Consider the following 71086-nt stretch of genomic DNA (forward strand, 5'->3'; position numbering starts at 1 on the left):
GGGAATGCTTGTGTCTGACTGGATGAATGAGACATGTTGTATAAAGTGCTTTATACACTCTTTTTCTGGTAGAACTGTGCAGGACTGGCTCTAGATTGTTGGATTTTTCTGCTACAGAGCCTCAGGGTCAGAGACTGAGTCAGTTTCTCAGGCTTCGATGAGTGGGAAGCCAGTGTGGTACCGTGACCCTGCAAGTGAAATAAGCACTCCTACGGGCTGATGGCGTTCAAAGTTGTGGTTGTCATTTCTTGACTTTATTTATTTGATAGATGACCATGATATACAGCAGCGCCGCCCATAGATGAAGGTCCTGGGTTTCGCTGTGTGGCGTTTGAATGTTCTCCCTGTCCCTGTGTGGGGTTTCTCTGGGTGCTCTGACTTCCTCCCACAGATCAAACACATGCATGTTAGGCTGATTTGTGATTCTAAATCAGCCGTAGATGTGAATGTGAGTGTGAAGGCTTGTTTGTCTCTCTGCGTGGTCTGACCAGGGATGCACACTGGGATAAGCTTCTGCACCTGCAGTTGTTTTATCGGGGAGGGGGAGCAGTGGACTCTTTGTATTACTAACAGTCTCAGAAAGCAGAACTAAATGAGAGTGCTCTAAAACAAAACTAACACCTTTTAATGACATCTCGCCACATAATTTCCGTTATCTTCTTACAGCTGCTTAGCAGATCCTCCCTGAAAATCTCAGACTCATATCTGAAACCTTTTATTCCAGATCTCCCTCGGGGTTTGGGAGATTAATCATTGTCTTACAAACTGACATTTTAGTTCCACACTCGTCCAAATCGCCCTCTTTACTAATCTCAGTTTCAATCTAATGCCAGCAGTGACTTTTTAATAGTATATTGCAAGCGAACTTTTTTGAGGGGATCTCAAATCACAAAAAGGACCTTTCAGTGATGGAGCTGAGATAAAGCCGTGCAGGGCTTGAGAGGTTTAAATCTCCACGTCAAAGGCACATTTTTACCAAGATCAGGTGTTCTCGCTTTGCTTAAAAATAGTTCATTGTATTCGGTCTCAGTTTTAGACAGACACAAATCTTTGTACGCAAATCCTTGTTCATATGAGAACTGAAGCAGAGATAAGACACTGCAGTCATGGTTTGTGCTCAGCGTAGTGTAAAACACATGGTGTGGAACTGCCCGGCAGTTTCACACTGATGTCGAGAAAGTTTACTCACATCTTCCCAACAAGTGTCAGGCACGCTCAGCAGTGCATTAATATCTGTCAACACTGAGTCACTGTAGGAGCTCCGTGTGCGAAGACTGGAACACGGAGCTGCACAAATCTTAATTCTTATTTAAAAAGTTTTTTTAGTATGATTAAATTGGCACATTTTTCTAGTTTAACAAAGTAAAACACTTTGATCTGTAGTAGCAGCATTTTAGCATTTTGCACAATGATCTAAAAACACACTAAAGGACTAAAAGGCAAACTTTGCTTATATTCTAGTTCGAGGTGCCAGAATTGGCCCTGTAAAGACTCCAATCTGGCCCACTGGATGTTTTTATAAAATGTGAGTTAGGGCATAAATTTTGTATTTTTAATTGTATTTTCTTTCTAAGTTTCCTACTAATGAAGACCTCTCCATGATCATGGTCACATCAGTTTGTTTTTATTACAATATTCAATTCAATTCAATTGAATTTTATTTATATAGCGCCAAATCACAACAAAGGTCGCCTCATGACAACATCAGCCTGTTATGGTGTCGTTGGTGGGTGCTAACAATGAGGTCACATGCGTAGCCAGCCTAGAAACTCATGTCTCCCAAGGCCCAGTATGTCGATGTCACTTCTGAAGACGATCCATAAAAAATTGTGGGTAACACAAAGTGTTGACTGATTTTCCTATTTAAACTCAACCTTGGTCCAATTTCCCCCAAAATTAAATAAATTTTTTTTCACTACAATAGAAATGTAAAAACAGACATTTTCTGTGAATAAACAAGAAATTTCTGTTTATAATTTTACACATTTACCTCTTGCAGATTAAGCCCAGAGACTCGTGCTGACAGATTTCTTGCATTTACTACAGCAGTGTTTTTATTATCATATAAAAAACATCCCCCTCCCCAAAAATTTATACATTTTGTCGAAATTGGACTTTTTTTTCTGATATTAAACTATCTCAGGGATTAAACGTGGCCTGGCCCACTTAAGATCAAACTGGAATAAATGTGGCGTCTCAGCTCTAGGCCATATATCTTTTCTTTTTTAATGAATGTTTTATATTCTTTAAAAAAAGATGTAGAGGGTATTTCATATTCTATGTAGTTCAAGTGTAATTAAGTGGAAAAGGACTAAAATAATAATGACGAGTTCTCCTAACAGCCTCTTGTAGCTCGCTCCAAAAGTGATTCAACCCCTCTACAACCTTCAGACACTTTATATACAGATTTAATTCTTCACGGCACAGATTCACCGAGGTGATGGAAACATTCCTCAGATGTTTTAGTCCATATTGCCATGACAGCATCACACAGCTGCAGATTTGATCAGCTGCACATCCATGATGTAAATCTCCTGCTGCACCACATCCCAAGAGTGCTCCGGTCAGGTGACTGTGGAGGTCACTAGAGTGCAGTGAACTGTCTCACACTTCCATGTGCCAGACACTCAGTACCAGACATCGTGTTTACTATATGGACTACACTCAGTCTCAAAATACAGTCCAAGGGAAACTGACTACAATATATAGGCACTTTTCTTGTCTGACCTCACTCTGTGTGTGTGTGTGTTTAAGTGGGAGGATCCTCCTCATGCATAGGGGGAAGTCCCCAGTCTGGCACTAAGTGTATATTTAAATTAGCTTCCACGCTGAAATACAGGTCTGTGTCACTCTCATCTTCAAATCAAGGATTCTCCCTCCGCGTCTTCATCTCGCTTGGTAAGTCATCTCTGCCAACATCATTAACAGCCTATAGCAGCGGCTCAAGTAAGATAAATGTGCTTCGTTAGCATTTGAAACGCAGGTGAGAATCAAATCCATTTATCGAGTGCTGGTTAAGTTCCCATAGAGGACCTTCATAACAAACCAAGCGGCTCGTTGAGGCTTTTATAACAAGAAACAATGTTTTCTATCAGTTTGAACGCAGTTTACGTCCTTCTGTAGATTCCAAACATCAAAACAATAAGAAACGCCCTCCATAAATAAGCACAGAAATGGCTAAGTGCATTTAAAAGGTACTCTGAATTCAGACGCTGGGGACTTTATGTGTTTCTGAAAGTTAAAGAGAGAACATACTGTATATGAATCCTGAATTAGACACAGAGTGCTGCTCGCTGGGGTGTGACGGATATACCCGGGCATTAGTCTTAGCGCTCTATGTGAAAGCAGCGCGGGGCGGAGGTGGTGTAGAGATCTGCATCTTTTTGCACTTGGATGACTCAGTGCTCACTGGAGCAAAGAAAAATATGCTTAAGAAGAAAGTACATGATTTCTAAAAGGATGCTGGTTGTAGCTATGCTAAGTTTTGCTCCAAAAATGTGTGGAAAACACAAAAAGAGGACAAAAACTGAGATATTTCTCAGTAAAGCCTCGATTTCTAAAATAATACAGTTTCACTGGGTCAAGGATGGAGCTAGCAGTCTAATCCACTACACTGCATACATTACATATCACAGCTGCTTTGCTTTCATATATATAAATACCAGAATAACAGGCACATAAAATAACCAACATAATGTGTAGTTAGCCAATGCCACAGCTGCTTGTTTACAGCCACCCATCTTTTAAAAGTTTCTTTATAAATAAACTTTTCATAGAGATCAAGTCACAAAGACAGAAAGAAAATAATAAAACCATTTGTTTTGGTCCCTTTGTGTGTGTGTGTTTCAGTGTGAGGGTTATCAGGCCGATGGGTGGAGGCTGTGCTGAAGGTCAGTATCGGGATGCTTTGGTGGGGTGTATGGACTGTCTGGGGACATGTCAGAAATCACTTGTAATCAGCAGATGCAGAAGTTTCTGTGGTGAGAGCACACACATGCATTCACAGACACATGCAGGAGCATTTTTTTAATGCAACTTTTCCAAGATTGCAACTTAAAATCCAGCTAGAATTACACACAAACTTGAAGACATATAGATGTAACATGTATTTTTGATATTTGACTTTCTTCCTGAAGGTAATAGCAACAGCAGAGATACTCTTAAACCCACACAGTTCAGTTTCTTACATGTCTTCTGCTTCTTCTCTCACGTTGTCTCCTTCTGCATCAGAGGCTGTAAATTGTAAGACTCAACCTGGCCACTACTACGATAAGCTGCTAAACAAATGTATAGAGTGTAAAGAGATCTGCGGCACACATCCTCCAGAATGCGCCCCACACTGCCAGAGTGAGTGCTGACCCCTCGGTGACCTTTGTCCTGATGGGGTTTTTCTGTGTTTTTAAACCTTAAAGAAGGAAGTATTGGAAAATATCAAAACTTTATCAAATTGTTCTGATTGACTAACATTGTTCAGCGCTTATATACCTGACATATGAATCTAGAAGCATTCAGTCAAAAGATCTGTCCTCCTTCTTTCCTAGCTGAAGTTGTCGCAGGACCCTCCACACTGAAAGACTCTGATATCCTCATCTACTCCCTGCTGGCTGTGTGCCTGGCGCTGCTGTTTTCTAGCTTGTTTCTGGCCTTTGTAGCCTTTCTTAGAGGAGGCAAGGCCAAAACTTCTAACCAAGGATCCACACAGGGCAGTCAATCCAAGAAGAAGAAAGAGAGCGAGGCCAGGCTGGGACAGGAGACTGGTATTCCAGCTGGGCAACTTGGAAAAAGCTCCAAAGGTTAGTCTGGAATGAACCAAAAAACCATTGGAAACGCTGAGCAGTTTAACGAGGGTCTGCCTTCTTCACTTATAGATATTCTAATGTCTCCGAGCTGCCCCGTTAACCTCGAGCCATCAGACGACTCCCTGCCAACAGAGACCTGCGTGTGTGTCCACTGCTTCCCCGACATGAACGTGCGAGGCCCGGCTCACAGCAGGACGCTCAGAGACCCTCCTGTGCTCTACCAGCAAGCTGTCCTCCAAAGAGCCCAGACCCAAAACGGAGGGGCTTGCTGGACGGAGCAGAGCTTCCGAACCTACGACATGAAGGTCCAGGAGGAGGCAGCAGTGGGATGAGTTTAGTGGTGCAAGTGAACTGGAATTAATTACCGTGTCTCCGATCCATCAGAGAAGGTTGTCGATATACTGGATATTTTGTTGGGGGTAAAAAAACAACAACAAAAAAACAAAAAAAACCCTAAAAACGAAATGCTACAAACACCATCACAGTATGTGACAAATCAGTCCGTCACTATAAATATAATATGGACATAGCATCTAGGTTGAATTTACTGACCACCAGGGGGCGAAACCAAGCCCTCAGCCTTGACCTTAACTGTACTCTTTTAAGCACTTGTTTAACACACCGGAAAATCCTATAGCTCCATCACTCATTTCAGATCTTATGAAATCAAATATTAACTCAATTTCATGTAAATTTGGTGATTCTGAGAGCCAGAAAAGAGACCCAGAGTGTTATGACTGGTTAATGATCAGTCCCTCCCCTGATAACGTAGTCTCAAGACACAAAGATGGAGAGGGTGAAAATTCCCAGCTTTATAACAACCGTTCACAAACCGTTTTTTGACCTCTCAGTTCCTTCACTCATAATTTATACTGAAACCTTCACACTCACTTTTAATACAAAAACCGTAATTATATCTTTGCTGGAAAAATTGTCTGATTTTAAGGATTTTTATGGTGTGTGTGTGTGTGTGTGTGTGTGTGTGTGTGTGTGTGTGTGTGTGTGTGTGTGTGTGTGTACAGGTATTAACATCTTTGTGGGGACCAAACATTGGATGTTTACTATACTTGTGGGGACCGACAGCCCTTGTGGGGACCGATCTCGGTCCCAATGAGTTTGAAGGCTTTTTTGAGACTCAAATTGTTGTTTTAGTGTCGGGGTTACAGTTAGGTTATGGTTACGTTTAGGGTCAGGGTAAGGCATTCATTTTTGATGGTCAGGGTTAGGGTAAGGGGTTAGAGAAACCATTACGTCAATGAGATGCCCCCACAAGGATATAAATACACATGTGCGTGTGTGTTGAAATTTGTCGCCTTTAAATTTGTGTTTCCAGTTCTTTTTCCAGCATGTTTTAAACCCTCATAAAAAACCTTCATAAGTAAGCACATGAAACCAAATAAATTTTACCCAAAGTGCACTTTTTAAAGGGTCAAATGATATAACAAATATGAAATTGATATGAAAGGTCTTATTATTATCTACATTTTGATAGTAGATAAGCCATCTTATCTACTAGTCATCTTTATGCTGTAAAAAACCAGCTGATTCTAAAGGGATCAGGTGGGAATGGTTTTTTTTTCTATATGTATCGACCCAATTGGGAAAACCGGGAATTAAAGGGAAATAACAGCAGGATGTCTGTGAAGGTTCTCAGTCATCCAGGTCATCGTAGTCAAAGGATGTTCAGGTTTCCCTCGACTGTGGTGTGAAAATAACACACTTGAACATGAATACAACTTTATGCTTCACTTCATATTTCCACATATGAAACATGCTTATAGGTTTTCTGTCATGTTGCTTTTGCTTAATGTCATTGTGAATGTGTAAATGTAAATCATCAGGCCGCATATTGCAATAGCTACAATGAATAAATATTGCCAGTCAAGCTTACAAGTGTGACTTTGTGACATCATGACTAGTTTTGAATATGACTGTGGATGTCAAGTGGCAACGTGAGTCAGCGTCCAAATTCAATTTTCAGGGTTTTTTTGTTTTATTTATATGGTGCCAAATCGCAACAGTTGCCTCAAGGAACTTTTTATTGTAAGGTAAAGAACCTACAATAATACAAAGAAAACAGAGAAAACCCACCAATAATTTGACTCCCTGTGAGCAAGAGTTTTGGTGACAGTGGGAAGGAAAAACTCCCTTTTAGCAGGATGTAACCTCCAGCAGAACAAGGCTCAGGGAGGGGCGGCCATCTGCTGTAACCATTTATGGGTGACCGAAAAAAAAAAAAAAACCCCACATGCTGTGCAAGAGAGCCAAAGATGAATAATAATGTGGTTATGGGTAGTGTCATAACGGCTATACAGCATTTCAGAGGATTTACTCTGCTCTGGGTCTTCTAATAAGAATTTGAAGCGCTTGCTGTACACCGCTCCTGCGTCTGACTTTCGGACACGGTGGTCCTGACTTGACTTTTGTGAAAAACGGATATGGAGCATATTTTTAGCAATGCAGAAAGAGACTTTGTGACTCTGCTTTCCCCCAGTGGGTTTCTTTGCAAAGTTTCATACTGTTCTGCTATGAATTGCTGTTACAGCCTTATACCAAAGGGTACAAATATAATCGACACTTTAAGAGGTCAAGCAAGTGAAGGTCTCTTTAGCTTGTAAACGGCAGATGCAAACGAGCTATACCAACACGTTACATACCAACGATATGTGACAATTCGTCTGTATGTTACGCATTCTGAGGCATGAGAGCAGGTTGGAATGAACCTATAAATGTAAGGTTATGGTTAAGGTTAGGTTAGGACTGCAATAGAAAGCCACGAAGCGAATAAAAAGGGAAGTGCATTCGCTTCAATTAAGAATCTGGAGTGTTTCATAAGGATGCGGAAGGGTACCTTTCCCGTTACTATGACACGCCTCGAGCCGTGACAAATCGATGGTATGTTACGCGTCGGGAATGAGAACGCTCTGATTTAATTTAGAAACATTAAAACAATGAGAGCTGGAAAAAGTATTTGTAATTTCATTGATTTAAAGATGTGTTTGTTTTGTTTTTTTTACTTGTCAGTTATATAATTTGCTTTCTTTCTCCAAAAGAAAATATTTTGTTGGTTTTCTATTAACATTTATTAGACAATTTTATCGCCTTCTTGATACCATTGCAACACCTTGATTCTTAACTTTTTCAGCCATTCTGTCACTTCCGTGTTGCATGACCCAATTTGGACGAGCTAATGTTTAAACTTACAGTTGACTCAGTGAATGCACAGTAGGGTCCTGTGGTTGCAAAGCTAGCCAAAAGCATGACCACTCCAGCACCGTGCTTGCTTGCTTGACAGTTGGCATGAGGTGTTTGGGCTGATGTTAGTTGTCACCATGAATCTTTTACAGTAGTTTTCAAACCCTTCAATCAGCAATATAACATTAAAATATAGCAACACAAACAATAAAATAAACATAAATATAATCTTACATAATTAGTGACAAAAAGCAACACACAAAGATTTTACAGATATAGATTCTTCTTTATTTGAGTGTCTTTCCATCACTGTGTCCAGTTCTTGCAGCAGTTACATGTGTTTTTGTGGAATGACTGACTGGCTCAAGATATTTAATTTTTTTTTTTTTTTCTGATTATGACCCCGTGGCTGGATCCAGCAATATAGAAGAACAAATCAACTTTGAGGTTTCACCATTTTGTTTCTACATACAAACTGTACATATACTTTTACACACGTCATCAACATGTGGAACAAAAAAAAAAAAATCCTATCAAACTGTGATACCCAGCTCAGACGGCATGCTAAATGCAAGTACTGATTCAGTACATGAACATACGCTACATACGCACGCGCACGACACACGTGCATACAAACAGGACACATACGCGCTCTTTTTTTGTCTCTTTACACTCAATAACACATTTTATATAAACGCACCTAAGCTGAGGTTTTTTTAATGGATTTCTTTTGCTTCTTTTTTTAATCCTCCTCTTTCTCGAGCATATTCACGTGCACACATTCACACACATATAAACACACTGAATTAGAGCAACATGCGGCCGACAGTTAACACTGCAGGACTGAGCCTGTGACCCACTGTACAGACTCTCCTCCTTTTTTGTTTACTTTCTTTCTTTTGCCATTTACCTGAAACAGCATCATTACAATGTTCCATTAATGTGGAGAACACGACTGAAATCAAAAACAAAAAAAAGAAGCAGCCTATAGCAGCAGTGTCATGAAAGTCATGTGTACAAAAAAAAATGATATATATGAGACTGACAGCACAATGTAACGCAGATGAACAACGTGAGAGTCCAGGGAGAACGCAAAACTGCAAACAAATGTTTTTAAATTGCAGTATGTATAAAAATATATTTACTGTGTTGTCTATTTCCCCATTTTTGACGAGGAGACAGGCAGAAAATAACAGATCCTTCATGTCCTTCGCAGGGAAAATGGTTTCTGAGCGATAACTACAAGCTCGCAAGTAATAAAAATGGAATAAACTTCAGACACAATACTATGATTAACGTCTTTTTTCCCTTCCCCAGTAGCTGCACTCTGGAAAAAAAAAAAAAGCATACGAAGACAACTTCCACCCTTGAAATATTTGGTCTTTTGGAGGAGCGTAGCTGTGTTAGACAAGTGCGCTTGTGTCCGGAAGATTGCCTTGAAGAGAGGGGGAAAGAACAATATCACAACAGAGCCTTGTAGCTCTGTGTAAAGCTGTTGCTCTGCTTCTTCCCCTACATATGCAGCTGTGCAAGAAGCATGTAGCAAGACATTGGTGAAGGACAGCATTTGTGATCAAGTGAAGCTTCTCTTGCATTTGTGTCTGATAAGAGAACAAAAATGTAGAAGGACTCTGCACTCCTTTTCTTTTCTTCTTCTTTTTTTTTCTTTAGCAGACTTGTACACGGACTTGCTGCTTTCTTCTTCATCCCCTGAATTCAAGTACATAAAGTTCCTTTAGGGCCCATCCAGTCAGATTTGTTGGATTTCTCCTGCACAGCAGACAGTGTCCTTCTTGCATGTCACACAGAGTAACTAGACTGGTGTGTAGTAAGGGTGGGACTTGCCAATGACAACGTGTTTCTTTGCCTTTCTCATCACTCTGTTACAAACAAATCCTTGCGTCGTCCCTCAGCTCATCCTGCAGGCCGTGCTGATGCAGGGACTTATTCGTACTCCAGGAACTGTTTGTGGTAAAACAGAAGGTACCTGAGGAGATGAAAGCACCACGAGGTCAGTCAGCAGCAGAAACACAAAAGCAAAAATGTGTCTCAAGCTCTTTGACGTTCTCACCCTTCACTATCCAGGACATCCTTGATGCTAGCCTTGGTGATAATTGCATCGTCACATTTGAACCACTGGTCCTTGTGCTGTCGGATGAAAGTGGTGTAATGACCGCTCTCTAGTGTCCCCTGGTGGTTCACCACTGCAAACAAGCTGTACCTGCGACAGGAAGAGAGCAGAACAAGCTGCAGTTTGGCTTTTACTCAGTTCATAATGACTTCCTGCTCTGCTCCCAGGCTGTGGAACTCTCTGCCCCCTGAAATAAGAAATATTGGTTCTCTCCCCCAGTTTAAATCCCAACTCAAAACTCATCTGTTCAAATCTGCATATTCACTGTGAATCCACTGTTTGTTTATTTTATCTTGTGCTTTTATTTTATTGTTCTTATTCTGCCATTGTTTTACTAAGTGTTTTATCCTATTGTAAAGTGTCCTTGGGTGACTTGAAAGGCGCTCATAAATAAAATTTATTATTATTATTATTCCTTCCTACACACCATTTTCTTCAGCTGTTTTGTGAGTTTAGCCAGGACTACAACAGTGACTGCACAAACAAATTCATCTCGCTCTCACGTGATTAGAAATGTGCTCTCAATATTCATCAAGCTTCCTTTTCCTGTTGTTCAAAAAAAATTCAGGTTTCACTTATAACTGGCTGGGAGAAAGCTAAAGCCTGCCTGTGGTGTTTTTTAGGACAGCAGCAGCATCAGCGTGTCGTTCTGTAGCTGCTGATTACCACATTACCAATTTTCCTCGACTATCCCAATATTTTGATCATTCACTGGAGGTAATGCTCTTCCTGTTTACTGGGACATTATACAATTATTGATTCAGTATGTTGTGCCTGGATCACTAAAAGTTATTGTTCCCAGTTCACCATGTTTTTGTACAAGGACTGTTATTATACTGCAGCATTGTAAATGGCTTTTCCAGACACTGGAAGCTAACAGATAATCAGCTTAGCTGTTATGACAGGTAGTTTTGCAAATTCATAATTCCTACTTTGTTGGGCTAATTTCCATGCAAACAAATGAGGTAGTGGATTCTACCCAGTGAAATGAATGTAGCTGTGAGACCAGTGACAAGAAGAAGCAGTCAAGCAGACAGTTTGTGATGATTAAAAACAGCACATTTCTATAAACATGCGCTTCATGAAGCCCTGCTGCACCTGTCAGGTGTGTTTCCACGAGGCTCACTGTGTCAGGTGACAGAAGGATGAGAATATACGTTTGGTCCTTTTGGATTATTGTGGAATCGATGCTGCAAACGTGTCGCTTTGCTTACTTGTTGTCGTTGTTGAAGGGATCCACGGTCTGCTGGTACTGCCCATTCATCCGGCTTTCTTTACTGAAACACGCGGCAGAGACTCAGTAACGACATACCAACTGTTGTTCTTTCAAGCAGAATAGTTTCCTCGGATGTATTACACAAATTAACATTCACTGCAAAAGCGACTGTGACTGCTCAAAGAAATGAAAAGAACACTTTTCGATCAGATTATAGCATCAAGCCAGTGAAATATCTGGTCAGTTAAGTAGCAGAGGACATTGTTATTCAGTGTCAGCTGCTTTGTTGTTAATAAAATTAATGAAAGATCCACTTGAGTCCCCAAAACAAAAATAGTTCTACAGGCCTCTCACATTTTTTCTGGCTTGTTTTTTCCCCCCACTAGTTTTGGCTCGGATCAGTGTCACTATTGAGAGCACAAGGCGATACCTGGACCCTAAACAGGTTGCACAGGTATTTAAACATCAATATGTGCTGTTGCCAGAAGGTTTGCGGTGTCTTCCGGCACAGTCTCAGGAGCATGGAGGAGATTCCAGGAAGCAGGCAGTTACTGTAGGAGAGCTCGACAGTGCTGTAGAGCAGCGTTTCCCAACCTTTTGGAACCACGGCACATATTTCACATTTTTGTCTAATGTCAAAAAAGTTTTCTCCAGGACAGAGGTCAGCATGACTATTATGTAACTTCTTCTATTTTACTGGCAGTTGGCAACTTAGAGTACGAAGTGGAAGAGAATAGAAGAGAATGTAATCGTTCTGCTCGTTACTCAAGCCGCTGAGACTACTAATCAGATGGAACCAGATAATCTTCCACGGCACACCTGATCATTTCTAATGGCACACAGTGGTTGGGAAACTGCTGTAGAAGGTCCTTAACCCATTAGCAAGTCCGGTATCTGCTCCTTTTGTGGAAGGAGGAACAGGATGAGCACCTGCCAGAGCTCCAGCAGGACACTGGTGTGAATGTCTCTGACCAAACAGACTTCATGAAGGTGGCCTGAGTTCCCGACTGCCTGGCACTGTGGATCCTGACTGGCATTTGCCTCATAATACCAAAACTGGCAGGTCCACCACTGATGCTCTGTGCTTTTCACAGATGAGAGCAGGTTCCCTCTGAACACGTTACAGACGTGATAGAGTATGGAGAAGCCATGGAGAACATTATGCTGCCTGTAACGGTTTGGTGATGGATCTGTGGTGTCTGGGGAGGGACATCCATGAAAGGACTCACAGATCTCTAAAGACTAGGCAAAGACACCCTGATATTAGGTATCAGGATGAAATCCTTGGATCCACTCTCAGACCCTACCCTGGTACAGTGGGTCCTGGGTTCCTCCTGATTTTGGGGGTTTCTTTGAATTCACCCCATTGTAGGTTGATAATTTTCATTTCCATCAAGTGATGTGGTATCCTTTAGTTCCCAGCACACACACCAGTACAGATATCGAGCATGATTTTTTCCCCCACAATGAGATCTGATGTGTTTTCAAAGTGTTCTTTTCATTTTTTTGAGTGTTATATACAGTACACATACACGTTTGCACAGTAAGGATGTAAACATATTTAGATATGAGCACATAGTAATGTACTCTGAAATAAAACACGGCCACCATATTTTTCCAGCTGACTGATGAGTTAGGAAATGCAGGCGTCATCCAGACTCTGCTGCAATGATCAGTCTTTACGGTTGTGCTCATTAATGCCAAAAATCAGTTTATGACCAAAAATCTATTTTTAAAAAAAGAAAAGACACTGGACGCACACAAGTCCATATAAACACAGTTGTTACTGTGGTTGAGGCCTAGCATGCACACAGCAGCTTCTAGTTTTTATGCACCTTACTGGGTTTTCTTTGACAGCTTCCACCCTTCTTTTAGATTGTGCTCACCTAGAGGCCATGAACGGGGTCATGTCCAGCTCCAGAGGAAAGGAGACATAAGTAGTGATCTTCCGCCGCAGTTTGGCCGAATGCTCAAACCTCTGCGAGCACACGCACATATCCACGAGTTAGAACAGGTAATAAATATCCCCCTTCATTAGCCGTCAAATGTAACCTCTCTTACTTTGAGGTGAAAGCACGCCACGATGGGCAGCTTCTTCATCGTCAGTTGCTTGGTAGACTCCTGGTAACTATGGCAGCCGCTGCACTTGATCTTTGCGCTGCTCCCGAGGTGTTCTGGTCTGGTGAACCTGGACAACAGAGGGTGAGATTTGGTACCAGGGACTTGTGCTGCTGCTTCCCCTGTCAGGAAGGGTAGGAACAGTTTTATGTGACGCTCATGATGATTCTGGGATGAGGCTAAAGGGTGGGTCTCTGAGTTTGCAGAGCATGTAGGATTGTTCTGATTAAAACGCTGAAATTATTCTTTTCATTTTACAACCACAAAACAGACAAAAACTCCCCACCTGTTTATCTTTTAATGCTGATGACTACAGCTCAATCCTGACGTTTCAGATCATGTCTCTCTGATCTATTCTTCATATGCGAGTTACCTGCGCAGACAGTCCGTCAGTGCTGTGGCTCCAGTGGTGTGACTCTCTCCGTTAAGTGCTGATCCATCTCCTCCGGGGCTGAGGGGCCAGAATGGTGTGGAAGAGCCTGGCAGGTCCAGGCTGATGTCCCAAAATGGGTCTATAGTTGTTGAAACACCACTGGGAACCAAACAGATGCCAGGATGTCACGTGACACGGTCAAGTGTTACTCTTGAGAAGTCACAGCTCAAAATAATCATTATCATACCCAATGTACAATGATCCAGAAATGGTAAAACAGAACCATTTTACCTCCGAGTCATTTTATGACCAGCTATGAGAACGGGATGAACCCAGAATCTCACTTTCTTCCCCTTCTTTATTAGAAACATCAGCACAAGCTCATTATCACTTCATGTCAACTCATTTTTTTCACAGTTTGCTTTAAAGGATCATTTATTTTCTTGCAAAAATACAGGAGGTGCAAACAGCAGGTGGGCGGAGCCACTGTTACTGACAACCATATTAAGGTTATCTGTTCTTACTGACATCACACAGAGAAAAGGGTTATGAATTTTAAAAAAGGCTTTAACTCACATGAACACTATTTATGTGTAAATATGCAGTTTAAAAAAAAAACAGTTGACTGGAAAAAGTACACCACTGTGTTGAAAGGAGGTGAATTTAAGATAAAAATAAAGCAACATTCAAACAAATGAAAGCCAAAGAATTCCACTGGTGGTCTATTTATCAGTTTTTTGCAGCTGAACATTAATTGGTAACACTGTGTGTTCATTCTTAAGGACATAAAGCAGATCCTACTGGTTCGTGGTATATTTGTGACTGTGTTTGTATCTTCAGTCATTTGGAACAGCTGGATTATAACGCAGCAGTTTGTTGCTCAGAGCTGCAACACAAACACAAACACTGCTCAGTTAATATCCATTTTCCAAACTGCACCCCCGTTATCTCTCTAACAGCTCCACTAAATCATCTATTGTTCTGCCTACTTTCTCTGTAATGCATAGTGTTCTTGTTAAGCCAAGGGCCATAGCACAATTACAAGATGTATCACTGCAGCGCCGGCTTTCTGTCAAATTTAGCTCCATCTCTTTGCTCTAATAATTCCACTTCCTGGTGCCATGAATCTCCACAAAGCCGCCAGTGTCATCAGAACAAGGGCTCTTTCAAAGCCATGTCACTGGTTCTGACATGAGCTTTAATCAAATTCGATGGCTGTTTAAGATGACTGCTACACCCAGGACCTCCACTGCACTCTAGCCTAATCCAGCAGTCTTCCTCACCATGAAGATGAAAGCTCTGAATAGTGTCGCTGACTGGCAACAGTCTGGTTATGGTTGGTCAAAGCAGAAATTTCTGACTTTCTCCAGAGCTGCCACAAAAAGAAAAAGAGGACCGCATTCCTCTACAGCATCTTTTAGTTAGTCAAATTTTATAGGGATGGATTTAAAATGGCAAAAGGCTTCCACTTTAGTGGCTGCAGGATCTCATCTCTGATCTTTTCAGATGTGGTCCTGTTGACTTGGTCAGGTGATGGCCAGCTCACACTGGAGTGGGAAGCAGTGGGAATGAGAATCAGCAACTTCAAGTCTGAGGCCATAGTCCTAAGCTGGAAAAGGATCTCGTGGCCACTCCGGGTCAGGGGTAAGTTGCGCCCCATGCGAAGGCGATTAGGTATCTCAAGGTCTTGTTCACGAGTAATGGGGAGAGGGAAGCAGGAGACTGACAGACAGACTGGAGATGTCTGGAGTAGAACTGCCACTTACAACATCTAAAGGAGCCAGTTAAGGTGGTTTAGACATCTTGCAAGGATGCCTCCTGGGTGAGGTGTCCTGGGCATGCACTACAGGGGACACAGGGCAGACCCAGGAGTGATTACAACTACACCAGCCCACCTGGAAAAACCCAGGTGTTCTCCTGGATAAGCTGCAGGGAGGTTAGGCATTCTCTGCTCAGGCAGCTGCCTCTGTGACCCGGCCCCAGATAAGTGGAAGAAAACGGATGGATGGAATCACAAAATTGTGGCTCACTGTATTTACTGCTGATTTCTTTTTTCCACTGGAGAGGCACCAGCTGTGTTCCTCAGCTAAGCATGACTTGACAATAAGCTTAAAACTTCTTCTGACAGTAACAAACAAACTGCTACACTTAGTGCAGTGACCCAGAAATGCCGCTGCCTGGGTTGAAGTCTGACCCGTGGCCTCTGCAGCGTGTCCCCTGCTCTCTCCCGTCTACTCGTCACTTCAGCCACGCCAAATAAAGGCAAAAATGCCCCAGTGTGTGAAAATATCTCTTATATGGAAATAGGAGCTAATCACATAACAGATCAGTTTAAAAAATAAATAAATAAAAAAGGCGGGCTAGTCCACTCAGAGCTTCAACAGCCTCCACAAACCACCAGGTGGAGCTAGAGATCAACTTTACATGCCATGAAAGGCTGTTCCTGTTGCTGCAGTGTAGCAGTTCACCAAGTGTGTGATTGATGGTGCAGTATGTGAATGATAGAGGAGAACGGAGGCATTAGGGAGGGAGGGGGAGGAGGGTCACCTCGAGGCAGGCCATTAGACATTCTCATGCAGACAAGTGAGGCCTGTTTGGTGGCTGTTTTGTGTCTTCATGATGGAACTGTACACTTTAATCTCTTTATACAGACTCTAGTGAGGCATCAGTAGAGTTTTAAGTTGTTTTTTTCCCTGCACACAAACTTACATTCTCACAGACACACACACACTTACTGGCAGGCTTGACAGGTGACGTCAGACTGCAGGCCCCCTGTGAAGATTTGGTCAATGATGCAGTTACAGTGGTTCGGGTTGTTTGCCTTCTTCCCATTGTCATCTGTAGGGACACAAAGAAAACACACACACACACACACACACACACACACACACACCAAAAACATTAAAGCACACTGTCACTAAAAGCCTTACTGTGTAACTTCACAAATCCCCACTGTGCTTATAAACTGACAAGAGATCCAAAAGAATCAATACTGCCTCTCATGTGTTTTCAGCCTCTTAACTCTCCGTGTCAAACATGTCTGACTGAAAGTCACATGTCTCAGCTTTGATGGTCGTCTCAGCTTGTTTATGATATCGTCTCTGTGCGTCTGACCTTTGCAGTGTCTGTGCAGGACGTCCAGCGCTGCGATGAGGAACTCGTGGGCATCCTGCTGCTCGTAGCCAGCCAGGTGACGGGCGTGGGTCCACACGAGGTGGAGGAGGCGGAACGGGATGTGAGGTGAGCGGTGGCCTGAGTAGAACTGCGGTAAGGGGGTGGGAGGAGTTTGTGTTTTCAAATGACACTTTCTGAATCATCGCCTTGTCCTCTCTAAACTACTAAAATAAAATCAAAGACGCAGTACCTCCTGGAACAGTTGCGACATCTCGCACACCAAGCAGGAGTTGCTCTGCATCTCGCATTTGTGCCGGTCCGAGAGGAAGAAGTCTCGCAGCAGTGGGGTGTGTGTCAGCGCCTGGACGATGCAGTTCATAAAACACGTGTTGCCCAGATTTATCAGCCCGCGCAGGCCTGCGGGTGGAAGACGGACAGCAAAGGAAAACAGACATAAACGCAGTTCAAGGAAACAAAAGTGTGTGGACAGGATAAACAGAAAAAGAGGCTTCGTGGCTGCTGCAGTGTGGCAGCTAGGCTGCAATGCTGTTATAGACACACACACACACACACACACACACACACACACACACACACACACACACACACACACCAATGTCTCTAAGGCACTAGTGGACTGCATACAGGGGAAACCATTGCCTGATTAAAGCAGAACCAACCACATATATTAAAAAAAACAAAAGAGGTGGGAGAGAGAGAGAGAAAGGAGGAGGAAGGAGAAAAGGTGGAAGGAAAGACAGGAAGCAGAAAAGAAAGAAGGCTGTAGTGTTTTTCATGGATGAGCAGCCAGCCCTGTAATTCCCCTCGTCTTAGACAGAGCCAGGGATGTTGCTGGCGCTGGAGCACGTCCCTGCAGGCTGCTGCAAGGTGTTAAACGTATGCCAGCTCTCCTCACTCCGACATACTGAAGGTCCCACCACTGCCTCACTCCAATATTCATCATCACTACAACAAATAATATCTCCTCTCTGCATCACCCTGTGCCTGTGACTGGTAGCTTTTCATATTATTAAAGGAATGGGTAAAGCAGAAAGTTAGCTCTGCAATTAGCACACGGGCCAGCTGCCATCACACAGGCTTTGCAGTAAGAAGCTGGCAGGTTAAAGAGCGGCTGATGTCCAAAGTGTGTCAGACATTCTCACAAGATCCGGGCTGCAGAGTACGTGTGAAAACATGATGGATGATGGTGTTGCTTCATCTTTGATGTGATGTCAATGTGCGTGTGTGAGAGAGAGAGAGAGAGAGAGACTAACCAATTGTACAGTTGGAGGTGATCCTCCTTCTTTTGGGGTTGTGACGCAGCAGCTCCAGCTCCCTCTTCGTCGGCTCCCACGTCGAGTACTTTTCCCCGATACCTGGAACACATTTACACGGACACACAAACCTGTGTAGCCTGAACCATGAAATAATAATTTTGAAACTGGCGTGGTTACTGAAGCTTCTTACAAATGAGAAAGAAAGACATTAAATATGCATTTGCATATATCAGTTAAAATTTCTATCATTTTTGCTACTTTCTGCATTTTTGTGTTGTCTATTTGGGTTTTTCGGGGGGGAAAATAAATAAAAATCACACTGATTAATTCTCAAACACTCACAAAATACACTTGCCGTTAAAGGTTGAAGACTTGAATCTTTCTGTTCAAGCTTAGAGGGCTGCCATAAACACATTTGACCACTGCTACATATGCATGAACCCACTGCGGCTGCTCTATAAAAATCCACATTTACAGAGGATTAGAAACAATGTTGCAATACAGCATTATCATTCATATGAATATTAGCACATCAAAACTGAACTCTATAAAAACTTTTAACTGCAAAATGCTAATTTATATCTAACCAGGTTAATAAGCTGGATAATGAAGACCAGGAGTTTAAAGAATTTGCAGCGCAGTGTGGATTTTAATATTGCATATGTGCTGCCATCTCAAAATGCAGTGATTGAGCACAGAAGTGCCATTGCTTGGTGAGCTCTGGTGTAGAAATGTCCCACTGAGGTCAAAGTCACTTGGTGCGTTGTTTAAAGTTGCTGTACCTTGCATCTTCCAGGCCTTCCTTTGTTCCTCTTTGGCGATCTGTTCCATCTCTTTGTCGTAAATGTAGTCTTGGCACATAAAGCAGTAAATTCCCCCGTACAGCAGGTCGATAGCTGGACAGACACAAAGAAAAGAAGAAGACGGCATTTTATTCAAATGCAGGGACACTCACGAGACTGTAAAGGGTTGCGTGTTGCTGCAAACTGTGTAAAAGGCTAACTGCTTCACCTCTCAGTTTTATTCTATTTATGTCACGCTGCGACGGCAGGCAGCAGGGTTCATCTGCTGACAGATCAGCCATGTGTTCACAGCAGCCAGAAACGATAGAGAGAGCAATGGGAAGTCAAAAGGTGAGGACGCCGCCTTTCTGGGTAATTTCCCACCATCGCAGACTCACTTAAATGCTCACTCACGGCCCAAAACAGTGCTTCCACTCCGTCTTACCTCTCTCTCCTCACCTGCTCTGTACCCTGCGGCAACCTGTTTGCTGTTGCCATAACAACCTGCCTGATGGCCTCTCTCTTGGCTGTCATCTTCTGCAGGTACAGAGGAAAGAATGGAGGGAGGTGAGGAAAAGCAAAGGCAAATATGAAAGTGAAGGAAGAAAATTTGACAGACTGAAGGGGGGGTGGGGTTGTAACGGTGCCAAGTGAAATTAAATGAAATCCTTGAACAATTCGGAATATCGAAAGGGTCATCGGGTAACCATGGGAACAAGAAGAGGGCAGAAAGAGAAGAGGACAGTGGTGAGAGAGCGGGAGGAGTCCGACATGAGGAGGCAAAGAGAACGGTGGACGTCCGTAAAATGAGCAGATGAAAGAGATGCAAAGGCAAAACAGGAGGTGGAACAGAAAGGAGGGTGAGGAGGAGGGGCCGGGTTTAATGGAGGCTAATTCCACAGGGTGTATTAAAAACGACTTAATTACCTCCTCATCAGCCTGCTGAGAGCGTCACTCACACACACACACACACACACACACACACACACACACACACACACACACACACACACACACACACACACCCCCCCCCCGCAGGGGGTCTTCCTGAGCCAAGTGATAAAGCAAAGCAGGCTTGATAAAAACCAGAGCACAGATTCTCCAACATCTGCCAAATCCAGCCTTTTGTCAGCAACACCCTCGGTGCCTCTGCTACGGCGGCGCTCTCCTGCACAACGCTGCAGTGTAACGCACTCCACTTGCAGCTCAAAACAGCCGTAATTCCATTATGTGGAGAATAAAAAATGAAAGACACTGGGTGTCGAGCTGGCGTCGCCGCTTTCACACTAACAGGATGATGCCTTTTGGTGCAGATAATACGCCGTTTACAGTGTAATTAAATGTTGCCCCATTTTTAATGCTTTCGGTAATATCAAAGGCAATAAAAAGGTTGTACAAATGTCTGTGTGATCGACTCTAGCAACACAATAATCCCGAGTCTCAAAGCTTTGTGCTCCTCCATAGTTTTGTCATTTAGCACAGCCTATTTTTGCTGGAGTGAGACGATTAATTGATGTCAACTGTGTAAGTGTCAGAGAGCAGCAGATCAAGATGGATTTCCAGTCTAGAAAAAACATTATTTAACCAGTAAAACTAGCAGGAGGCATCTTGGATCCTACAGCTTGAGGCAGGTTATGTTTTAAGACTTTTCTTAGCCAAACTATTTGGTATTGGTTGAGCCATTTAAACAAATGTGGATTGTTAGCATCCAAATCTGCTAATCTACCACCTAGTAGGCAGCATGTCTGCTGTGAGCATCTAGCTACAAAACTAGATATGAGCAGTTATTTTCTGTTGTTTTGAACTGATGTTAACAATTATGGGCAGCACAGTGAAGGTCTTGGGTTTGAATCCACTGGTTACTGAGGTCTCTCTCTGTGGAATTTGCATGAGTTGGATAAGCAGAATAAAAAGGATGGATGTCAGCAATTATCCTGATTCTAACATGAACAATGACAGCAGACATTACGCTGCTTTCCAAGCTCATTTTAACACTCTTGATAAAATGATCAAAGACATTTTCATAACAATGAATAGCGTCTTTTTAGATGACAGCACCCAGTGCTTTTTAAGACTTGTTAAGGATATTCAGGAACTATGATCCCGATGATGTGGTTGCACTGCTGTGCTAGTCAAGTAACCATTTGAAAAAACACCAACCTTCCTTGTGCAACACAACTGTTCAATACTCATGATGACACAACTTACAAAAAAATCTGCACACCTGCGATGAAAGTTACACTCCCTCAGCTTTAATAGTACACTGCTAACACCAGGTCCAGTGCTAGCATGCTCAGTGTGAATGTGTACATAATGCACTGTGTTTCAGTCTTTTGTGATGTTTTTATGGAGCATGTACTTGTCACTAGCTGAGATCACTACTTCCATAGAGTACAGAATCACTTCTGATCACTCAAACTTCTCATTTGTCATTTGCTTTAGAAACAACTTCATTAAGCCCAAATTCAAATACATGAGTCCTGAATAAGTTATATTACACCCCTGTGTAACCCAGTAAACAGCATCACAATGCTATGAACCCTGTGTGCAGGGTTATGGTGCACAAAAAAGGCTCAACATGACGTCTAGCCTTCATGCACTTGTTCTAACAGATGACGGACCCTCGTGGGAGTCTGCGAGTTTGTGAGTGTCAGAGAGCTGGTGAAGAATCAACGTAGAAATAGACTGAATCAGTAACATGTGGTGTAAATGTTTCTGGGTTTAATAACTTGGGGTTTATTATTTAACTGGGGAAGGCACGTTTTCCCCTTTCTTATTATCATTTTTAGATAAATGTCACAGTCGGCGCTCGCATGATATTCCTCAGTCCACTGGGTTTAAATGAAGGCTCTGATCGTTAGTTACCCATTGCCATGGTGACTCTTGGTATCAGAGCTCCATCGACGATGCCGTTCTTTCATTACTCTGAGTGACTAAACAAACTCTGATCATCCTTTCTGGAACTCAGAGTTTGTTAAATCTGATTTCTGGAACAGGGCCCCAATCGCCACTTAACTCAAGCACCAATGGGAGTTTCAGAACATATCAAACTTTCACAGAAAGTCTCAGGCCTGCTGCAAGACACATAGTTCAGGGAGGAAGGATAGTGTACTCAGTGGTGTTTCTTTTTATTTTTCACCCAATTAGATGTGAATAGCAGCGATTTCTGCACACAGCAGAATTCTTTAGCAGCTGTTTATACTATCTGAGTATATGAGTTCAGGTACTACCAGCAGCTTTCTCAATATATTGATATTGACAGTTTGGGCAATATCATTGACCAAATTGCTAAATTTTTGAGCAATGTTTTGATTATCACAGGCTGTGTTCCCCAGTGGGAGTCAAAGCACTGGGCGAAAACAACCAACTGTTCACCAAACACCCACGTCTTTCTTCAGATCTGGAGCTGTCCAGATCGCGTCTGTTTCCTGTAAATATATAACTCATTGAACTGAAATACAACAATTTCCCGTTTTCTTACTGTGTGTGCCCAGGCCAACTAAGCAGCCTCTGTGCGAGCTGTGGTGAGAAATACAGCGCGCTTGCTTTGGCTCCTCAAAATAAAAGCCTGCTCAGTCATTTTAAAAGGAGAAAAATATACAGATTATCACTGAAAACAATGGCTCGTGATATTTTGTGTTACCTTCACTGACCTGCAATATTAATCCTGTCTACAACAAGGCTGAGAGAGATCTCATTGTTCTTGCTTATAAATACCCACACCGCTGAATGATTGCAGGGATTTTGAGAGAGGCTTTGGAGAGCAGGGAGGTGTACCCAATAAAATGGAAATGTGCTTAATTTTAAATCAGCCACCAAGACAGACCTCAGTGCCCATTCATTAGCAAGTTCAATACTGCATGCTTTCCCTCTAATAGGCTGCCTGAGGCCAAAATACACAGGTGACTTTCCAAAGCCCCTTGAGATGAAGTCTTTTAGGCAGTATTGCATTTATGTTGCACTCGCTTGCGTAACAGCTCACACCCCTGTGGCTCCGAATGCCTCACAAAAACCACAGATGCGTCACAGCTGAAATAAAAGCATTAATATAAGTAATATAAGAAGGCCAAAGCTGCTTATAAATATAGTCTCAAACACACAAATGCATGGTGTTTACAATGCAGTGGCACTAGCCTATACCTCCATTAGCCGCTGGCTGTATAATTAGCCCCGATGGTGTTGTGCTGGGGTGTGCATATCGTCCATGTTTGTTACAATGAGGAAGCTTAGTATGGGACCGTGAGTTTGTGTGTGTCATACCTAGGTTATGCCTTTTGCTCTTGGCATGTTCGTGGATGTGTTTTTTGGCAAAGCAGGCGAAGAAGACGCAGTAGAGGCAGGAGTGGAGTCTGTTGAGGTGGGCGCCGCACATGTGGCAGATACATGACTTGGCCTGAAAGAGACGGGGGAGGGGTGGTGGGCGGGAGGAGGAACAGCAGGGAGAGAGGGAGACAGAAATAGAGAGAGAGAGATGAAACGATTGTATGAATCTTCTCAAACTTGTACTCCACACAAATCATAAAAATTGAAACAGCTTCAAGGATGAATCTTTGTAGAACCCATGACATAACCTACGTAAGTGGCCGATCTCATTTATGTGTGTTACATGTTAATCATCTTGTGGATGAGTCCCTGTGTTTTACATGCTGATAGAAAAAAAATGAATTGCTGGGACTTTTCCCCCACCTGGGTCTCCACTCTTTGTGGTGGTCAGTTGTTTACGGGTGTAAACATATTACTCCTCTGTGCCTTCCCTCACATCCAGTCTGACAGTTTCTGCAATCTCCCTCCAAGAATTTGTTACATTTGTGACTCCTCATGTTGCTGCTATGATGATTATTCATTGTCCTGAGATGATGATTGTTACTTTCTAAAACTTCAAAAACTTGATGGAGCTGAACTGGCCAATCACGATACTTGTGGGCTGCGCCAACCCGTGTAGCTACATTTTTCGTGAAGTGCATGCCGGGTTACGGCGTAGGGTTCAGATGGGTTTGCAGTTATGCCGTAGGTTACAATGCAGATTTCCCGTAACTATGGCAATTTTGCTTTTAGCGCACCGCATGTTGAAAATTTCAGTGACAAAATAAAAGCATGTGTTTATATATTTGTTTGTTACAGATGTGCTCAGATCAAAACCTGAAATCTCTTATTTACAAAAGCATTCACATTTTTTGCTTTACGCTGCACTACGAGACAGACCTTGAATTTCCTGGAGTCCACCCGTTGCCACTTGAACACATCAGAAAGAACATAGAAACATGAATATGCTTCAGCCTCTGTAGCTCAAACAATGGATACAAACAAACAAAACCATCCCCACAAGCAGATTTGCATAGTATCCATGAGAGAGGTCTAATTGTAAACTGCAAAATCCTGCTAACTAACCACAGAGAGAGTGAAACTTGAAAGAGGGTGATGCAATACCGAAACAGAGGCATCTTAATGGCTGACTTTTCTCCATTTTTACACTTTTCATAGTTTCATTACGACTCAGCAAGCACTTGGTGAGTGTTTGTAAACAAGTCAGCATTTTCCATGCAAGCTATGGACAACTGTGGGAATCTGCGAGTGGCAAAAAGGCAATCACAAAGAAATTTTTGGTGCAGCACTGTACAATGCTTTGCAACCAATTTACCTTGCAACCTCCAGCAACCACTTTTCCCTAGTGGGGTCGTCAACTAGTCTCTCAGCTAAGGGCCTAAGACTGCCTGGTCATTGCAAACAGAAAAACTGAACACCAAGTAGTGTGAGCAGCATCACTGTAAGACTTTATCTAAGACAAAACAACGAAAAGTCTTTAAGAGCTCATTTAAATGCACCACGTCATCGTGCCAAGGTCATCTACTGTACATGACGTCAAGCCTGGCATTTCTAAGCAGCTGCAGTGAACACATCAGTTTACACTTCTGGATGTCAAAAGCTATTTTTCCCATCTACTCTGTGTTTTCTATTAAGTAAATGGAACATTTCTCAAACACTGCTCAAAAACCTACAAGGCATTAATGTAGCTACAAAGCATGATGCATTCTGCTTTTTAATGCGATATGGCTTAAAGTACAGAATCAGGATAAAATTCACCTAAGCCTAAAATGCACCTCTTAAATATGAATTGTGTTTCTTATTCGTTATTTTCGGCAGTCATGGAAAGAAAAAAAAGAAGGGCGGCGTGACTGTGGATGGAGGGTAGATAGCAACAGTTCAAAAGCATGCAGATGACAAGCTGGCATGCCAATGAGCTAGCATGAATATAAGGAGGTGGGAAGAAATGAGCAATGCCTAAGAAGAGGAGTGCAGGGAAAATAAGCAAAGACAGGAAAGAAAGGAAAGCGGGTAGAGAATGATATATGGGAGAGCATCAGACACAAAGACAAGAGGAGGAAATGTAGAAGAAAATTAGAGCTGGAATCATGAGACAGGTTGATATCAGTGGCATTTTATAGAAACTCTACCTTAGAGATCTAGACTGGTAAGCTAATATACATAAAATGGAAAGGCAGAGTGACAGTACAGTTTGGTGCCCAATTTAGAAGATGTACGGATTGTGGCAAATGATGCCGTCTTTACCTGACGTGTATGACCAAGAAGTCTAAAACCCTAAATTATCAATGTCAACAGAAGTAAAAAATAAATAAATAAAACAATACAACCAATATGAAGAGAAGTTAAAACTGCATGTAGATTTTATTTAAATGAAATTTTCACATTATAGGAAATAAACCTTTTTCTTCACAAAACTCAAAACTATTGTGTTCCTCCTCTATAATCAGGTTAGCTTAGCTTTGCATAAAGATCAGAAGAAACAACTAGAGTGGCTTTGCAAAAAGAAAAAAGGAGTAAACACTAACATCTCTAAAGGCAGAGATTCTCATGGCATCTGGCATCATATAGTTCATAGTGCTGTAGGTAAGCTAGCTGCCCGATTCTAGTTTATTTTACCATCGTTATCTCCTGTCACCTCCAACCAGACAGCTACCCCTCCCTGAGCCTGGTTCTGCTGGAGCTTTCATCCTGTTTAAAAGCCAGTTTTTCCTTCCCACTGTTGCCAAGCGCTTGCTGATATGCGGTCGTCTCATTGTTGGGAGTTTTCCCTCCATTATTGTGGGGGCTTTACCTTACAATACAGGTAACTGTAATTTGGCACTGTATGAATAAAACAGAATTGAATCAAAAAGTTGAACAATTTAAGCAAAGTTACAATATGTGTGAAACACATTCACAAGCCTCTTTATTAGACACAACTAAAATGCTTGTTATCGTTACCTAATTAGCCATTTGCTTGATAGCAACTCAGCGCTCTGAACATTTCTACATGCCTAAAGATGTCTCTCTGAAGTTGCTGAACAAAGCTTCAGAATGGGGAAGAAAGTAAGAAGTAGTAAGTAGCAGCCTTGGAGTTTTGTGCCGTTTCTATCCACATCTATCCAGATCAATATACATAGTTGTGTAGACTGACAACAGTCCCAGTGTGCAACTAAATTTAAAATACTGGCAGCGTTTGTACAGAACTTTACATCATTTGAAGTTGACTTATTAGACATTGTAGACAGTGTATGAAATCTAAGTGTATGAAATCTATTTAAACCACAGAGTACACACTGTGATCACACGGATGAGAGAGAGGTCACACAGTTACCTCCCACCCATTTCAGTTTACACTGTACAGCTAAGCAGTAGCTTCATAGTTGTTACCATAGGTTACCAACCTTGTCTTACTAAACGGATGAGGGTTCTGACAAATGTCACACATTTGCTTGATTCATGCAGTGTTTTTTGAGATCCATATTACCAAAATAAAAGCCTAAAACCCTCTAGATTAAAAACTTTTCATCTGGGCTTATTCCTCATTGAGTACCACCTCTGCTGTTCATGATTTAAAAACATGCTTCTCTTGTGAGTGTAAATGTGGGACACAGATACAAAAAAAAAAAAAAAAAGACATTCTTATTCCAGTCAGTCACTCACACACACACACACACACACACACACACACACACACACACACCCCTCCTTGCAAAACTGCTCGGACAGCACATGAATTATGAAAATACCCATCAATATGCAACAATCTTTCGTCACTCATTCTTTTGGCTGTCATTGTTACAGTGTGCACGTCTGTTTAGCTAGTCCCCCAAGGACGCTGTATTCATGTAGGATTTGTGTCATCTTCTCTGCTCTACATCCCAAACTGTCAGTAAGAGCCTGAGCACATATACACTGCACAGTAGTTATGGTTTAGAACACTGTGTACTAAGAGGCCTTGTGGTTCTTCTAACACCCGAAGAACAGCCAAGCTCCAACTGTGTCATATTCCTCCAAATGCTGCGATGTCAGAGACGAGCTACCAGTAGGCGGGGAGAACTGGAAAGGGTAATGGGATGTAAAGTTGCTGGTTAGAAAAGTGTAAAGTGAGAAGATTATTACACTGTGCGCCCATGCAGCGACACCTGTCTCATTCATTTAGGGAAAAGTTGTGGTAGCCTGCCATCCCAAACAACAGACTGATATTTATTTATGAAGATTAATCAATTATTTCCTCCTTTGTCCCAGGCAAACTAAGAAATAACGGACCCGTTTTACAGTCATCACTCTATTTTGCAACATTTAGTCTTGCAGCATAAATATCAGCTGTGCCACTGAAAACACCCAGGTAAATCTGATTTGTTGATATGTCTGATACTAAGATTTGGTTGTTGTTGGAGTGTGTGCCCTTGAAACTAGTGGAAAGAGTAAATGTTCAACACAGAAAAAGCAAAACAAAGGGCTAAAAAAATGAAGCTGAACTTAAATTTAAAGCAACAGCTGTCACTGTCGTAATGGCAAATACTTTGTTGACCTTGTTTATTTTTGCCACCAGCTCCGGGTTTCATACTCAGAGGGCCTCTTTCACTTTAAATCTACTTTGTGTTGCAGTGGCACAAGCTAGTAGAAGACAGCCTTAGGAGGACAGAAAATATTGCTAAATCTGCTAAGCTCTGACGTTTAGTAGTGACTCACCAATTTTAAAACATGGTCTTATTTTATGGTCCCTTGAGCAGCCTATACTGGCTGTTAAAAAGGACTATGTCCTGGTCCTTATTGTCAATCCTGTGCTGTACTAATGGGTCTGCATTTTTCACAGTTCAAAATAATCCTTTTTTTTTTTTTTAAATCTTACTGGGCCTAAGTGCAGCTGCTGAGTTCTTCCACTGTTTGAAATTATCCGTTTTAGTTCTCTATCCTCCCGCTCCCAAGCACACTGTTATTTGACTGGCTGCGCCTCATAAACAGATGAGCTGAAGAGTAGGTGGGCGGAGCTTCTGTGCTAACAACCAGAGCCGTGTGCCTGACCATATTAGGAATATCTGCTCTTACTGACATCATACAGACAAGTGTAGGGGAAAAAAAACCTGCCTGAAGCCTCTGACACACAAGATCTACCAGAGGATATGCTGACCTCATTGTTTGAAACTTTGGCTATGTTTAATATACAGAAAATAAAATGTTAAATGTTTTATTACAATGTAAAAAGATCACATTAGGATTGCGGTGAGAAAATGCGCTTTTACTCTGCAGTAGACTGATAGAATTCAATGTTGGCGCAATTCAGATGAGATAAAACACTTGTGTGATTGTCAGTGAAGTGAGTCAAAGAACTGAGCCTTTGAATTCTAAAGGTGAACCAATACTCGGTATTCAATCTACATCTGAAGGTCAGTGGACTGTCTGATGTACACAGCGCTGAGGCTGACGCCAGAGGTAATGGACGACAGAGTGGCAAGCGGGTGATTAAGGAGTTGTATTTTTCACAGGTAACACTTTCAAGTGTTGCTGCTTGACTGTCAAAATGTATGCAATTTGTTTGCCATTGTTGTTTTGAATGGCCCTGGAATCACAATACTTGTCCTTTCCCTTTGTTGCATCCCTGCAGCAACCCAGTGTAGGTGCAGAGTGTGAGTAGCAAGCCAAAATACCTGGATACACCAATGCTTGCTGAATAACAATAATGTATGGATAAACTTTGCGGTTGAAATATTGTTCAGGGTCAAATTAAAGACTGTCTTGGACCTGAAACTAGACTGGAAAATCTAATCTATGACTGTCAACAGACTTCTCCAGCTGGATAAAAAGAAAACAAGTGCATGACAGGTGGAGCAGAACCCTGGTGTAACAGTTTCCCCATAAGAAGCATGTGTCTGATTGGAGAGGTGTCCCACATATTTCATGATAAGAAGGGATTTTGGCCCTCCAGGGGCACAGGAAGAGACCATACAGTACATATACCATCTGCATACGCACCATTTATTTCTGTATACATGTCTCCTGGACTTAAGCCAGTGCAGTATACACACAGATAATGCAAACACAACATGCTATATGTCTAAGTAATGGCATGATTATTAAAAAAAATAAACAAAGGAGAAGAAAAATAATATTTCCTCTTGCAGCGTAACTGAAGACACACATTCTGTTGCTTTACCTGTTAAACCTCGTTGATCCTGTAATGCTGAACAAACATGGCCATGCTGCATATCTGTTATCATAGGTTTATGAGGACAAGAGATATGAAGTACTTGGCTGATTTCAGAGCCATCAGTGCCCCAATAAGCGAGGAAACACCACCGTGTAACACTGGCCTGCGGTCTGCTGGTGGGAGGAAGTGGAGCCACAGCAGGCGCAGTGCCAGTGCAAACACATGCACATCATCAGCTTGCTGATCCATCATGCGGACTCTAGCTTTGATCTAAGCTAACGTTCAGCGGCGAGGGGGTTAACTGGGTGACATGCTAGTAGTTTGCATCAGTTTGAGGACACTGCAGCTGTGGTGAGGTGCTCAGAGTGGCATTTAAGCGCCACACTGAGACTAGAACAAGTCTCTGAGCTTGGATAGTATTTGGCTGAGGGGGAAAGCGGTACTTTGGCATTCACCGTCTGTTGTTGTGGAAGGGCGGAGAACTATCTACGCACACGACGGCAGCTCAGCACACAAACACACGCATACACGGTCGTACATCAAGGGTCCCTACTAAACACTCGTTACCTTGCGTTTTCTGGTCTCAGCTGAACCACTCCACACGAAACACTGATAAATGACCCTCAGGTTCTGCTTCCAGTTGTCCACTTTGAAGCCGTTGACATGGGGGCAGCCTGCGGGACTCATGGTAGTCACAGCATCCGGCTTCACTGTCCACTGAGCGACGAAACCTGTTCAAATCCCTCAAAGCAGACCCAGTCCAAGCGGGCTGACTGGCTAGCTCTGCCAGGGTTCGTTATCCACCAAGTGCTGCGTTCTGGCTAACTGGACATGTCCTGGTTGCAGTAGCAGAGACACGCGCAGTAGCAAGCATAAAGACGAATTTTACAATATACCTCTTTTGGAGATGTGTATCATTTATGTATTTAAATCCAGCTATACCGCTTTACATGTAGTTCTTCACAGTCGCTCAGTTACACGTTAGCAAGCTGGCTAAAGTTGGTTAGCATTGGAATTTCAAGTAGCTTACACGGCGAGTGTCGTTAAGACCCACCTCATTCATAGCGACGGACCAATCACGACCGAGTGCTGCATGTGATTGACATGTGCCAACTTTCGTTCAGAGGGTAAAGTCCTGCCTCTAAAAAGAAGGGCGCTTCGTCTTGATTGGTGGAATTCTCCAGCTAACCACATCCGCTTGCATACGTACGTTCATTGGCTGAAGCGAAAATTAGCTTCAGCGTAACAATTACAAAAAAAAAAAAGAAAAAAAAAGTGACAGTCCATGAATGGATGAGAATTGAAACACACCGTAAAGACGAGGGCCCGTGTCGAAGAGAATCTTTCCATAAAGGCATGAAACCCAGAACTATATTCTTAAACAATTTATTATTAACAGATCCACAATCGCCAAGCTCAAGCTCCCAAAATTACATGACAGTTTGGTTTCATCTGTTGACTTCACCTCTTGTAATAACAAGCTGTCAAATCGGTTTTCTGTACAGTGCTCTAGCGACCTCTAGTGGATCCGACCTAAAAAAAACCCAAAACAACAACAAAAACCCTAAACAAAAGAAAAACAAAACAAAAGAAAAACAAAACAGTGCACCAGATTGTGAACGACTCCTCCATTGTGCCGAGTTTTGGTCAAGGGCATGTCCATGTGTACAGATTCACTATTGATGATATCTACATTCTAACCGGCAGGAGTGAGAGGGAAACGATCGCTTGCAGTCTTTACAAATGCAGAATTTTATCAGATTCATTCTTCATCAATTTTAGATGTTTGACCTTGTACGTAATTCCCTCAAAGTCACGGCCATCATGCAGCAGAACCAAAACAAACAGTGAGATTTTTCACATACGTTTGGAACAAATAAGTCCAGTTTTTATTATTGTGATTTCTGTTAATGTAGCAGTGGCGCTTCAACCTGAACATTGATAAATAAAACACTGACAAAATTGTAATTTTTTTTCTTTTTTTCCTCCTTTTTCTGTAAGGATCTCACGTTATCCTTAAGACACTGTGAAGTAAGAATAACCAAATTTATCATCATTCCACACAATTAGATTTTCCTTGACCAATGTCCTTATGTGAGATAGAATGTTTGTTTTTCCTCTTTTAAAAAAATCCAACTCATCCTGGGAAGAACGTGTTGGGTGGCTGCAGCGTTCTCTCCCCATCCAAGGCCCCTCAGGAATAACTAGACGTTTTGCTACCGACATCATCCTCCTGCGATCCCATACTCTGAAGGGGAAACAAAAACAACACAAAACATCAAAACTGTTATCTGAACACATCAGGCGGAGCCACTGCTGCAAACCAGTTTCTGCTGCACTTCTACCAACAATGAGTGATTGTTTTGTTCAGGTCTCAATGCCCAATATTACTTGATGGTAGGGCGTATTGCCATTCTGGGAACTAACTCCTTAGACTTTTTCCCCAGTTTGTGTTGATATATACCAGTGGTTCCCAAACATTTTTTGCTGGGCCCCCTTTGTTTTACCAGAAAAATGTTCGGCTTAGAATGAAGTTGGTTTGGAAACATATTCAACTATGCTTCATTCCCTGCTTTGTGTTTCTGTGGCGGCCCTGTGCTAGCCGTGTCCAAGCGTTTTGGTTTTTTCTCCCCCTTTTCATAACGCGCCTCCCCTAGGGGGCGGGCCCCACACTTTGGGAAGGTCTGATATATACAATAAGGAAGTGTGCAGCTACTTGACTGGTCGTTTAAAAGTTGCTGTCCTTGTTTGTTGGCACTGAAAATCCAAGCCACTTAACTTTAAATGTCGATAGCTCCATCACCGTTTGTTCTTGAGACAAAATTGAATACTGTTTTGGAAGGAAGGGAAGACGAGCTTTACAGCAATATCTGGTGTATTGTGGCAGCATAAAAGTATTCACCAGGTACTACTGTCTGAACAGGCAGATGTTACCATGTGCACTTCACATTATTGTTGGTTCTCAACCATTGTGGACCAGAGAGAAAATTCAAATAGTTCTTGAAAGCTGAGAATTATTTAGTAAATTTACAGCCAAAATTACAAAATGAGTCACAATGTACGACTAGCCCAGGCAGCGCCTCTCAGTGATGGAAAGGTGTAAACAAACGAGGTGAACTATAAGCAAGAAGACAGCTGTGCAAACCATTTAGCTTCTGTAGAAAATAAGCGTTTGTATGTCATATGTAAGATTAAACTGGTATAAAACCACGCAGGCCTGCAAGGAAGGCAGGTTGCTATTAACTTTAGCCAGATTTGACAAATTAATTTGTGTTTTATTAGCACAATGGTTCACAATTTGATAGAAAGTGAGCCTGACTGCTGCTATTAAAGTGGTTAATGACATTGTTGATTCAATGGACTGCAAAAAATACTGTGCTGCTCCTTTTCTTGACTTGTCAAAGGCTTTTGATACAGTTGACCATGCTATATTTTATTAAATAGACCAATATTGTTTAGTCTATCTGTAAATGCTGTAAGTTGGTTTTCAAATTACTTGTCAGCAAGAAAACAGTGTGTCCATGCTGCTGGGTCTTCTTCCTCTTTTCTCCCAGTATCCAAAGGAGTTCCGCAGGGCTCCATATTAGGGCCATTGCTATTTTCTCTTTACATAAACAACCTTTGTGATAATTTGTCAAATGCAGCATTTCATCTTTATGCAGATGATACAATTATTTATTGTTCACCCCCTTCAGTAGCACAAACCCTGCAATTTCTGCAGTCTGCCTTTGATGTAGTTCAGTCCCATTTAACTCAACTTAAGTTGGTGTTAAATCCAGAGAAATCCAAGTTCATGTTATTCTCAAATGGCAAAGAGTTGTTAGCTACGTCTCCTAAGATTAAAACAATTCAAGGAACTGAAATTGAAATGGTCACATCTTACAAGTATCTAGGGATCATTATAGATCAGAATTTGTCATTTAAAACTCACATTCAAAGGCTTGTGTCAAAGTTAAAACTAAAACTAGGTTACTTTTTTAGAAATCAATCCTGTTTCTCCCTCCAAGTGAGAAAACACTTGATTCATGCAACTTTTTTACCTTTATTGGATTATGGTGACCTGCTTTTTATGAATGCACCTGCCCACTACCTAAAGAGGTTGGATACTGTGTACCATTGTGCTTTACGTTTTATTACTGGCTATGGAAATCGTGCACATCATTGTTCTTTGTACGCTGCTGCTAAATGTTATATACTTATGTGGTATGTATATTTTGACTTTTGTTGCCATGATGCCAAGTCTCTCTTGAAAATGAGATTTTTAATTTCAATGAGATTTTTTACCTGGATAAATAAAGGACTAATAAATATTTGGTTAAGAAAAATAATTCTCACGCTGTTATAGCTGGGAAAGCCTCCTACACCTGAGTTTAGGGTGAACGACCCCACAAACGGCCCAAAAAACTAAAAGTGAAAGCATTCTTGTGGTCACATTCCCGACCTGATAAGCTTGGATCAGATTCTTCATCCAAAACAGCGTCTTGGTTTTTGTCTACAGCCAAAGGCTCGCCACCCTCCATAAGGAAGGTTGGGTTAGTTTGAAACGGAAGCCAATGTGCAAATTTGTGCAAGTTTTAGCACCATAGTGTAAATGTAGACACACAAGGGCAAGCGGTCAAAACAGGACGTCCAGGGGGCAATCTTTAAAAAGGGAAAAAGAAGAACCAGGCTAGGACTGTTTTCTGACTTGCACAGTTGGAAATGTTCTTGAAGGGAGAGATCTATAATTTGAATCAGGTATAGTTTTTGGTTTTTATGGATGGAAATGCGAAACCTTATGATCGCATATTGCATAACAAGCGGCATGTCAGTTACACTGAAAAGGGAGAATTACAGAGTCAGTGTTTATCAAACGCCCAGCAATGGATTTCATGAAACAGTGACTGAAGACACCATGTGACTTGGCAACACAATCTGCTCAGGCATGCCACATGTGCAACAAACAGTGATCACACTGTTTCTAAACCTCTAAGCATCTTATCCTCTGCTTCAATAAAAAGTTTAAAATTTGAACTTTTTGGACAACATACACGCCGACAGGAGAACATCTTTAGTCTGGCTCATTCTACCAAAAATACACACATAAGCCAAAATAAGAAAAAGCAACTCCAGTGCTGCTGGAGCCCCCCCTCACCTTCTGCACAAATTGTGGGTTTACTGTGATTTCCTGATCCATAGACTTTAGTTTCTCATCCAGCTGTATACATTTCAACATCTGAAAAGAGAGGAAAAAAAAAGACACGTGCTCATTTTCAAAAATTCATGCAGGATTTGTGTATTGCAACTGCAAACAATCCATGCAAAGCACAAGAACAGTGAACACAGATCTGAGCCTCCACACCTCTTGGTCAATTTTGTGGAGCATTGCTGGGTTGTTGTATTTTTCAGGGTTGTCATGGAAGCAGACCATACCATCTTTTTGGTTAATGCTAGCATAGATCTCACCATCTTCAATCTGCAAAGAAGAAAACAAGAGGGAATGCAGAAAATCCAGTGTAAAGACTATTGTTATATGGTCGTTAAGGCCTTCAAGTCCAAAACGGTCCAACACAACAGATAAAAGACTTGTGTAATACATCTATAGCTAAAAAAAATATCAAACCATTTCACAAACACGTAAAGTTGGATATCGTGATTTCTATCAGCATCAACTGGATTGTATTTTTTGTGCTTTGGTCTCTCTGGAGAACTCACCATGTGTAAGACGTATTTCTCTGCTTCCTGCGGGCCTGAAAGCTGCACTCGACTCGCCATGTCTTGCAAAGACAGTGTCAGGAAGGTCTGTGGGGTTCGCACAGAGGAAAAACCGATATCAGATCTAGTGAATGGGCAAAAACCCGCCATCTAAACTCCAGTTTGTTTCAAATAAATCCCTTGACAACTCAACGAACGTCTCTTTAACCTCAGTAAAGAAGCTCTCAGTACTCTGGATTGTCTGGCTAGCTGGTGCTTTGGATTTGTGCCAGTCTGTTTGAGCTGGCATGTGCAACATGAACCTAAAAGATAACCTAAAGTGATATCCAGACAGCACTGGGCCTGGATTTAACCTATAGGCTGTATGGAGTGTGAAACTCAAGTTTTATGGGTCACACAGCCCCTCTAACTTCAGTCTTCTTGGTAATGTGAACAAGATGACCCAACAGGTGGAAACTGAAAGCTCAAGAGTCATTGTTGTTAGTCGTTTTAGCAAAGATGGGCCAACAGCCAGTTATCAGATGTCAGCATCTGTCTTGGCACACCCATGTTTTGGCTGTGTTTCCTTTCATTTTGATTATCGTGACCTCTAATGAACTGCGCCACAGATGATTTGAGACGACAGAGACATTTCTACGTTCTTGACGTCTCTCTTCTTACAACAGAATATTTCCTAAAGTAAAGGCGCACAAGCTACCCAGTGAAGCTTATCTCTTGAAGGCATCGGGAGTGTGTTAATATCACACATCACATAGAAAACACACACACACAGCTCACCTTTGTTAGCCTCTGGATATTCTTCTTGTAGAGAGAGGAGAGGCACTGTTTGACCAGGCCTGTGTTGTTGTCTCGTGTGAAGGTCTCGCTGTGTTTGTTGACCAGGCTGCGCAGCTCGGCCGGGTTGTTGGTGGTGTAAACCTGAGCCAACTCGTGGTATGCGTTGCTCAAGGGCTGAGGCACAAAAAAGAAAAAAAAGGAAAAAAGCAAACGCAATTATGGACGGATAGCTCAGTAGCAGCAAAATAAATAAGTGGCTTTTCCTGATGGGCTCACACTACAGCTGCACATAAATATTCAACTGTTCCAAATATTAGTTGTTGTTGAAACTTAGAAACTTTGTGAGCAGATTTTGCTGCTTTTCAAAGCCCACAGTGAATTTTTGATTTACAAAAAAATAAAGAAAATAAAGAAAATTGCTACTGCGTGACACTGACATCTTGATCTGCTTGCTTTTACAGACTCTCTGTTCTGCTGCGTTCAGTTAAGTGAGTGAGCCGTGAGGCTACAAAGCAGCGCTGCACAGTGTGGGAGAAGAAGGGAAAAAAAAAAAACTTTCTGTGTGAGCAGCTGTCTGATACATAAAAGGCAAAATGACAGGTGAGCCTTTGTGTTCACCTCGTGTGTGATGGTATTTTTATCAAATCTGATTGAAATCAGTGCTTTTGACTCTGTCCAAGTAACGATTCATCTTTGAGTCTTTTAGGTGCTCAGAGGTGTTTACTTTCCAATTAGTGTAAACCAATAATTGAAGTGCATTCACATCCTACCCCTGATGCCTACACCAATGCTGATGCTCTTATCTTAACTTTAAAGACAAATGTTGGTGAGTTCTTCCTTTGCCCGAGCTCCACTTTTCTATAACGTTTCATCAAATTCAGCTTAATAACTTTTCCACATTCTAGCTAACAGAATGAATGGCTCACCCTCCCACTGAGACTCAGCCTAGCAGGCAAAAAAACAACATTTTAACAGCCAGTCTGTCGATCTGTATCACTGATTCTTCATGCATGAACCTAAATGTTAATCTATACATTACTGAGCATCAATACACTATTATTATTACTACTTTTTGGTGATTTTAGAAAATGACACTTCTTGGCTACACCTCTAAAAAGAAAAAAATATCACCCACACGTCATGCATCCTTACCTTGATGAACCTCCCTACTATTTGTGAAGTGTATTTGGGCAACTGCTGCACTTTGCCGTGGAGAATAAGTGACACCAGGATGTATTTTTTATAGGCTTCCAACATGATGTGGCTCACTGCCATGGCTGGAGTGGTTATTGCCTGTCACAGAAAATTAAAAACAAAAGCATGTGCAGTGATGCCGCAAAGAACGTTTAAATTCAGGAGGCAACAAAAAGACTGTAAAGACAGTACCTGTTCATAAAAATACAGTGCTCTTTCAAAATTTTTGAGGCCCGTGTAGATCATGCCACCATAGTAGTAGTAACATAAAAAGTGCTTTGCGTCGTAGGCTCCGTTCTCCTTGCAGATGTCCATCATGTCCACCTCCAAAAAGGGCAGGGCTGGCTTGAAGCACTTTGCTAACAAACACAGCTGCAGAAGAACATATAAGAGGTGAACAAGTGGCTTAGACTGCATATGGAAAAGGAGATGTGCTGGGATTACAACTGGGATGATGCTAAGAACTTACCTGACACAGGTCTGCGTGAACTGAGGTAAGTTGGTTTGTGTTCATCTGCATTTTGTCTATTGCCTGTTTTAGGACCACGACACCCCTCAATGGCTGTCAGAAGAGGAGAAATTGTGAGTTACTAAGCTGAAAGTCGTCCTGAGACACCCAAATGTGCTGGAAACAGTCAGGGCCTGAAGAACACGCTAAAATATTTAGATCAAGAAGGGAAAGGAAAACATGCTCCACTGTGGTGCTGAAACTCAGTGCTGTCTTAGTGATGAAATGACTCATGTGAGCCCTGTGATGAAAAATGATTGTGACTGACTCATTTCATTCTGACCAAAGGGGGGAAATTGGTTTTAGCTGCAAGGTAAATGCAACACACACACTATGTAGGCCACACAGCATTTAGGAGATAAACACTAACATGATCATTCAGGTGGAAGGAAGTTTAGGGGTTGGGTGCTGTATTAGACAGCAGGGTCATGTGACTCTCCTGCTGCTTGTGAGAGCGCGGATAAATACACTTGCAGTGTTTCCCCACGCACAGACTTGATTTGGCCATCCAGATATATCAACACCCAAGTATACATTTGTCTGCTGGCAGTCTCCTCGCCATTATTTTGAGTGTTCAGTGGCTGCAACCTGGCTTACTGTTGTGGCAGTCCTTAATATTACTCTCCAGAGTCTCTCATCCACCCTCATGAACTGTAGCTGCTGGTGGTAATTCTTGTAGGTTATAGCTAGCACCAGCAACAGGTTGCTTGTTCATTGAAGCTAAGAACCACAACAAGGACTACTGTTATTGCATTCACTTCACGCCCATCCGAGCAATGATAAACAACTAGAAAGGATTACTCTTATACCAACTCCTTAAGAAAGCACCCGATCCCACAAACACAATCTAATTCAGTAGGAAATGCTGACGAGGGTATGGCAATGGTGGCGCGTAGGGTGAGTGATATCAAATGAACTGCTGACAGGAAAGGCCCTAACCCCTTTAGCTTCAAGAGATACAATTGTGTGGATGTCACTAAATCAGCAGCCTGCAGATAAATACACACTGTTTAAAAACATGTGGCCTCTGGCAGAAGACAAAAGTTCTGAAGCCAAAAACTAGTCAGACTCATGAAGTGTAAAACCAAGAATTACAGAAGCACCAGGAAATACAGAAAGCCTGCCTGCTTTTTGTTCTTTCCGCTGATATTAAAGACTGCACGGGCTGAATGAAAACAAACTGCTTGGCACAAGTGCAACAGGATTACATACTGCATAATCTACAGAGGGACAGAGAATGCAGAAGGCATTTTCTTCTAGGGAGATGTATCATGAACAAATCTTAACAGTTCTCTTACAAAAAATAAAATTTAAAAATGCAATTGTGTTCTTTTTTTTTTGTTAAGCATTCACTTTTACAACATAGCCCTACTTTTGTCAAGCCTAAACGACATCACTATTTAGGCTACGTTCACACTGCAGGCAAAAGCGCATCAAATCCAACCTTTTTTTTTTACCCTATGCGACCCATTTCCGATCATGGTATGACAGTGTGAACAGCACAAATCCGATATTTTCAAACCTGACCTGAGTCACTTTCGTATGTGGTACTGAATCCGATATATATCTGATGTTTTAGAAAGCGACTGCTGTTTGAACGGTCATGTCACATTAAATCCGTCTTTTACATCACTGACACAAGACAGACGCCTATTATCAGCGCCGGAGAAGCGCCCAAGAAGACATCGTGGACGCTTCCTGGCCATCCAGTGTAGATGTTAGTGAAACTGTTGGGAAGACAACGTTGGAGAAACGTGAATATTTTATTTGTACTGTATAATCTGCAGATTCTGACAGAAATCTGCAACTATCCTTTGAAGCACCGCTCCTTTCTAAAACAGCAATAAGGATCATTATTAGGCCATATGTAAATAACTTTATAACTTAAAAAAAAATTGGGAAACGTAAAGTCCGAATAAAGTCTTTATATTAAGGCCATCAGTCAAACAATACTGTGTGGTCTGGGTCTAAACAGAGCGCGTTGTGTGTGAGGTCTTCTTTTGCGCATGCGGGCCGCTTTGAGGGTTCACACTAGAGCGCGTTGGCTGTCACATTTTATTTGTAGTGTGAACAAGCAGACAAAAAAAAAACAAAAACGGATTTGATCAAAAAATCGGAATAGAGCATTAAGACCTGCAGTGTGAACGTAGCCTTAGTTGGATTAGGCTCAGAATGATAGAAAGAGACATTCTTACCTGTTTCCGCTCTACAAGTGCGTTTGTCAACTGGTGGCAGAGACCAGCAACTGTGGCAGGAAAACAGAAGAGTTATGATTAACCACGTGGATTCTGCCAGATCCCACAAATCCACATAACAGATTTCAAACCACTGATACAAAGCTGTGACTGATACCAACAAAATTTATATAACCTTGTGTAAAATATATGAACACAAGTAGCGATTCATGACAGCTCAGCTAGAAACGCATACACGAAATGCTTCTGTCTTAACAATCACAAAAACAAATTGAAAAAAAAAAAAAAACTTGACACAAAACAAGTTCACTGAACAATGAGACTTACAAGTGTCTGTTGCATATCTAATGTGCTCCCCATTGCATGTACTGATGAAGAGCTGGACTTGGGAGAAGAGCGTCTCAAAGTCAGGGATGTTTGGCATGGAGAACTTCACAAATCTTGAGCAAAAGCAGAAGGAAGGAAGGAAGGGGGGTTAGCCAAAACTTAGCATTAGTTTGCCGATTTTTAAAAATCATTTAGAGCTAAAGGGCTGAGTTTTGAGTAAGGAGGGAAATGTATCGATCAGACGCAATGTTGGGTAAGCAGAAGCGAGATTGATTTTGTAAACAGGAAATAATAGCTTTCATTTCTGTGTTATTTATTATCAGTTGTAAAGGCAACAGAAAACCTTTAGCAGTGTCACGTCTGTGCAGGATTTGCTATAGTGCAGAGAATGTGTGGAAATTTTAAAGAAAGGAAACAATTTGAAGAAGTGAGAGAGATTATTCCCTTTCAATAGAACATTATATGCAGGAACTTATTATCGGTCAACTTTTCCTCTCATTTTCCTCTAAATCCTGAGCTGGCTCTGTCATTTTTCCAAGAGACTTCCTCTAAAGAACTACCGCCTCTTCCTCAACCAACACAAAAAGTACAACGTGACCTTCAATAGACACAACATTAGGAGAATATCTTGGCCAAGAACAGCAGAACGAAAGCAGAGTGCAGTGAAACACCAAAATGTAAACTAATAAAAAAAAATTAATATTAATAATACTGATAATAATAATAGACCAGTTAGAGGGGAAAAAAACTTTATGAGAAAAATTTCTTGTCATGTGGTAACTGAGACAGAAGAAAGTTATAGTGGAAACTTACAGCACAGCCAGCACACCTAGGGAGTGCTCCTGGATGTCCAGGGCCCCCAGCACCGTGTCCAGGTGGGACAGATTTTTGGCCAGCAGCTCCCCACTTTTGTTGATCAACTCACATAGCTGAGTCATCTGGCCTGGAGGGATGAAGGGAAATTGAGGTCAACATTGAGAAATTTAACCACACTTAACTTTTTGTACCGACCTTTTAAATCTATGGGAAGTCCAAACTAGGGTGTCTTTCTAAAGGCTTAAGGTAACTTGTTTTGCAGGTCTAGGTGCAGATTATATTTTTGACACCAGCCCACCAGATGTAGAATAAAATCAGGTTGTTATGCTGAGATTTAATGTCATCAGGTCTCTATTTCACAAGGTTGTTATTACATTGCAAAGCACACAAGGAGGGCACATGGACAAAATCTTAGCTGGAAACGCTACAAAGACTAGACACAATCAGTATGACCACAACCCCACTACAACTATTATCAGTAAAGTTGTTGTATGTTGATAGGAGAAATAATGCACAGTGATACATTTTCTTTGTTGTTTAATTGGTCAAATTATGGATAAAATAGGAATTTTCTTGTTTACGAATCCAAAGAGGCTATTCTTTATAAACCTAGAGGACACACGGACTCATAAAACTGTGTATAACCGCCGCGCTGCGGATGGGCATTTCAATTGAAATCGGCTGGCCAAGTGTCCTGTCAAGGCCTTGCAACAGAGGTAATGCGAGCAGGATTGACAGATGACTTCGAGCCAATAATATTTGCCAATTCAGTCCGCTAGCCAATTATATGAGGCTAGGGCGGGACTACCGGTAGGCAGTCCCCAGAAATTATTTTCTAGATCAAAAACAAAAAGTATAATTTTCACATCTAGTTTGATGACATGCACGTTATGCAGTTATCCTTCGGGTCCTTGTGTAATACCGCATCTTCTCGTGGTAGTTTACATAGGAACTACAGCGACATAAGGTCGTTTTAGCGATGTGTTTACATGATAAAGCAAAAAGAAGCCTCTGACCAGTTTGACTGCCTAGCTATCGGCAAGGCATTGGATAGCATATGCTAGCTAACTAGCTAATACTTCAGACTCTAATGAGTTTATCAACCCTACCTTGAGCGGAAAGCTGCCGCACATTGTTCACAAACTGCTCCAAGGCTGAAGCCATTATTTCCTGGGTCCAACGTGGAGGTAATTTGCACTGTATTTCATTCAAACGTCAGAAACAACTCCGTCCGGACTAAGACAGGGGGCCACACAGCCGCCACTGAGGTGAGGCTATCGCGAGATCGTAAGAACAGAACAGCCCGCAAGGAGGTTTAGAGAACCGACCGTTGAATTCTTAAAGGGCCAGCTACCAGATTTGCTGGTAGTATTGAAACACACTTGCTTTTATATATCTATCTATATCTATATATAGATATATATCTATATATATCTATATATAGATATATATTGCGCGAGTGTGTGTTTATTTAAAAATGGACTTCAACTTCTCTCTTTGAGGACTCGGAAATAAAGGAAGTGACGTACATACCGGGGTTAACGTAGATGTTTTATGGTGAGACCTCTTGTCTAACTACTTTTACAGGACTACTATAGTGCTGCTCCTTTGGGGAAACGAAAATATGATGACATTGATACATTGATAAATATGATTGAATGTATATATGATTTGAATCAAGTTTTTGTTTAAAATTGAATAAATTTAAATTAAAGTTAAGTTTTGGTCTTAGACTTAGACTTAGATGGTCTGCCTCCAGCATCTTCTCTCTCTCTCTCTCTCTCTCTCTCTCTCTCTCTCTCACACACACACACACACACACACACGTATTTCATGCACAAGTGATGGATCTCTGGAAGCTCCCCTGTCTGATGCTAAATGTTTTGCCCCTTTACCTATCCATCATTCAGAATAAGCTGTCACATTTGGGCATAAAGAGATGACTGTGCATAAATTGCAATGAACCTAACTAACGACAGTTCTTTAGCCAATAAATAATCACACACGTTGCGTGTATGATTATTGTTGTGGTAAAACCTTCGTATTGTTGTAAAATTTTATATTTTTCACTGTACATGGCTCCTGAAAACAGCGAGGAGTGAACCATCTTGGTCATGTGAGATCTTTGTTGCGCACGGGCTCGTAGTACAGTTTGTTCTTACAGCTGAGCGCTTCTCCCTTTGGTGCAGCAGCTCCAGTTGTTTACTTCTCGTTTCACCTCAGACAGCTCTAACAGCATATGTTGTTTATCTCATATGCTGTGGAATTTTAGAAAGGCATGCCTTGGATGCCGGCCGGCTAATACACACTGACAAACGATACAAAGAGCTCCCGGCAACTGTGACCGCCACAGGCAGGTCACAGTTGAACTGCCCGCTGCGGCTGCTGTGGTGCTAGCCTGTCAGCTAGCCAGCGTCTGTTAGCTCAACTGCCGCTCAGAATGTGAAAAGTTGGACAAAAATTCACAAGGGGCAAATAACAGTGTCTAAAACGAGTACTGAAAGGGGTTTAGCTCCAGTGTCTGGAATTATTTTTGTTTGTGTAAGTCCCATGCCGACTTTACAAGCTGTTTCTGCTGACTGTTTGGAGAGGGCAGAGACCGAGGGCGTGAAAAATGTTGCTGCTTAGTGCAACACGCCTACTAGGAAGAGGGAAAACTTTGCTCCGAGATCCCATTAAGAGGATTTGCGCAAACATGTCGTTCATCTCTCGTTCCGGGAAGAGACTGCGGGTCCTGGTGGACATGGACGGAGTCCTGGCGGACTTCGAGGGGGGTTTCCTGAAGAAGTATCGGGCCAGGTACCCGACGGAGCCCTACATCACCCTGGAGGACAGGAGAGGGTTTTGGGTGTCAACGCAGTACGGGCAGCTGAGGAGTGACCTTTGTGTGAGTGACAGCAGCACTAAATATAGTGGCTGAAATTCAACTTAGGCTTTCTCGATTTGGGATTTTTATTTTTTACAAGTTTTAATTCAAAAGATTGTCTGTCTCATTTACATATGGTTAACAGTCAAGTTTCTGACTGCTCTGGACTGGGACCTTTTCAATAGGGTGGTACAGGAGTATTTATGGAAGAGGATTATGGCCACTGGGAAAAATGGATTTTTTTGTCAGAATTCTGAAAAACAAAAAACAAAAGATGGCCCCACTTTTTCAGTACCTTCTAATCTTCTTAGTAAGTATTGGACTATTGCATTGCAATATTTTCATCCAGAATACAGTGAAAATTAGAAGAAAGTAGCATAATATGAATGGACATTAAATGCTGGAATTTTTACAGTGGAAGCAGAATAATCACATGTACTACATTGCAGTCTACTACTGGTCTCGTGCATGATTTAGACTTCTGCGGCAAATCTACATCATAGTATAACTGGAACTGCAAATACCTTTAAATGTTTCTGGTTAAAAAGAAACAATAAATAGTTTAATCGTACTCCACAACCTTCCACGTAACCCGAGAAATGTAACTACATGTCGGGTCAGACTATATGGCATGGAAGGTTATGGCATAGGAGTTTACAGTTACAGTGTAGATTTCCCGCAGAAGTCTAAATCAGGCATTATCCTTGCTCTCATCCCATGGCTCTGGGGATTGTGAGATTAACAGCGCTCTAGCTCAGTAGCATTAATTAGGATTGGGGGACTTTTAAGGGGCTGGTGTCACCCCCGCTTCATGTGTAGACACAGCCATGGATGCGCATTCTTGAATTGGTTTGTGTGGATGAATGACTCAACCTCGATTTCCTTGTGGTTCACTTTAATGTGAAGTGTTGAGCAGTTCACTCACTACTCCATTTGATTATGTGTTTCCTTCAGTGTCTTAATTCACCTACTCCAAGCAAGAAGCAAAGTGCTACCTTGTAATCATGTCCACAGAAGTTGGCCTTTTGGACTTTACTTCTTCAGGGCTCATGAACACTCACGTGGATACACATACTGTACATGCACCTGATTAATTTACACGGTTGCAGATAAGCTGTATGCATGTGTTTTGTTTCCTTTTTTTAAACTCCAGGAAAAAGCTATCAGCATCTGGGAGTCCAAAGGTTTCTTCATAGACTTGGACCCGCTACCAGGAGGAGTGGAGGCGGTCAAGGAGATGGCCGAGATGAATGAGTAGGTCTTGGAAGTTGCAGTGCATTTATCTCACATACACAAAAGAGACTGAGAGGAGTTCTTGTTGTATCACAAGTGGCTTAAATCACCATAATGGGAGAAGAATGTGCATGATTAGATATTTGCATGTAGCACTTTGATCAGAAGGGAGGTGGGGGAAATGGTGTTCTGAGTTAATATGTATTTAACTTTGCAAAATAATGCCAGGCTCTGTGGTTTGTTTATCATTTTCCACACAGTTTCACCCTGTTTAGTTCACTTTATCTGACTTCCTCCACAGTCTCTACATTTAGCTGGCTGCATTTTAAGGCTCTGTTTTCATACAAAAGCCCTGCAAAGCAACAATGGCCTGCTCAGCCCAGTTTACAAGAAAAGCTGGGAGGCAGGAAGCCTGAAATGAGTGACTGTGCTCCTAAACACATCAGCAAAGTGTTTACCTGGGACAGGTCAGAGGGCTGTTTTCCCATAGACTTTTATAAGACCAGGTTTTCTTTACACCTGCACCTATCCCCCCCTGATGGTCATTAAAAAGAAAGCATGTTTAAGACACTTGGCATTGGCGTCCTTTTTAGGCCCAGAAGCGACAGTGTTATGTAAAAGCCATGCGCCACCATTTCTTCACACTCTCCTATGAAAATGGGAAATGGGTGCCGCAACAAAAGAACGGTGAAAATTGAGCTACTGGGCAGAAGGAAAAGGGGAACACACACAGAAGATTTATCAATGTAGTGAAGGAGGACATGTAGAGGGTTGGTGTGACAGAAAAGGATGCCACGGGTTGGGTTAGACAGGGAACGCTTAAAGAGAGCTGAGGGAAGAATCACAGTATATAACAGTATACAGTATATAATGAGCTTGAAAGTCAATATTTGGTATGACCGCCTTTGTTCTTCAATACAGCCAGTGTTGTGTACTTTTTGTGTTCATAATTCCACCAATTTTGACAACATCCCCAACTTTACTGGTTAAAATAGAGCCCCAAACCATGACAGAGCCTCCACCATGTTTTATAGGCAGCTGTAGAGACTGACGATCTGAACAAAAAAAAAAGAAATTTGGATTCATCACTCCATCAGACCTGTCGCCACTGATTTTCAGTCTACTTCTTATGTAGTTTGGGATACGTCAGCCTTTTCTCTCTGTTTCCCTTTCTTAAGCACAGGTTCTTGACAGTCATCCTTCCACTGACACAATTTCTGACAAGGCTTTATCGAACAGTAGATCAACTCAAGATACGTCTCTCTGATCTGTTTTCAGCTCTTTCTTGATTCTTTTTTTCCCTAGTTCTTAAAGATATGATTTTCAGATACTGTTCATCTCCTGTTCTTCTTTTTTCATTCACCTGTTCAATTTCCTCAAATTCTTAAGAACACACTCCACACCATGCTGAAATAAGGCAAGTTTTTGGCTAATAGCTCTTTGTCAATCACCTTTTGGTGACAAAAAATAATGTTTTATGCTTGTTAAGCTGAGCAATCTTTGACATTTTTCTAAGATTGAACTGACTTTACTGCACTTTTTTTAGCTTCCACGGAACCAAATACAAATTAGGATTGGCTCAAGACTTTTGCACAATACTGTACATCCATCTTTTATTCTGTCTGTGATTTTTGAGACAGATTGTGAACGCCTCCTTTTGATGGAGGTTTTTTCTGTTTTGTCTGAACCTGACCAAATGAATCAAGTCAGAAAGCCCCTGTTGCTCATTCCAGTCACTCACAAAAGCCAGCAAGACTAGATTCTATAACATACACGTAAATTTGATATTTATGTTTGGAGCACATTTTATATATTTTTTACACACATTAAAACAGTGATTGTGTTTTGGGTCCTCAACGCTGCCAAAACAGAGACAACTTGCCACTCAGGGCTGTGCCTGAAGGCATCAAGCGTCGAGGCTGCCGTACAGCCTCCTAGGCCTGGCATCAGTAGTGAATGTGATGGTCTGTTTGTCTGTCTTCTCTGTATGATCTATTTGTGCTCTGCAGTCAGTGACAGCAGCAGGCCATAGGGACAATTACAGACACCTGGCCTCCATGTTGTGTCACCACACAGCCTGTCTTTGTGCGCGCCAGCACCACGCTGTTCTCCCGTTCACTCAGCCTCACGACTCAGATGGCCCCATGCTGTGATATTTTCAGTATTTTTTTTCCCCTTTTTCTAATAAATGATTTAAAACACATCACCCCGAGTCTTACTCGGGGACGGTCGCGTGTAGTTTTTGATGATATTTTAATAAGTGTGATCTGAATCAGCGTGACACAGACTGTGACTACTTTTTTTTTTTTTTCTGGGATTATTCTCAGAGGAGAATGCACGTGAATAACATCTAAAAATACCAAAAGTTATGAACTTCGCTTACATTTCTTCTGCTGCTAAAAATGAATGGCTTTCTTTAGCCACCAGTGCCTGAATGTGCACGTTCTCCCATCAGGGTAATGCACCATACACATGATTTCATGTTTACTGGGAACCTTCCCCACATGAATTCCTGTCATAAAAGTTCAGGCCTAAGCAGCTGGAAGGTAAACATAATACTGTGTGTTTGTAACTTTTCCACTCTGGTCTGTTTGTTTCCCTTTGTTTCTGCAGCACAGATGTCTTTATTTGCACCAGCCCTATAAAACATTACAAACACTGCCCACATGAGAAGGTAGGCCTACTGCAAATCAATAACAAATATCCATTTCTCTGTGGAAATGATTAATGTGTTCCACTCTTTGCTGATGAGATCTCATCTGCTGTGTGTGTGTGTGTGTTTTTGTCTAGTATGCCTGGGTGGAGAAGCATCTGGGCCGTGACTTCCTGGAACAAGTCATTCTAACCCGAGACAAGACGTTAATCACCGGCGACCTCCTGATAGACGACAAACCCGACATTCTAGGTGAGGCCTCCGTGGAACTTTGTGTGGGTGCACTTTTGTGTTTATCATGATTCTTTTATTTGTGTGGATGCTTAAGCATCCACACTATTGAGTTCCTGTTTCTCTTTATTCTTTATTATTATTCTAGTTGCTTCCGTACACTTTTTGGCACTTAACTACTTCCACAATTTTCAGCCGATTTTCACCGTTCAAATTTTAAACTATTCTGCTATTTCTGCTAATGTGCGCTATGACTTTTGGTATTTTTTGCTATTATACTTTTTAAAATATTAAGCTTTTTTCCTTTAATTTGTCCCATTGAAATGAATGGGAAACTTCTGCAATTCTGCTAAAATTTGCTTGTTTTTGAAACTTAACTACTTCCTCATATTTTCACCTAGAACAACCATTCAAATTTTAAAATGTTCACAAATTATTGGGCTATTCAGGTATGATTCAGCTTTTTCAAATCTTCTACTGTTTTACTTTTATGCCTCTTAAAGTTTTGAGTTGCAAAATTGTGATTTTTCACAAAATACATGCGTTGTTATGGTTGCTATGCTCTTGGCTTCCAGTGTGTCACTGAAGGTTTTGCAGTCTTCTCTTCATGTCCGAACAACTGTTTGCTACTTGCTCAATTTTCACTCAACTTCCACAAATTATACATCAAAACGTAGGTATTTTTGCTGGCTTTCAGAAAATGTCACTATCATTGTTGTGGGATTTATAGAATTTTTGCAAATCTCCTCAGACCAACACAAGGTCTCAAAACTCTCCATATAAAGTCAATGGAGAGCTTGTTCAAAATCATCGCTGGATTTCTGTAATGAGAGGCATATTCGAATCGTCATATCTCCTTAACGAAGCGACTTTAAGACATGAGGCTTGTCCCCGAATATCTTCAGACACCCCTGACGCTCACAATTCAAGAATTTCTTTCTCACCTATTACCGTTCTGAAATGAGTTGGACTTGTTTGAGGGTAGGAAATTCGTCCTTCGCTCAGATTTCTTCAGATTTAAAACTCTGGAAATGAACCACTTTTTTCTCTCGTCATAACTTTTTTTTGGATTTCCACAGAGACCTGAAAATTTCCATGACTGTTCACCAAAGCCTGCTGTCTCTTACGGTGAAAGAATGATATCGATACTCCAAATAGATTTCGAGTTACAAAGCGTTGTTTGAGGGCAAGTCAAGGCAGTTTTTGCTTCGCTCTACTCAGTTATGGTGCATTAGAAGTCAAATATCTTTAATAATTCATATTTTAATGATAAATTGTAAACACTGGAAGATTCCCCCATCTCTTCTGAACAAAACGGTGTAAGAATGACCGCTCTAGCCCCTACGGTTTAGAAATTATGGTCATTTGTTTGAGGCGAGTCCTCACTATGAGAAATAGGCTGCAATAATCCTGTGCCTCTCTCTGCTGCGTGTGTAAAAAGATGCACCTGTTTTGGCGGGAAAAAGGACACAGGCTCTCTGATTGGTGGATTCAAATTCAGCAGCTCCCAGGCTGACCTAGAAACTTACTTCTCTCTCCCTGTGCATTTTTTTGCTGATTTTTTTCATTTAACAAGTATATTTGAGGGACCCTCAGCATGTTCAGCATTTTTTCAGCTGTCCATTTTGCTTTTCCAATTTTTCTGTTTAACTTATTACTATTGTGGTAAATCATACTGTTTCTGCTATTTTACAAGATTTGTGCTTAATATAGTATTTCTGCTTTTAATAGAATTTGTGCTTAATATAGTATTTCTGCTTTTTATAGAATTTGTGCTTAATATAGTATTTCTGCTTTTTATAGAATTTGTGCTTAATATAGTATTTCTGCTTTTTATAGGATTTGTGCTTAATATAGTATTTCTGCTAAATTATAGTATTTCTGCTTTTTATAGTATTTGTGCTAAAACATAGTATTTCTACTAAATGTAGTATTTATGCTTAATCATAGTATTTCTATATATTTCTGCCAGGTCCCCAGGCAGCCAATCCTCTGTGAGGACTTAGACATTCAAATTTTCAAATCAGGGCCTGCACGGTTTCCCAGCCAATCATATATGTGTCCTGAGGCATTCAAATTTGCATATTGGGGCCTGCACGGCTTCCAAGCCAGCCAATCATATATGTGGCCTCAGGCATTCAAATTTGCATATTGGGGGAATTCGTGGCTTCTAAGTCAACAAGTCATCCATGTCGTATATCTCTAAAAATTCACATTTTAATGATAAATTGTTAACACTGGAAGATTCCCCCATCTCTTCTGAACAAAACGGTGTAAGAATGACCGCTCTAGCCCCTACGGTTTAGAAATTATGGTCATTTGTTTGAGGGGAGTCCTCACTATGAGAAATAGGCTGCAATAATCCTGTGCCTCTCTCTGCTGCGTGTGTAAAAAGATGCACCTGTTTTGGCGGGAAAAAGTACACAGGCTCTGTGATTGATGGATTCAAATTCAGCAGCTCCCAGGCTGACCTAGAAACTTACTTCTCTCTCCCTGTGCATTTTTTTGCTGATTTTTTCATTTAACAAGTATATTTGAGGGACCCTCAGCATGTTCAGCATTTTTTCAGCTGTCCATTTTGCTTTTCCAATTTTTCTGTTTAACTTATTACTATTGTGCTAAATAATACTATTTCTGCTATTTTATAAGATTTGTGCCTAATATAGTATTTCTGCTAAATCACAATATTTCTGCTTTTTATACTATTTGTGCTAAAACATAGTATTTCTACTAAATGTAGTATTTATGCTTAATCATGCTATTTCTGCTTTTTATAGGATTTGTGCCTAATATAGTATTTCTGCTTTTTATAGGATTTTTGCTCAAACATAGTATTTCTACTAAATGTAGTGTTTATGCTTAATCATCCTATTTCTGCTTTTTATAGGATTTGTGCTTAATATAGTATTTCTGCTAAATTATAGTATTTCTGCTTTTTATACTATTTGTGCTAAAACATAGTATTTCTACTAAATGTAGTATTTATGCTTAATCATGCTATTTCTGCTTTTTATGGGATTTTTGCCTAATATAGTATTTCTGCTTTTTATAGGATTTTTGCTCAAACATAGTATTTCTACTAAATGTAGTGTTTATGCTTAATCATCCTATTTCTGCTTTTTATAGGATTTGTGCTTAATATAGTATTTCTGCTAAATTATAGTATTTCTGCTTTTTATAGTATTTGTGCTAAAACATAGTATTTCTATATATTTCTGCCAGGTCCCCAGGCAGCCAATCCTCTGTGAGGACTGAGAAATTCAAATTTTCAAATCAGGGCCTGCACGGCTTCCCAGCCAATCATATATGTGTCCTGAGGCATTCAAATTTGCATATTGGGGCCTTCATGGCTTCTAAGCCAGCCAATCATATCTGAGGGCTGAGGAATTCAAATCCACAAATCAGGGCCTGCACAGCTTCCCAGCCAGCCAATCATGTATGTGGGCTCCAGGTATTCAAATTTGCATATTGGGGAATTCGTGGCTTCTAAGTCAACAAGTCATCCATGTCATATATCTCTAAAAATTCATATTTTAATGATAAATTGTCAACACTTGAAGATTCCCCCATCTCTTCTGAACAAAACGGTGTAAGAATGACCGCTCTAGCCCCTATGGTTAGGAAATTATGGTCATTTGTTTGAGGGGAATCCTCACTATGTGAAATAAACTGAAAGAAGCAGGTCTATGTCTCTGTGCTGCGTGTGTAAAAAGATGCACCTGTTTTGGCGGGAAAACGTAAACAGCCTCTCTGATTGGTGGATTCAAATTCAGCAGCTCCCAGGCTGACCTAGAAACTTAGTCCTCTCTCCCTGTGTGTGTGTGTGTGTGTGTGTGTGTGTGTGTGTGTGTGTGTGTTTAGTGGGAGAGAGAGGACCCTGCCCTTATTTGACAGCATGTCATTGTAGGATTTAAATTGAACATAGTTAGACTGGTTGACTGGATTAGAGCCTGTGTTTGTGTGTCCCTCTGTGCATTTGTGTTTCAATAAGTTATTACTATTCTGCTAAATCATAGTATTTCTGGTACTTTTCGGTACTTGTGCTAAATATAATATTTCTGCTAAATCATACTATTTCTGCTTTTCATAGGATTTATGCCTAATATAGTATTTCTGCTAAATTATAGTATTTCTGCTTTTTATAGGATTTGTGCCTAATATAGTATTTCTGCTAAATTATAGTATTTCTGCTTTTTATAGGATTTGTGCTTAACATAGTATTTCTGCTAAATTATAGTATTTCTGCTTTTTATACTATTTGTTCTAAATTATAGTATTTCTGCTTTTTATAGGATTTGTGCTTAACATAGTATTTCTGCTAAATTATAGTTTTTCTTCTTTTTATAATATTTGTCCTAAAACATAGTATTTCTACTAAATGTAGTATTTATGCTTAATAATAGTATTTCTATATATTTCTGCCAGGTCCCCAGGCAGCCAATCCTCTGTGAGGACTGAGACATTCAAATTTTCAAATCAGGGCCTGCACAGTTTCCCAGCCAATCAAATAAGTGTCCTGAGGCATTCAAATTTGCATATTGGGGCCTTCATGGCTTCTAAGCCAGCCAATCATATCTGAGGGCTGAGGAATTCAAATCCACAAATCAGGGCCTGCACGGCTTCCCAGCCAGCCAATCACATATGTGGTCTCAGGCATTCAAATTTGCATATTGGGGAATTCGTGGCTTCTAAGTCAACAAGTCATCCATGTCATATATCTCTAAAAATTCATATTTTAATATTAAATTGTCAACAGTTGAAGATTCCCCCATCTCTTCTGAACAAAACGGTGTAAGAATGACCGTTCTAGCCCCTACGGTTAGGAAATTACGGTCATTTGTTTGAGGGGAGTCCTCACTATGAGAAATAGGCTGCAATAATCCTGTGTCTCTCTGTGCTGCTGCGTGTGTAAACAGATGCACCTGTTTTGGTGGGGAAAAGTGCACAGCCTCTCTGATTGGTGGATTCAAATTCACCAGCTCCCAGGCTGACCTAGAAACTTACTTCTCTCTCCCTGTGTGTGTGTGTGTGTGTGTGTGTGTGTGTGTGTGTGTGTGTGTGAGACAGAGAGAGAGAGAGAGAGAGAGAGAGAGAGAGAGAGAGAGAAAGGCTTTTAATGGGATGATCTCATTCTAAGATTTAAATTCAATATATTTAGACTGGTTGACTGAATTGGATCTTGTGTGTGGGTCTCTCTGTGCATGTGTGTTTCCTCATGTGTACATATTTGTGATTGTGTGGCTGTAATAAATTTTTTTGCAGATTTTTGTCATTTAACAAGTATATTTGAGGGACCCTCAGCATGTTCAGCATTTTTTCAGCTGTCCATTTTGCTTTTCCAATTTTTCTGTTTAACTTATTACTATTGTGCTAAATCACACTATTTCTGCTATTTTATAAGATTTGTGCTTAATATACTATTTCTGCTTTTATAGGATTTGTGCTTAATATAGTATTTCTGCTAAATGTAGTATTTATGCTTAATCATACTATTTCTGCTTTTCATAGTATTTGTGCTTAATATAGTATTTCTGCTAAATTTAGTATTTCTGATTAATTATAGTTTTTCTACTAAATCATAGTACAGTATTTCTGCTTTTTATGGGATTTGTGCTAAAACAAAGTATTTCTACTAAATGTAGTATTTGTGCTTAATCATACCATTTCTGCTTTTTATAGGATTTGTGCTTAATATAGTATTTCTGCTAAATTATAGTATTTCTGCCAAATTATAATATTTGTGCTAAAACATAGTCTCAATTTAAAATTACAATATTCATAGTTCATCACAGTGTCTCTGGTAAATCACAATATTTCTGCTCTGTTGTACTATTTTTCTAAATCATAGTGTTTCTGTAATGTTTAAGTATTTTTGGCTAAATATATTCTTTCTGTTATCTTATACTATTTCTCCTAAATTCTTGTATTTTTGAGAAGTTATCATGTTTCTGGTAAGTTACAATATTTCTGCTAAATTCTGCTATGCTATTGTATTTCTGCCAAGTATTATGTTTCCTCTAAGATATTGCAGTTCTGCTAAGTTATTCCATTTTAGCAAACTTCTTTTGCTTCTGCAAAGTTTTTACAATTTCTGCAACTTTTCAGCTTTTTCAGCTACTTTTTGCATACAGCTTCAGCTTTAAGCATCCACACTGCATTTTCGCAGGAAATGCAAATTTTTCTAGTTTAATATTAATGCTCTAACAATCTTTTTAGGTTATTTTTGGTCTGTGAAGCGATCTGCTCCGGTTTAGCCTCTATGGCTTTCATGAAATAAAAACAACATTTTTGAACAATAAGTTTAGCTAAACAAAAACAAAAAGCATTCAAACTACTTATTTTTAGCTTGCTTCATTTCATTTTGCAAATTTCAGTAGAGCGCTGCAATCGCAGTGCATTCTGGGTAGTCAAGGCCATGTTGTCGTTCATAAAAATAAAGATAGATGCTAACAAATAATGAGGGGAAAACGCACTAATGCCCACTGAAAAAGCACCTAAATGACCTATGAGAAGATCAGCAGCACAATAGGATACAACAAGATGCTAAACAACAAGGTTAAGGAGTGTTATTTGATCCATCCATCCATCTTCCTCCACTTGTCCAGTTCAAGGTCTCAGGGAAGTCTTTCCCTGCTGCCATAGGAAAAGAAACACAGTACGCACTGGACAGGTCGCCAGTCCGATTCAGGGCTAACATAGAGAGACAACCATTTGTACTCACATTCATACCTATGGGCAACTAAGAATCCCCAATTAGTCTGAAGCTGAAGTACCTGTAGAGAATCCACGCAAGCATGAGTGATGGTGGATTTGGATCCAGGATAATCTTCCTGGACTTGAATATGGGAACACAAAGAATGGTAGTCTTGAGAGCTGAAAAGAAGCCAACTAGACTTCTTTAGGTTTTGAAGACATTTCACGTCTCATCCAAGCAGCTTCTTCAGTTCTAGAATAATTGGTAGCGAACTCTTCCAGTAAAGGTGGTCTTGAGGATTGTTAACCCACTCTTAGTTATGTGAGATATTATATGAGCCAACAGATGACAGAGGAAACCTCTGTTAGACGTTACCCCACCCCACCGTCATGTGAGCGATTGAGGTCACCTAAGGCAAGGTGTGAGTGGTTGAAACACATGGGAAAAGAACTCGGGAGCATATGTGGCTGATGGCTGGTGCCATAAGCCACCGCCTCTGTTCAATGACAGCTGTTTACAGCGGGTCTAGATGGCCTCCTTTATTCCTCTCTTAAACCCTTTCTTCGTCCAAAATGTGAACATTGATGTCCTCAAAAGACAGTCCTTCCTTGTTTTCCTAGTCCTAAAATCCTTTCCCAGGTGTTTTCATGCGCTGACTTTTACAGGTGAGCCGAGACTATACCACTGAAGGTCATTGATAATGCTAGCTGGGTTTCCACACAAAGCGCAGATCATAACTGATCTCCGAGCCGTGAAAGCAGTGCCTGCAGCTTACCTCACGCACTGCTCTCTCATCAGTTTACCATGAAAAAATTTGTACTTACCCATCTAGATTTTGTTGGGACTTAAAATCCGGGGCTAAGCCAAGTTGGTTGGCCAACATAGGCAGTTGTCTGTAGCCTTTTGGAGGATATTTCATAAAGGTGACAGATAATGATGGTTGTGTGCAACAGCCCATCCAAGAAGTTTGTATTCCAGATCTAGTAAAATTCAAGCATTTTATTAGTCTGTGATGTAGTGTTTAAATTAGCAGGTGTCGGAGGATGCAGCTTGGTAAAGAAACCAGTGTTAGCTGAGTCTAAATCTAAGCCAAAAACATGGCAACACTGGTGCTATAAAATGTAGACTCCAAAACAAAGTGATGAATGAACATTATGTTGCCATTGTTCATTGTCTATACACAGTTTATGCTTTGCCCCCTGTCATGCTAAAGGTAGCAGCAGTAATATTGCATTAGATTGCTAGAATGAAATGTTTTCACACCTGATTACATTTTTATTCAAATTGTAACCATCATGCTAAAGCAGCTGCAGCTTTCCAAATGTGCACATGCTTTGGTGTGACGGTCAGTTTTTCATTACTTTTTTTTTTTTATCAAAAGAACACATTTGTACATTAGTCATTTTTTCAAACGGAGTTCCAGAGTGCAAAGATTTTTTTACGTAATAATGTGCAGATACACACTAATGTCTGATGCTGGCTGTGAGTGCACATTTGCCTGAATAAAAAAAAACATCTTGAAATGCTGAGTATTTAACTTATGAGTAGATCTCAAAGTTAGTCGGCTTGAGTCGTGTAAATTATTGCTGCCGCAGTTAATTCAGTAGGAAAGTACAGTAGTTCACTGATCTGAGCAGATCAGGGATGATAACTATTATTTTTAAATCACTGAAAGAACAAGAACAAATGAAGAACAAAGCAAAATCTTCAAAGAGGACTTTTGCATAATAATGTTTGTGAAACTTGGTGTGGGTGTTATAATTATTTGCATCCATTTTCAGTGCTTTGATTGCCTCATGAGGCAGCTGCTGCAGTGTTCCTATGGTCTGTCAGGACAATTTATATCCTTCACACACTTAAATACAGGGAGCTGCTACTTAAATAATGTTTATATTTCTGTGACTTGGACAGGTGTGGAGCCAAATCCAGCGTGGGAGCACATCCTGTTCACTGCCTGCCACAACAAGCACCTGCCCCTCAGCCTCCCCCAGAGAAGACTCCTGTCATGGTCAGATGATTGGAGGGCCATCCTGGACAGCAAAAGGCAGTGAGGAGCTCCTGCACGGCTCAGCCCCACAGCAGCCTGGCATCAGGGTTAGTGGAAGTTCTGGGGTTCGCTGCTGTTGCCTTGGCATCCTTGTTCTCCACTAAGTAGGGTGTGGAGGCTTAAGCGGGATGAGCAGTTTACGTTTCAGGTTGAATGGAAGTGCTGTACAAGAAGACTGTTGATCCAGTCTGTTGGAAGAGGATGTTCACTTGCTCGACCACAAGGGGGCACTCTGACACTTTGTATGAATTTGTGTTGGCGACCAGATTTTGAACAATCTCACTGAATGAGAACAACAAAAGGAGTTCATAAAACGATACATGGTAAGTGGAAAGGACAGATTGTGTTGAGTGACCTCGGCGGTTATGGACTCAGTTTGCATTCTGGATGTTTCTCAGATTCAGACAAAATGGATTTCTGAGCCACTGCGTGGTCTATCTGTGGCCTTCATCGCAAAAGGCTTATCAATATTTAACTGCACCGTGTTGCACTCGTGAGTCAGTGTGATGTGATTCACAACAGGGCACTCCGCTGCACCCAAAAAAGCTCAAAAATACACCCTGAGTCGTGGGCACTGGCGAACACAGAAACACAGGACAGTGACTTGGAGTCAAAATTACTGTTCTATTAGGTTGTCATTATTTTGCATGTATTGTGTAGGTATGTGCCATGTCACTGTTATGTAAATGCAAAAGTACTGTGAAATCCACTCTGGTTTTTAAAAAGCTTAAAAGCCTACATGGGTGCTCTTTTTTTACAATATGTAATTGTTCAATATTTCACTGATACACAAATGAGAAAAGTAGCTGCACACGTGCATCTTGCCAAACATTGCTAGTGTAGATTGTTGTAGGCACTGAAGACTGAGTAACATTGGTTCAGTGTTGGTTAATAATGAACCATTATTCAATATTAATATATCACTGACAAGACCATATGTTATTCAAAATTGTGGTAGGGTAGCTTTGCATGATTCAGTTCATAATAATCATTATTTCGTTTACATTGGACCCTTCTGCCACCTCGCAAGTTCAACGTTGGTCATAGACAAGCCATACCCCCCCCTTCCCTCCCAAAGCTAACTTTGTTCTGATTGGCTATCCCTCACAAACAGGAGTTTGCATCAGGTGTATGGAGAATTCTGTAGGGGCTATTTGTGCACACATTGGCCTCATTATTTGAAACTTTGCCCATGTTTAATATAAATATCCACAATTGCAACAGCATGGATATGACAGAATGCAGAATAAGGAAAAGTGGAAATCTATAGGAGCGGCAACAGTAATCACTATGTTTTATAAGTGGTATGTCACCATTCTGTTCATATTTTTAGAGCCGGGGTGTCCAACTCCAGTCCTTCAGAGCTACTGTCCTGCAGCTTTTACATGCAACCCTACTCAAAGACAGCTGAATCAAATGACTGGATTACCTCTTCAGCACACTATCAAGTTTGGCAAAGGCCTGATAACAAGCCATTCATTTGATTCAGGTGTGTCAGAACAAGGATGCATCTAAAAGCTGCAGGACAGTACCTTTTGAGGACTGGCGTTGGACACCCCTGTTTTAGAGCTTGTTTTCAGAAGCATGTCGCGCAAGATTTAAGTTGTAGAAAATGTTTTAATAATCCAAAAATAAAGTTTTTATTTCAGCTTGTCATTAATTACTTGAAAACTTAACTTGTATTAATTTTTAGAAACTATATTTTTATTATATTTTTTAGCATTTATAAAATGTATAAAATCACCACTTTCTCAGTGTCACTGTCCTGCTTCACTCATTTAAAGGGGACCTTTGTATACTCGTTTACAGTTTTATTCACCAACTCTACTAGAGTATGTCTGAATATGATTCACAGTTAAAAATACCTAACCTTGGTGCGGCACCTAATTTCATACGTTCTCTGAGGGAAACATGCCAATTTCCTGTGTGCCTGCAATATTTGCACTCTCTGACATCATACAGAGCAAAGAGTTGGGAAAAAAGTACCTGAAATGGAGTGTTTAGTGCATTCTCGCTTTTTCTTACTTGCACCGATGCTAACCTCATTGGAAACTTGATGCTTTTAACATGAACACCCATCAGAGTAACAGCACCTGTAGCTAGCAAAGCAGTAATAGGTCCCCTTTAGGATACAGACGATATGTAGATGCTGGGATAAAATGCTTTTTAATTTCTGGTATATTTTTCAGGGAACTACGCAGTAGATGCTAATTATGTGTAATGAAAGATGTATGTAATGCTGAGTGCTTGTTTTTTTGTGACTAGCTTATACATATTCAAATGTCAGTTCAATCCAAATGCAAATGTTTGTTTCTGCCAGTGAAATGTTTAGATCCACCTCTATTAAAACCCATGCAAAAAAACAATAACTTGATGACTTGGACATCTTCTTTCATTTAACAGTGCCATTAAAAGTTTCATTGGCTTTGGTTGTTTTTATATTTTTTTTCATTAAAATGCATGCTGCTTAGTCACATGAAATCATAGATAACTTCCTGCCAAAGTCTGGAAACATGCCCACACTCGTGGTTTGACATTCTGGCACTTTTGGGGGGAGGTTTAACTAAACATGAAGAACGCTCCTCTTTGTGGTCTTTGTTGTAGTTGCTCTCTGCACTGATCATATCAGTTGAGGAAAAAACCTCAAGAAGCTGATGAAATGATTTGTACAGCTGGAAGCGTTTAATTTTCTTGAGCTCAAAAAGAAGGCAGCTGGACTTCTTTACATTTTTGAAGATGTTACTGTTGCATCTAAGAGGTTTCTGCAGTTCTTGCCCAGACTGTCATGACCTGGATGACAAAGAACCTACACAGACAGCTGTTAATTTGATTAAACTCACTGCTACGAAGCCCAACAATTCATTTAACTTTTGTTCACATAGCACCAATTCAGTCGCCTCACTTTATATTGAAAGGTAAAGACTCTTCAAAATTAGAGAGAAAACACCCACAATAAGATGATCTCACATGAGTGAGCACTTGGTGACAGTGGAAAGGAAGAACTCTCTTTTAACAGGAAGAGCTTTGGACATCTCTGTTGGCATCTCAGATGTTGGGATCACATTTCACTAAAGAAAGCATGTGTAATGACATTCTGTTCACAGATTTAGATGTGAACAGGTTATGTAAATCTATTGCCCTGAAGCCAGTGTGCAGACTAGAAGGGAGCTTGGGCGAGCGTTGCTGCTCAAGAGCATAATTTGCAATGGTTTTTGTTTTCATGCATCATGCTCAAATCATCAGTAAAGCATTCTGAAAAAGTGGCTGCCTCACCGTCTCTGTTCAGTGCATACTTTATATCAGATTTCTCATTATGATTTTTCATGTTCTTCCAATAAATCCACAGCGAATGGAGCACATTAGGGTCAGCAGATGACATAAGCGTCATGAGCAGCTGGCTTTTCCACAAAACGTCACGGTTAGAAGAAGATTATCAACAAAAGCAGCTTTTATGTCAGAATTGTACTCATTGTGGTCCTCAATAAACATTGCCTGCTTTCAAAACGTATCTTCTCTGATTGATGTGAGATCAACGGAAACGAAAAAGACACTTGAGTAAGAAAATCAAGCTAAGAAAGAAGTGTTTTGGTCAGAAAATGGTACAAAGAAACGGTGTAAAAGCCTTGTGAGCAAAGAGAAGAAAGACTTCTTTAAAAAAAACTGGGCTTGATGGCATGAGTCCTCTGTTCTTGTATAATATTATTGATATAGGTTGTTTCTATTCCTGCATCAACTTATTTTATTCAACTTAACTTTTAATTTTGCTTCTGTTATTCATGGGTTAAGAGGAAACTGATTTATTATTTATATTGGGCCTCAAAATGAGGGCTGGGATTGCTTTAAAGGTTATTTTTCCAAGTCTATATTTTTTGGGGGGAAATAGCAGTGTCAGCATAAAATTATTGACCCCAGCCTGTTTGTGTTTCCTGTCAATACTTCCGTCTACAGTCAAGTAGGTCAGCTGTCTCCCAGCTGCTGGAGGAACCTTTCTGTGCTTTTCGTTCCATGCGATTGCCTTCATGGCCAAGTTGCTGTTAAAACAAACGTGTGTGACAGCAAAAAGCCTTTGCATACATGCTTTGTGTGTGTTGGATCTGTGCCAGCGTCTTTTTTCTTAATTGTGAATGAATGTTTCATGTTTGTGGAGCTAAACATTTTTCCTCATTGGCAGGCTCATAATTTCATGGGAGTAGGAAAAAAAATCCCTGTGACTCCATTGACGTTTCTATAATTTTGTTGTTCTATATTATTATTTTGTTTTTATTTCTGGTTTTATTTTCAAGCACTTTTTTATCTGTCAAAAGTGCACTAGAAATAAATCTTCTATTTTACTTCTTCTGTTTCAGTTTTATCGTAGTTGGTCTCAAAGGTGATGTTTAACCACTTGTGTTGATGTTTCAATCAGACAGTGACTGGTGCTGTATTTTTCAGTTTTTTCAGTATAATATTTGATCATTTTTGTCACAATTCAATTTAATTTTCCACATTGCCTCTAAACAAATGTTTTCTTGTATTTCAGATATGGACTGGATGAATATATCCCTTTGCAAAGAACTGTTTTCGCAGCATTTTCCTACATCAGGGGACTGTTTTTATTGCCAGTATTTGATGAACATTTTGAGCTTTCCAAAACTAGAGCTTATGTAATATAATCGGATAATGATGGCAGTTCATTTTAAAATCTGGCTGGTGATTAACCATAATTTTGTTTTTGGCAGAGCTTGCAAACGTAGCTGTCTTTCTGGCCGAGGTATAAAAATTTTTTTAAAATCACACGCATTTCGGTGACTTTTTCCCCCTCAATTATCCAGTCTGTCTCACTGTGGTGTGTAAGGACACAAGGTCATAGATGACTCACAGAAACCAGAAATCCAAGGACATATTGCTATAAAGCTTCTGTCATTTCCTAACTTCATTTAATGCTTGTTGCATTAGCGCTGGGTCCACAGGAAACTCATCCTGTTGTGTGGATTTATGCTGCATAAAACCAAATTTCATTCCACTAAGGTGTCTCAGGCTTTTCATGTATACTCATTTTATAGCCACTCATCACTTTTTACTGTTATTATTATTTTTTACCTTTTCATTCAGTCAGATTGATGCTGTTTGTCCTTTGCTGAGTGAGGCTATAAATGTGAGTGCACTGTAAGTGTAGGACCTGTGGAGGTGTTTAGAGTGTTTGTGGAGGGGGTGGAAGTGAATTGGAAGTCTTTTGGGAACATTTCTGGTTTATTTCATGTCAGCAAGATGCTATAAAACAACAGAAAAAACAGCAAAATACAAAATACAAGGTGAACACATTGACTGGTGAAGCTTAGCGTTTTAGCATACTGTGTGTAAAATCATTGGCAATCTAAAATGTTATTGAGTGACATATCTGTGTGATTACAAAACAAGTGTGCGTCCGTTGGCGTCATCACACCAAAAATATATCAGGCCTCACATGTAACTTCTCACTCAGTAATGATATGGTAGGCCTTCAAATGCAATGAAACGTCAGTGAAAAAAGACAAACAACAGTGGAAATCAGTCACGATTAGATTCTCTGGATTTGGGTCTACATGGAAACTGAAAGGTTGTCAGTCAGAACACTTTCATCCATAATATCAGCTCACGGGACACCAGTGTTTGCTCTCTGGCGTAACAACAAGGTCCACTGACAGCCATATTTCTTCTGAATGTGTCATTTTACCTGGTGGCAAAACAGTGTGTTGATCTAGGTTTCATGACGATTGGCTTTGGCCCACATTTCCTTTGCAGTTACCACAATATTGTCTGTCTTTTTTTTTTAATATCATAAAAAGTTTACGTACCTTGCACTCCAAGTATGACAGGGCATTTTTTAAAACATAGATGAGTTATTAAGGAGGGCAAAATTTGCCAGTGATGTCCAATGTGCTCTTTATCTTGGTAAATAATAAAAAAAAAACCTTGCTGACATTGCTCTACCTGATACTAAGTAGATGCATAAAGATACTTTGCAGGAGGCTGAATTGCGCTGTCATATAATCTGCTGGCTGCTGCTTTTTACGGCTGATTTCCCCACACTGCTTTATAATCACATTGCTTATGTTCTACACAAACAGTGTAATATGATCTACACTGGAATTGGTAATTTGTGATAATTTATGCAGGTGTTTTCACAACCTCTGCCATGTTGTAGTCACTGAGTTAGTGGGTTTAACAATGTTTTTTAATGTATGATTATTAAATAATGGTAATGCAATGTAAAATAAATGACACAGATTAGGCCCTTAGAGCTACAGTGAAAAGGAGGATCATTTGGGGAGGACTCAGACTACAGCTTGCTATTCCTCCACATTGAAATTGGAGCATCTGACTAGGATGCATTGGGCATGTCCCTGGGGCAGATCCAGGATACAATGAAGAGATTATGCCTCCTGGCTGGCTGTCTTCTCAGAATAGCTGGAAGAGGTGGCCAAAGTGTGGGAGGGAATCTCTGATGTCAATGCTGCTTCTGCAACCTGGACCTGAATGCTCAGAGGATGGATGGATAGACGGATGGGATGTGGTGTCTTTGAAGTTTAATGAACAGGAGCTGGAATAATGTTATTAGAGTGACGTTGTGTTACATTTATTTTCCTAAGGAGGATTAAAAAAAGAATAATTTTGAAAAGAGAACTTAAAACAATGCTGGTGTGGTTTACCTCCTAACTGGTTTGACGACTCTTCATCCTTATGACATATTTTTGTTTAAAATCCAATTAATTAATGTAGAATTCAGTCATTCACAATAATTAGAAATGTAAGAGAAATTAAAGTTACAAATGGGAGCGAAATGCTGCCAAAAGTATTCGCTCCTCTGCCATCCCACTTATGAACTTGAGTGACATCCCATTCTTAATCCATAGGGTTTAATATGATGTCGGCCCACCCTTTCCTGATATAACAGCTTCAACTCTTCTGAAAAGTCTTTCCACAAGGTTTGGGATTGTGTTAATGGGAATTTTTTATCCTTCTTCCAGCAGTAAATTTGTGAGGTTAGACACTGATGTTGGACAAGAAGGCCTGGCTCACAGTTTCTGTTCTAATTCATCCACAGGGTTTCTGTCAGGTTGAAGTCAGGAGTCTGTGCAGGCCAGTCAAGTTCTTCCAGACCAAACTCACTCATCCATGTTTTAATGGAGCTTGCTTTGTGCACTGCTGTCAAGTTGGAACAGGAAGGAGCCATCCCCAAACTGTTCCTACAAAGTTGGGAACATGAAATTGTCCAAAATGTCTTGGTATGCTGAAGCTTTAAGGGTTCCTTTCACTGGAACTAAGGGGCCCAGTCCAACTCTTGAAAAACAACCCCACACCATAATCCCCTCTCCACCAAACTTTACACATGGCACAATGCAGTCAGACAAGTACTGTTCTTTTGGCAACAACCAAACATAGACTGATCCATCAGACTGCCAGATAGAGAAGCTATCTTTATTGCTGCACCTGATGCTTTGCATTGCACTCAATGATGTAAGACTTGCAGCTGCATGCAGCTGCATGCAGCTGCCCAGGAATGAAATCCCATGTCATGAAAATCTCTACACACTGTTCTTGTTCTAATCTGAAGGCCAGATGAAGTTTTGAGGTCTGTAGGGATTGACTCTGCAGAAAGTTTGCGACCTCTGCGCACTATGCGGCTCAGCATAACCCCGCTTTGTGATTTTCCGTGGGCTACCACTTTGTGGCTGTGTTGCTGTCATTCCCAGTTGCTTATAGTTTGTTATAATGCTACTAACAGCTGACTATAGAATATTTAGTAGCAAGGAAATTTCACAAGGGTACTGGTTGCACAGGTGACATCCTATCTTATCACCATGCTGGAATTCACTGAGCTGCTGAGAGGAACCCATTCTTTCTGCATGCCAAGGTACTTCCATCCATCCATCCATTCGCTTCCGCTTATCCTTTTCAGGGTCGCGGGGGGCGCTGGAGCCTATCCCAGCTGTCATAGGGCGAGAGGCAGGGTACACCCTGGACAGGTCGCCAGTCTGTCGCAGGCCAAGGTACTTGATTTTATAAATCTGTTGCCATGGAAGTGATTGAAACAATGAGTTAAATTATTTGGAGGGGAGCTTGAATACTTTTGGCGATGTATTTGTATCATGGTTCTCAAAGTCAGGATCACTTGATGATGTGGACAGATTCAAATATTTCTCCATAGCTTGGCAGGAATGGTTTGCCGCACCTTGACTTAAGTGAATGATTTTATGATATATAAGAAAATAAGAATCTACAGGATGAAGGTAATGACGGTGAATTTCTGATGGTAGCCTCTTCCATAGCTTTAGACTTCAGCTTTCAGTTCCTACTCTTGTCACAGCATTAAAAGCGGGTGTACTTTCTTTGTCACATGACTGTACATCAACTTATATGATAAAAAAATAACTGAGTCTGAAAGACTGAAAATCATTCTGCTGTTACCACTACATTGTTCTACCTAATCAAGAACACAATAAAAAATTATTTTTTTTTTAAACCCATATGATCACTTATCAGAAGCAGCAATAAAAAGAAAATCCAATGAATCTCTATGTCTGGGCTGTCCTACACTGTACAGACGTTTGTCCTTATTGGGCAAATGTGTCACAGTTCCAAAGAAATCCCAACAGAGTCATAACGCTGGGGCATATCAAGAATTTCTCTTTAACATTAAGACAGGAACTTTATGAGCGTACACTCATATTGGACATCCCAAGGAAATGCCCTTTATGGTGCTGTTTGTGCAGAGGAGATATAGTACAAACATGTTTTTGCCACAACTCTACTCAGCGTAGAGTTATGGTCAACCACGTGATGCTGTATGTGAAAGTTATTGTTGGTGCGGTGACATATGATCTGTGGAAGCGTCCATGGTGGCCAAAAGGAACATGTATCTGAACTATGTATGTATGTTTGTTTATGTGCCAGTGATTTATACAATGTACACTCTGAGAGGCACGGCAAGAATGTGGGACCGGGAAAAAATGTGAGAACGAGTGATAAAGCTCATAGATCACAATAGGTGAGGCGGAGCTTTCATTTGCTGATGCATTTCTTTTTCTGTTTCTTTCATCACAGCTCCAGGACCACCTCCCCCTCAAGTCCTCACACATTTACTGCCTGCTACTTCCCTTTTTTTTAACAGTACATAATAATCTTTCCCTTTGTTTACTAAAATGACCATTAAAGTGATGCATTAGTAGTTGTGCAAGAACCCATCATGTTACCTTTAACATGATGACATAACTTACTTCAAGAAATATGACAATATTCTAAGAGGTTAATTTAAAGGTACAAACAGTTGTTTTTGAGATTGTATAATAGAAATGAAGAATATTGTGCTCACAAATATACTCTAATTAGTGTGTATTTACATCTTCCAATAAATTGATGTATTCTGATACATTTATAATTAATCCATTGAAAATACATAGATGCATGCCCCAATTTGTGAAAGTCACCATGTTACCCCACCACCTTGAATACATTGGCTGCCCAGTTGGCTTTTAAGTAGGTGGTGAGATACCTTTAGCCTTATCTCCTAGTCATGGCTCTAACTAGGGATGGGTACCGGTGTCCGGTGCCATGATGGCACCGGTTCTGACATAAACGGTAGTAACCAGACCGAAAAGCAGCGCACATTTCGGTGCTTTATTTCGGTGCTTTTTTTTCCTGAGCTGTGATACACTTCTAGCCAATCATTTTACGTTTCCGAGGATAGTAGGCGGGGCCAGGTACGTACGTTCAGTTAGAGCAGAGCTACAGATTAAAAATGTCCAAGGCGAAGTGGTCAAAAGTCTGGCTGTACGTCACAGCAAAATATGCAAACTCCGCAGCCTGCAACAAGTGCTTTAAGCTGATACTGTGATACTGTCAAAGGAGGTAACACCTCAAATCCGATGAAACACCTGGCGACGCATAGCGTTTTTTTTAAAAGCCGAGAAATGCGCCGTATTTGATAGCTTGCTGCGAGACCTCACACTGTGCACGTTGGGTGGGTTGCCAGTTATCGGACCGGAGCAACATCCCCCAAAAACCCGAAGAATAGAGTCCTGGCCCCTAGCCCTGCCAGTGTAGCAGAAATGATGAGGATGATGATGGCAGCAGAAGCCGTTCTTCTCTGCGTGAGTCGCTTAATGTTGTCCGTGTGTAATTTACGTTGAGTAGGCTAACCACGTTATTACATTAATGCATGTAAGGTGAACTAGCAAACATCATCATAGCTACATGCGTCTGTCTTCTTGTTTGATGGCAGATACTCCCTTCACCCTGGACAAAAAGGCTAAAATGACCAAAGAAAAAGTGGGAAACAGCTGAACATGAGAGGATTTTGGACAAAGTTTGTGTTTTTTTCCCATTGTTTAAGCACTGCTTCCAGCCAAGAGTGATACCATATATGCCCCATAGCTGCAGAAAAGGCTAACATTGTTATCTTTTTACAAAAAACAAACAAACAGCTGAACATGAGAGGTTTTTGGACAAAGTTTGTGTTCTCCATTCTTTAATGGTTTGAGCACCGTTTAAGCACCGGCACCGTTTCAAAAGTACCGATTTGGCACCGGTATCGGATAAAACCTAAACGATACCCATCCCTAGCTCTAACACACAGAAACAGCAGCGCTTATCAACAGAAAAGTTCAGGATACCGTCAACAACTCACAGTCGTGAGCTTCACTGACTCATCGGCTTGTATCTGAGTCCTTTTAAGAAGTTATACAGCCTGACTTTGTGACAGGGTTGCCGCAATACTAAAATGTCCAAATCCATACCAATAACCAGGAAAATACACAATATTTGATACCATTTCTCATACCACAGAGAAGATTTTAACCTCATCTTGCAACAAGAGAAGTAAGGGTTCAATACTTGCAGTCTGCTAGCTACTATGCTAATGATAACAGGTGGCTAATGCTAGTGATTGCTAATTGCTACTAGCAAAACAGCTAATGTCAGCTAATGTTAACATGTGTGCATGTTAACATTAGCTGCATTTAGGATAACTGTTGTTGAAACAGGAGCTTTAGATGACCTCTTTGACTTCCTCCTAAAGTTTTCAGTGTTATGAACGTTAACCATACTTTAGTTGTTAGTAAGGAGATGAGGTGTGCCTTTCTGTCTGCAGTGAAATTATGTGAAATTCGATCCAGGTGGAGGAGGCAAAGACAGCAATGTTTGTTTTGATGTTGTTGCAAATGAATATTGTAATTAAATATTAAATTTAGTACTGATTAAAATCTAAGGATTGTTTTTTTATTTTATTTTTTTGGAAACCCTAGTTGTGAAAGAAGTCGACTATGTAACAGTTGGTCCCCTGTTTCTACTAAGTTCCTTTATGAGTACGTTGAGGCCAAAATCAAAGATAAAAGTGTGGATTGTATGGTTTGTAAACATGATTGTATATGCAGCATTTACTGGTTCTGTAAAGTGAAATCAGTGCTCTTGGTCGTCCTATTTAGAGTAAAATGTATAGTAAAGCAGGGTATGCATGTTTGCATATTTAAATGATACCTCTGTGTGTTCTCTGGTTATGTACTGGTATGTGTGTTTCACGTGCTAAAGAGCCTCGTGCATGTGGTTTTGCTAGAGTCAAACTAAGTGATTCATCCACAGGCAGCATTTGGTCAGTTTGTTGTTGTTGGCCTATTGTCATCTGTTTTTCTGTTTGTCTGTCTATCTGTGTGGCTGAAGGAACGGTACACTGTGTTTTGCTGAGCTGGTGTTATGGGTGGAAGTCAAACACAGCAGTAATTACTGAAACACACACACCTCCACTCACTCACAATACAGTAACAGTGATAAGCTCACTTGATGATTATGTCTCAGTTTTTGCTGTGGTGAAACACAAAGATTTGGGAACAATAGCTTAATGTATTCAAACTCATAAACCCATATTTAGCCTAAAAGCTATTTTTCCATGTGTGATGAAGTTAACCCTGAGGGTAAAAGCCTGCCCCTGGGTTTATGTAAGCCCACTCCTGTTTGAAGAGGACGAGGGTGAGATCTGAGGCACAGATGTTTCATCTGTCATCAGATAAACAAAGTATGGGTGTTTGAGTTGCAGCTTTCATGCAGCCTGCAGAGACACACAGCTGAATAGATGGTGATTTATGACCAGTGCTAAAACAGCATTATGAGGTTGTATATAATACTTTCAATGCATAAAATATTTAGGAGATTGAGTCATATTTTACAAGCAATACAAATAAGAAATGTGACAACTTTGTTCTTCATTCACTGATGTTTTGGGGTCAGTGCAAACAAACTATGAATACAAATCATCAAATGTGTTGCCCAACCTTAACAATATAAAAATACCAGTTTCTGCTAGAGCCTGACTGATACATGGTATTTTATAACTGAAAAATCTGATACCCCCATATATTGCCTGATATTTCATATTATATTATAACAATATAATCAGTGCTGTTCACTTGTTGGTAATTTTAACAATGTGGCTAATTAGTTTATGTTTAATACTTCTAAACGGAGACACAAATCTCCTTTGGGGCTTGTGTGAGGAAGGACATCTGGCATAAAACCTGCCAAATGGAGTAACCCGGTGTGGCGATCCCAGTTTTTAAGCTTTTCAAGGATATAAGGCTTCTTAGCTGCACATGTCTGACTGCTTTTACCAGCTAACTGCTAACTGTGTTTGTATCAGAGTAATACTGATGAGAGCGGAGAGTGTGAAACCAATCAGCACAAAACTTCACTTTAAATAAAAACAGGGTTTAAAAATATTCATATTAAAAATACATTATTTTACCTGGAATAGGCTCCACTACACTCAACAACACGCCAAGAAAATTAAGAAAATGAATAAATTCTAGGATAGCACATTAAATTCTGTGGATAATGAACAGCATATCATTCTAACTTGTTTCCAGATTGCACTAATTGAAAGCAAATTTACAGGTGATCACTAAGGTTAATGGGATCTTCAAGCCAAATCAGTGACAACATGCTTCTCCTCCTGCAAGTGTCTCTCTCGCTCAGCCCTGGCTCATAAGATTTTTTGTGAAAAGCTGCTGGTAAGGAACTGTTAATGTATGTCAGGCTTTAGAAAAAGTGGGACTTGACGTTATTTGAGAGAAAGACAATGAAACTGCCATTAATCTCTAAGTGGAACATGCTGTTAAATAAGTACAAAACTGGATTCGAAGCACTTCGTTCCATACTCCTCACACGTCACTAATAAGACGTGTTCCAGGGTGCATCACTTGAAATGTAATTCACTTCCAAGGAAGCCTTGACGAGTTCTGCAGAAAGAAGAAAAATCATTTAAGGGAAATAGATTGGTATGTGGGTGAGAAGCAAGTTCAGTAAAGTACAGTTGGAATTTTTCTTTCGTGCACGCTGCCAATTAAAAGAGAAAGTTGAATTTCTTCTGGAGTGGATCAGGTTTGTGTGGTGTTCTGATTATCATTTGTTCCCTACATGCCTCTGGGTAGAACACTGGCATGCTTGCTGTTTACGCCTTCGTGTACTATGAATGAATTATGGGAAATGGAAATAAAAAACAGGTACATTTCCACAGCAGTGCTGGACCACGCCACCACTTTGCTCTGCCACCTGTCTTCGCCAAGGAACACAGATTGCGCTTGCTGACTGTGGGGGCAACCTTTCTTTATAGAGTGTCTTCATTTCCAGGCACAGGACTGAGTTGGAAACATTTCACATTAGTCTGCTGACGTCACATGTGGACACAAGCTCGTGTTCATTTCATTTCCCATTCCCATTGTTAATTAAGTTTTGGCACTAAATGGCGTCTCTGTGGTAACATGTTAATCTTATTAAAGCTGACACTTACAACCAGTATGCACGTATTTGCATAACCACAAAGCAAATCAAAAACACCAGTTTATGTACTACTGTGTTTCCCATGAAAGCCCCAGCTTCCTGTCATAACAACACAGTCTACATGAGTATTTCTCTCAAATAAGAGAGGAGCTTTTAAAAATAGCACACACGCTGCTTACTGGGAAAAACGATTGGCCAGACTCGTACTTGTATATATTGAATAAACAGCTGTAATATCTTACTGTGTAACAGCAACTTTAGAAGCTTCATTGGAAAGCTGTAATACAGAAGCAGAGGACAATAGCTCTTTAGCAGAGAAATGCCTAAACTTACAATGAATAAATGTTTATAAATGTACAACTGCTTTCAAGATCTTAATCTCATGACATCACATGGGCATGCAAGGTGCTATAAGGTGTTCTACACTTCATTACATACTCCATGTGCACGCAGTGGTGCAGTGTCTGAGCCTTTGGGCGGGATCCATTCCCCCATCTGCTGAAAGGCCCATGCTTCAGGAGCCCCTCCGATGCCCCTGCCCACAGGCAGGATGTTATACAGGGAGTGCAGAATTATTAGGCAAATGAGTATTTTGTCCACATCATCCT

General features: G+C 40.8%; 4 protein-coding genes across 7 annotated transcripts; 2 read left to right on the forward strand and 2 right to left on the reverse strand.

The window, feature by feature from the left end:
* Positions 1–2815: 2815 nt before the first annotated feature.
* Positions 2816–6692, forward strand: tnfrsf13b (TNF receptor superfamily member 13B). The gene is made up of 5 exons (XM_082543078.1): positions 2816–2898; positions 3850–3890; positions 4231–4347; positions 4542–4793; positions 4869–6692. Exons 2-5 carry the CDS (start codon positions 3869–3871, stop codon positions 5129–5131), a joined length of 654 nt encoding a protein of 217 aa, XP_082399204.1. The 5' UTR covers positions 2816–2898; positions 3850–3868; the 3' UTR covers positions 5132–6692.
* A 1567-nt stretch (positions 6693–8259) lies between these two features.
* usp22 (ubiquitin specific peptidase 22) lies at positions 8260–30569 on the reverse strand. 4 transcript variants are annotated; one of them, XM_082543648.1, is made up of 14 exons: positions 30513–30569; positions 30026–30294; positions 23266–23398; positions 19006–19119; positions 18221–18322; positions 17197–17363; positions 16947–17094; positions 16568–16670; positions 13833–13991; positions 13403–13529; positions 13228–13319; positions 11340–11402; positions 10066–10215; positions 8260–9981 (listed from the first exon to the last, which is right to left on the reverse strand). In XM_082543648.1, the coding sequence occupies exons 2-14, from the start codon at positions 30143–30145 to the stop codon at positions 9939–9941; spliced, it is 1521 nt and encodes a 506-aa protein (XP_082399774.1). In that variant the 5' UTR covers positions 30146–30294; positions 30513–30569; the 3' UTR covers positions 8260–9938. The 4 variants fall into 4 exon arrangements, with proteins under 4 accessions (XP_082399774.1, XP_082399773.1, XP_082399772.1 ...); XM_082543647.1 differs by lacking the exon at positions 30513–30569 and adding an exon at positions 30401–30506; XM_082543646.1 differs by lacking the exon at positions 30513–30569 and having other exon boundaries at positions 30026–30506.
* Positions 30570–30828: 259 nt separating this feature from the next.
* cops3 (COP9 signalosome subunit 3) lies at positions 30829–42471 on the reverse strand. The gene is made up of 12 exons (XM_082543650.1): positions 42079–42471; positions 40967–41096; positions 40154–40266; positions 39827–39876; positions 37593–37685; positions 37316–37495; positions 37082–37222; positions 35930–36103; positions 35153–35239; positions 34800–34913; positions 34593–34673; positions 30829–31706 (listed from the first exon to the last, which is right to left on the reverse strand). Exons 1-12 carry the CDS (start codon positions 42131–42133, stop codon positions 31653–31655), a joined length of 1272 nt encoding a protein of 423 aa, XP_082399776.1. The 5' UTR covers positions 42134–42471; the 3' UTR covers positions 30829–31652.
* Positions 42472–43086: 615 nt separating this feature from the next.
* Positions 43087–59062, forward strand: nt5m (5',3'-nucleotidase, mitochondrial). Its single transcript, XM_082543651.1, has 5 exons — positions 43087–43856; positions 44989–45089; positions 47682–47742; positions 47859–47973; positions 56558–59062. The coding sequence occupies exons 1-5, from the start codon at positions 43584–43586 to the stop codon at positions 56695–56697; spliced, it is 690 nt and encodes a 229-aa protein (XP_082399777.1). The 5' UTR covers positions 43087–43583; the 3' UTR covers positions 56698–59062.
* The last annotated feature ends 12024 nt before the right edge of the window (positions 59063–71086 follow it).

This window comes from Aulonocara stuartgranti (assembly GCF_965226115.1).
Source record: "Aulonocara stuartgranti genome assembly, chromosome: 8".
NCBI lineage: Eukaryota > Metazoa > Chordata > Actinopteri > Cichliformes > Cichlidae > Aulonocara > Aulonocara stuartgranti.

Bases quoted from the DNA above. Each gene is read 5' to 3' on its own strand.
- tnfrsf13b (XM_082543078.1), top strand. From the start codon at position 3,869: ATGGGTGGAGGCTGTGCTGAAG. The intron at 3,891-4,230 runs GTCAGTATCGGG...CTTCTGCATCAG, and splicing joins GGGTGGAGGCTGTGCTGAAG to AGGCTGTAAATTGTAAGACT. The intron at 4,348-4,541 runs GTGAGTGCTGAC...CTTCTTTCCTAG, and splicing joins ATGCGCCCCACACTGCCAGA to CTGAAGTTGTCGCAGGACCC.
- nt5m (XM_082543651.1), top strand. From the start codon at position 43,584: ATGTTGCTGCTTAGTGCAACACGCCTACTAGGAAGAGGGAAAACTTTG. The intron at 45,090-47,681 runs GTAGGTCTTGGA...TTGTTTCTGCAG, and splicing joins GAGATGGCCGAGATGAATGA to CACAGATGTCTTTATTTGCA. The intron at 47,743-47,858 runs GTAGGCCTACTG...GTTTTTGTCTAG, and splicing joins AACACTGCCCACATGAGAAG to TATGCCTGGGTGGAGAAGCA.
- cops3 (XM_082543650.1), bottom strand. From the start codon at position 42,133: ATGGCTTCAGCCTTGGAGCAGTTTGTGAACAATGTGCGGCAGCTTTCC. The intron at 39,877-40,153 runs GTAAGTCTCATT...TTCCTGCCACAG, and splicing joins TAGATATGCAACAGACACTT to TTGCTGGTCTCTGCCACCAG. The intron at 37,223-37,315 runs GTACTGTCTTTA...TTTCTGTGACAG, and splicing joins CACTGTATTTTTATGAACAG to GCAATAACCACTCCAGCCAT.
- usp22 (XM_082543648.1), bottom strand. From the start codon at position 30,145: ATGAGTCCCGCAGGCTGCCCCCATGTCAACGGCTTCAAAGTGGACAAC. The intron at 19,120-23,265 runs GTATGACACACA...GTGTCTGTCCAG, and splicing joins GAGCAAAAGGCATAACCTAG to CTATCGACCTGCTGTACGGG. The intron at 18,323-19,005 runs GTACAGCAACTT...AATGTGTTCCAG, and splicing joins GAAGGCCTGGAAGATGCAAG to GTATCGGGGAAAAGTACTCG.